The sequence below is a fragment of the Peromyscus leucopus genome, chromosome 1 (assembly GCF_004664715.2).
Source record: "Peromyscus leucopus breed LL Stock chromosome 1, UCI_PerLeu_2.1, whole genome shotgun sequence".
NCBI classification, from domain to species: Eukaryota; Metazoa; Chordata; class Mammalia; order Rodentia; family Cricetidae; genus Peromyscus; species Peromyscus leucopus.
The window spans coordinates 191,129,858-191,190,805 of record NC_051063.1 but is presented as its reverse complement, the minus strand read 5'-3'; the positions used below and the strand labels follow the sequence as shown (position 1 = coordinate 191,190,805).

Genomic DNA, 60,948 nt, shown 5'->3' with positions numbered 1-60,948 from the left:
ATCCCTGGGCTGTTACCAATGGGCTGACCACTGACTTCTTGATACACCTATTTCTTTCCAAAATCTAAGTTCCTGAAATATCTCTACTCCAAGTCATAATTGAAGTATTTGGTTTTATCTTGTCATGTTTGCCTTGGGGATGGAACTCAGCCTCCTGAATTTACCCTATCAGTCCAGGAGGTTGGTAGTCAAGTCTGAGGTTAGGCTGCCTGTCTTTTATCCGAAGGGTTCAGAACTCACTGTGGGGGTCAGATACGGGGGTGCAGCGTCCTCCTAGATCCAGTTCTGGTCCAGGCTGGCAGCGAGCATGTGGGGAGGCTGTGCAGAGCGGGTGCAGGGCAGCCTGACAGCTGGAGGAGTGTGGAAGGCGCCTGAGACCGAGTGGGAGGGGCGGGTCTAGAAGGGCGGGGCCACTCACCCGGAAACAGCAGCTGGGAGGATGTGGAACATTGGCTGGGAGAAGGAGTGTGGGTGGGATTAGAGAATGACGTAAACGGAAGCTGGGAAACCTCGTGGGAGAGCGTGGAAGTGGACTGAGGAGGCAAAGGCAGAAGTGTCAAGGGTCCTTTCCCTGTCGTTGCACCAGACCCTGCACGTGGGGAATCTCGTGGTGCAGACCTGAGTGCAGAGGACACGGCTCGGTGTCGCGGGGACACGAAATCTCCCCGGAGCCGCTTTTGCTGCGCGGGGCGGCCTGGGAAAGTCACCAGTCAGCAGCGCAGTAGCGGGAACCACAGCTTGGCGTTCCTGGTTGCTGCTCGGATGGAAAGGGATCCTGGCAGTCGGGAGCCAAGGAATACCACCAGTCACTGTAAGTCCTGCTCCAGGGAAAAGTTTCGCCAGCGAAAGTGTGCTCTGCTCCACTGCCCAGGCCTAGTCTCTGCTCAGCAAAAGAAGTTCCTCACCCAAACCTCATTCAAGAGATTTATTAGGAAGGAAGAATGCAGAAGAGTAGCTGCCCCTTGTTAGTTATGCCCAGGCGTTGCCCCTCCTGGCTGGTCATTATGCCGCTGGGCGCTGCCCCTCCTGGCTGGTCGCCGCTCGAAGCGACCATACCGTCAGAGCAGCGTGCTGATTAAAAGAATCATAGCCATGGTTACCTTTTAAAGCTTTATTGGGGGGGAGAGGGGAGAAAGAGAGAGAGAGAGAGAGAGAGAGAGAGAGAGAGAGAGAGAGAAACAGAGAGACACAAAAGGGGGGGAGAGAGGGGAGCCGACGGGAGGAAGGAGCGGAGAGGAGAGGGGACAGAGAGCCCACAGAGGGCTCACCATCTTTTTAGGCTGGGAAGCCGGCGAAGGCAGATGACAGCCGGCGAAGGCAGATGCCTTAATTAAGGTTCAAATCCTTACATTCCAGACTTTCCCTTATTATAAAAAAGCAGGTAGATGGGATTAGGGGCGTCGTTCCTCTCAAAAACTGCTTCCAGCTGACTTTTGGACGTTGGTTGGCTCTGGGGGGAATGGAGAAGGGGAGTTTTCCAAGGTAGACAGGCGTTGTGGGATGCTGTCTGTCATCCGTTTGCTCTGGAGACATGTATCCCTCTTGGCTGTGGCTGGGAACTGTCTGTTTGACAGGATGCTGGTGACATAGAAAAAAACTTAGAGAGATAAAAGGATCATTATTATTTTTGGAGTTGGCATTTAGCTGAGGTAGATCTGGCCTGCCCCTATGGATTTTGAAACATGTTAAGCTTTATCAGAGACAGATTATTTTGAAGCACCTGTTTCCTTTATTAGTTTGGCATCCAGGAGACAGGTGATCAATTGTTAAAAGCATCTTACAGTAATAGATGTTTATATTAAAGTCTTTTTGTAGTGCCCAGATGCTTTTGGGCCTGGGGGTGTAAATACCTTTTAGCTGTTACAGTTTCTTATTTGATGATCTCTGGATTTGGTTCTGTGGTGGTCCTGTACCATTAGCTGAACAGCGAGTTAGAACAGGGAACTGGGAAGAGAAAAGCTTGTGGTACATGAGAATTTATTTATTTATTTATTTTTTTGGAATTAGGGACAAGGCAAAGATCAGGGCCCTGTCTGTATGCACGTGAGAAACACAGGCAGTGGATCTGGAGTGAAGCAATGAGCTCTTATTTTAGGTGGAAATCTTTTTTCATTAAGTAACTCTGAAGGTGCAATTAAATCTGGTGAGATGGTAAGGCTGTCCTCTGTACCCGACAATAAAGGAGAGGTGGCATCCCAAAACTCCCAGGACTGAGTCAGTGGCTCTGGTGTTCAGAAGGAAAGAAACGGATCGCTTCTCTGCTGCATTCTGGGTTCCCTGCCATGTCTGTAGCCAAGCCTAGGTCTGCTGGAGGTCTTAGCTTGATGTACCCATGCATCTTGGTGCTTGGGGGCAGCAAGCTGACTCTGTCTTTCTAGGCGGCACTTTTAACAAGGCTGTTGATGGCCTGGCAGGACATTTTCTAGCCCATGGCCTTTTCCTCACTTAAAACAGGGACACAACAGCTTTAGGGAGTCAGCGAGTGCCAGCACTTGGCAATTTTGTTTTCGGGCTTTTATCTCTTCCCTGGCACACCTTAAATGCCACAGATGACTCTTTTGCCTGTGGGGTCAGGAGCCTTGCTCTCCAGATGCTTAAGTTTTAGTCAGGGAGGTCTGGGGAACAAGAGACGGATTTTACTCCGTGCCCTGAACTTTTTTTTCTTTCTGATGATTTGTGGCTTAAGGACAGCTTTTGGAAGACTTGTCTGAGGCTATATGCTGAATTTTTGGCTTAAGAGCCATCCTGACTACTGTAAATTTATTTGCATGGATCTTGGCCGCTTCCAGACCCGTCTGTGTTTCTCAAGGCAGTTTGAGAATGGGTGGGTGGAGTTAAGGTGAGTTAGGGCGAGTCATAGAAACCGCCCAAGCCCGTCCACTTAAGCCCGCCCACTGCCGGCAGAAGTCGGATGGAAAAGGTTGCACGTGGAGACGCAGAAGTGGGGAAGGAGAAGGGTTTAGTTAGAACTTTAGTAGAAAGCTTGGAGATAAAGTAACTCTTATTTCCGTTCGCTGGCAGAAGTTCCCGCAACTCCATTATGGGGCCAGATTTACGACGCTATGTGGCCATGTTTACCAGTGCCCGCCCCTATCCGCCAATGTATCCGCCCATTTGTCCCATGACTGTAGCCGAGAGGAAAAAAAAATTAAAATAAAAAATTAAAATAACAAACCCGGATCAGACTACAATCTTGGGCGTCCCCAAAGAGTGGAGAGAGATCCATTAGTCAGCTCAACTTCGCCATCCTCTTCGTCAAGGGATGGGAAGGGCTCAGCCCCAGAATGAATAGATTTCCGGCTTATATTAGGCTTCTTAGAGGCGGGGTTTTTCCAGGGAGAAGATTTTCAGGGTAGGAATTGGACAGATTTCAATCACTTTGAGTTTGAACAAGCTCAGATTGGCTAGATTTCATGCTCAGGGATTGGTTGGTTTTCATGCTCAGCGATTGGTTGGTTTTGTTCTCAGTTGGTCAGGGGCAGATTTAGCTCTGGTTGCAGGGCCAAAAGTGTTTCTTTGGCTCTGGTTTCAGAGTCAGAGTATGTTTTTTTTTGGTTCCAGTTTCAGGGCTAAGGTGTGTTTCTTTCACTGGCTCTGGTTTCAGGACCACAGTGGGTTTCTTTCACTGGTTCTTTTACCTTACAGCAATCATTCGCTGTTTATAAGGAAGCCAGCAGTGAAACATTGCTGTGCATGTCTTTTCTTGTCTGTAAATGTTATATCATTTGAACTAGACTAATCCTATTTTTTTCTTCTTCATAGATCCTCTGGTTTCCAAAATATTCTTATAAAACTACTCTAGTAGAAAGTTTGAACTTATCTGTTGATATTTACAAACATGGTTCTCTTTGGTGGAAAAGTCAAAGCTCTTCAAATTTACATTCATCCACACTAGCTTCCTTGTTATACCTGGGGACTTCGGGATTTAGCATCACGGGAGAGCTTTTAGATATTAGACATGAAAGGAATTGTTGCAGATTTAATCTCATAAAAAATATATTTTTGCTAGTTTTACATATATGGTTTGTAAATGCTAACACTTGAAATTAAACTTTTTGTACACCATTATTCTTCCATCTGAGACATATGCACTCTGTGGTGTAAATATGGCATTCTGAAAAGTGTCTGAGCTGGATCTGGTGGCACAGGCCTTGAATCCTAGTATTCCAGAGGCAGAGGCAGGTGAATCTCCCTGTGTTTGAGACCAGCATAATGAGTTCTAGGACACCCATTTCTACATGGTGAGAGACTCTTTCCCAAACAAAGAAAAAGCAAACAACAACAACAAAAAAAAGGAAATATATCCTCTTGTGCTGAGTTCTTAGTGTTATACTTTGGGGTCTGGAAAGCACAGTATGCTGTTTGAGGGCGTCAGGTCACAGTATTTTCACAGTTAGAAAAGGCATTCTGAACCAGGTGGTTATGGCACATGCCTTTAATCCCAGCACCCCAGAGGCAGAGGCAGGTGGACCTCTGAGTTTGATGCTTTGATGCCAGTCTGGGCTACAGAGTGACTTTCACAGCCTAATGATAGACCAGCCTGACTCCATCTTAAGGATGGAAGCCATTTTGTTATAAGGTTAGAACAAGTCATTTCTGTTTGCCTCAAAGTTCAAGTTGACTGTGCTTTAACCTGTTTCTGGAATTTGACATGCTCCTCACTCTAAGGAATTTGACTCACAGCTTGAAAAGATGTTCTGCCAAATAAATTTAAAATGTTCACCAAAGTTCCCAATTAACCAAAATTCTTCTGGAAATCCACCAAACCTGAAAAACCCCCTTGCTCTGCAGTTTTGGGGGATATATAAGCCCCACTTTCTCCTTTATTCAATACTATATTTTCAAACCCCACATTAGGTATATAGATCTGTCTGACAGAAATAAAGCTTGCTTAACTGGATCAAAAAATTTGAGTGATGGTCTTTACTCTCCTTCAGTGGGATTATACTACATAGAGAAACCCTCCCTCGAAGCAAAGAAAAGGCATTATAATACAGGATGATATTAGAAAGCATCTTTTGAACAATTATGATCACTCATCTACATCAGAAAAATGTCTGCAATAGTCTTTTGTTTCCTCAGTTCAAGAAAAGCACTCCGTCCATGGACACATGACCAAACTATTAGTTTCTGGTTCTTGTGTTTGCTTTGTTTGAGACTCAAAATACCTGTGTTGCTCTGTTGACCCCCAAATTCACCATGTAGACCAGGCTGGACTGGAACTCACAGAGTTCCACCCACCTGTTTCTGCCAAGTGCTACGATTAAAGGTGTGCACCAACAGGATGATTCAAACTGTTGTTTTTTATTTTGTGGTTTATTGACAGCCAGTTGTGAGACTGTGGACTTCTCCCAGGGGGATGGGCAATGCCTGGACCTTGCTCAGAGGACTTTGTACACAGAGTGGCTGTTGCAGAATTGCAGTAGTTTGGTTTCTGTGGGTGAAAATAGTTTGTTTGTAGTCTCCCTTGCTCCTCCTCAGGATTCCTAGGAAAACTAGTCTGCATGTGTGTGAGCTGTGTGTGAAGGAGTCTCATGCCTCACAGAATAAAGTGAAATCCTCAGCGGAACAAAGAAAATTGTCATAAAATGTTCTCTTCTTGTGAGTCCTTTTCAGAGGTGTAGGGCTTCCATAAATTTTGGTCCATGATCAATTCAGAACCTCACTAGTGTATGATATTCTCATCCCAGTCGTGCATTTACATTTCTGCCCCTGAGATTCAAGTGACACTAACTGAAAATGCTTCCTAAATATTTTCAGTGGAGTCATTTGTAGAATCCTGTGTTTTGTTTTCTCTTCATCTACTGAGCACGGTACTATGTTAGAAATCCAGGTGCTTTCTGAAGAATCTCTTTCTCATATGCAGGGATCACTAGTCACCCAGACTTACTCACCTGTGCAGCAGAACAAAGTGGCCTGGAAGGAGAGAGGAGACAGTAGCTAAGGGCCTAGGTATGGTGGAGGGATTGGTGAAGGAGTGGAAAGGGGATCAAGTGAATGTGGAAGTGGGACATGAAATCAGTTTTGCCAAGACTGTTTTGCTTACATGTATTATTGTATATCATGTGCAGTCTGTAATTGTATTTATGGACAGATGGGAGCCACCGTCTGGGGTCTGGGAATAGAACCTGGGTCTCCAAAACAGTAACAGATGCCCATACCCATTGAACCATTTCTCTAGCCCTATTAAGTTTTACTTATGTGAGTAGCAGTAATAGAAAATGATATAAAGCCCTTATACACATTTTTATGTAGATGATCTAAAATCTTGACTTTGCACAGGCATTTTTTATTTCTTAATAACTTTTTCTTTTATTGTCATTGTGTGTTTGTATGTATTGTTAAACATAAAAATATAACTTACACAGTCTTTTTGTTTTCGGGATGAACATTTGGTATTGGGTAACCATATAGTGCACACTTCTCTGGGAAAGACTATTTCTCCAGCTCTCAGAATCGCTTAGTGTTTGACTAAGGTTAAGGCCTAGTTTCTCCCTTCCATGTTAGCATGTCTCTTGGTGTTGTCCTTGTTCTACTCATGTTTAGGATGCTATGCTTGTAAGATTTCATGCGTGTAGCTTCTCTGACATTTTTAGGAGACACAATCTCACAGCACATGTCCTGTTCCTCTGTCTGTTCCAATGTTCCCACCCCTCGCTCTCAGTGATCCGTGAGCCTGAGGTGAAGGAGTTGTGTTGTTTGTGTCAGCTGGGACTGAACATCACAACTCTGCGTTTTTACTGATTTGGTTTTCTATAATTATCTCCCTGTGTTGCTAAAATAACTTTACTTGGTGAGGGGTGAGAAACTACATTTATCTATGGGAATAAGAAAATATTTAAACTGCACTTAGGGATTATGCTGATTTAGTAAATTAGTAGTTCTAGATTCTCCTCCAAGATTATTGACTTCACTAACTCTGGGGACACTGGCTAGGTTTCCAATACCAGGCATAATTTGCCCCTTGTTGACAGTGTCTTAAATCCAATTGGAAGCTGTTGGTTACCATCAAGGTCTGTGTGCCACTCTTGCACCCTTAGGGCTATCATGCAGTGCAGATCATTGTTGTGGTTCATGGGTGTCATAGCTGGGTAGGACTGTTCGCTGGCTCCCTCCTTTGGAAGCTTGCATGTTGCCTTCTGGTACTATGAAAGCTAGTCCCTAGACAGGAAGTTTTAAATTCTGATCTATCTCAAGTCCTCTAGGATCTGTGTGCAAAATGCATGGCTTCTTCAACAATAGGGACTCACCTTCTACCTCTAGGAGTCAAGTATGGGCAACAGCAGTAACCTGTAATGTTTCAATAATCTCAAGGATAGTTGTAACCAACAACTTCAAAGCAGGCTTCTTACACCTAGTGTTGGTGGTTTCGTTAAAGAAAAAAAAGTGGCACCGTGAGGACCATTATCAGCCCAGATGGGAAACTTTCATTTATACTCTAACTCTTAACTGTATACACAGGCTTATGTTATAGGCATTAATGGTAGATGACAATAGTATGATTGCTTATGACTTTTTAGACATTCTTAGTGTTATTTTACTGTCCTTCTTCTTTGTTTATATCTGTTCCTTCTCTATAATTAAATCTCTCCCTGTTTTTCCATTTCTCCTTTAGATCACTTGTTCCTGTTACTTCCCTCTCTGTTAGTCCCCTATATCCCACTGTGGTCTATTTTTATTTTTCTTGTTACTGTACTCACTTCAGGTTGTGTACTCAAATCTGAAGATTTGGAGCTAGGAATTTCCTATGAGTGAGAACAAGCAATGTCTGTCTTTCTGGGTTTGGGTTACCTCACACAATATGATCTTTCCTTGGTCCATTCATTTACCTGCAAAGTTTATAATTTCAATTTTCTTCACAGCTGAATAATATTTTATAATATAAATGTACCATATTTTCACTATCCATTTGTCGGTTGAAAGACATCTGGCTTATTTCCCTTTTGTAGCTATTGTGAGTGGAGCAGCAATGACCAGAATGAGCACCTCCCTATAAGTAGGATGTCAAGTCCTTTGAGTATATGCCAAGGAATGGTACAGCTGGATCATGTGCTAGATTTGTTTAAATTAAAGATTTGTATATTTGGTTTAAAATTCTCTGTATTGATTTCTAGAGTGGCTAGAATTTTTGTTCATCGGATTTTATTTCTTATTGTTTTGATTTTAATGTTGCTTTTAAGCAGAAGTTTCCCTGTGCCACAACTGCTCTCAAATAATCACTCAGAGTCTTATATTAATTGTAAATGCCTGGCTAATAGCTCAGACTTATTACTAACTCACTCTTGCAAATTAACCCATTTCTATTCATTCATGTACTGCCCCGAGGCTTGTGGCCTTTACCTCCACCCCATTTTGTGTGTCTGACTAGTTCTCCATTTGGGTTGGCAATTCTCCTAACTCCCTTCTTTTCCCCAGCATCCTCAGTTTGATTTTTCCGCCTAGCCTTATCCTGTCCAGTTTTCAGCCAGTCAGCTTCTTTATTAAACCAATCACAGTGACAAATCTTCACAGTGTACAAAAGGGTTTTCCACAGCCGTTGTTGGTTGGATATTTGGGAGTATTGTTTCTTTACTATGAGAGTTAGTGGCTTGCCTCCCATTTCTCCTCTACTTACCAATTCTTCACATGAAATGTATTACTTACCATGTTCCCATGGATAATTCCTCTGATTCTCCTCTGTATATTTTCCCTCCTATTTAATATCTGCTGTGCTGCTTTATTGAAGTGAGTTGTGTTCATTCATGCCTATCTTGAAATGCACTTATGTCTCCATCAATTTTAGAGACTATTTGTCTGGTTGCAGCAGTATGGTTGATGATAATTTTCCCTCCAGGCTTTAAATGTATTTTCATGTTCTCCTGTCTTTGGAATCATTTACTGGACACCTGGTAAAATTCTGTTCCTTGTGTCTTTTCATGCGGTTTGACATTTTTCTTTATCAGCTTTTAGTATTAATTTTTGCATTTTCTTTTTGATCTCTTATATGAAAGGACAGCAAGCCATCTATTCATTGTTCCTGAAAGAGAAAGTCAAAGAAAAGAAACAGAAAGAAATGGCTGATTCTCCAATAAACATATCCCAGGTCAGTGGTCATGTCCACTATTTTTTCTAGAAACGTTATATTCTGAGACATTGGGTGCCTTTAGTTTTCTGCTTCTGATATTTTTTTAACTTTGTTTTAAAAGTCATTCCAAACAAACACACAACAAAAAATTCACTTACTGAAATTAACTATACAACTTAATGTAATTTTATACAGTTAGAGTTGCCATTAGGAATAGAAGCTCTGAGCCTCACATGTGATTTTATATGTTTACTATTGAGTATATTATATTGTAATTATACACCACCCAAAACCAAAAGACATGTCACAGAATTAGAACTAGAAAAGCAATTAGCTTTATATCATTTTTCGTAACTGGTGTTCATTATCTGCATTCAGTTATACCTGAACTCCTGATTTAAAGTTTCCTGTTCTCTTTTCTCCATGTTCTACTGTGCCCACATGTACATTGTTTCCCATATACACATATTATTGGCTAGATTCTACACGAGGGAAAGCGTGATTTATTTCTTTCTGACTTGTATGACATTACTTACTATTACATATTCTAAGTCCCACCATTATCCTGAAAATTTTTATTACATTTTTCTCTTCAGTTGTATAGTATTCCCTTTTATATGTATAATACCATTTTCATTATCCATTCATCTGTTGATAGACAATTAGGTTGATTCCAATTCTTTGCTTTGGTGAATAAGCAGCAGTAAATATGGGGTGTACATATCTCAGTAGTGGAGAATGGAGTTCCCTGGGTATATGCCCAGGAATAAAAGAGCTGTCCATATATTAGTTCTCTCTTTAATTTTTTTCAATGCTCTCTAAACTGATTTTCACAATGGTTGTATTAATTACACTACACTACACACAAACAGTGACTAAGGGGATCTTTCTTCCTCATTCTCTCTGACATATGTTGTCAGACTAGTTGATGTCATTCTACCTGGGGTGAGGTGTATTTCAAGTAGTTTTAGTTTGCATTTCCATGATGGCATTTTAGGGATCTTGAATACATTTTACAAACTTTATTGGCCATTTGTGTTTCTCTTTTCACAAAGTGTCTATTCAGCTCATTTGCACATATATTGTTTGGCAGTTTCATTTCCATGGTATTTAGTTTCTATAATTGTTTGTAAATTCTAGATATGAGCCCCTATCCAAAGCGTCACTGGTACAGATTCTCTCCCATTCTGAGTGATGTCTGTGTGTTCTGCTGATTGTTTCCTTTGATAAACAGAAACACTTTATATCCATGTAGTTCCATCTGTTGATACTTGGGGTTATTTCCAGTTCGGTTTGTGTTTTTTCTTTTCAATAAGATCTTGCCCATCCCATATTCTGAGGGTATTTCTTATGTTCTTTAAGTTTCTGTGTTTCTCATTTTAAATATGGGTTTTAATCCTCTGTAGCATGATCTACAGGTACAGCATTTGAAATCACATTTCCTCATAACAGATTTTCCTTCTGAGACATGTACACTGTGATCCTGTGGGACATAAACACAGCATCCATGACAGATAGATAACCATGTCCAGACTTTAAATGTGTGCCTTGTTTTGAGTATATTGCATGTGAGACTACTGTTGTCATCCTGTTTTTCACAGAGTTAGAACTTTCATTACATACATGTGACTATATCAGAAATAATTTTTTTGAGTAATTGTCTTCCTCCATCTACAGCCCTAATTTCTTCAAGTCTCCTTTTATCCAAGAAAGTACTCTGTCCAATATCACATGATCAAACTGTACTTTTTTGTTTCAGGGTCTGTTGACATTCTGGGATGTAGCTGTAGACTTCTCAAAAGAGGAATGGGAATATCTGGACTCTGCTCAGAGGTCTTTGTACACTGATGTAATGTTGGAGAATTACAGCAACCTGGTCTCTGTGGGTGAGAAATTTTGCTTGTAGAATTCCTAATTAATCTTTTGTATGTACTGACTTTATAGGTTTTAAGTTCTGTGTTAAACTGTCATGGAAACAACAGAGGACTATGGAAACTTTGGTAGTACAAAAGAACTTTTTCATGGTATTTAATTTTTTCCCTTCCATTTTCCATTTTAGAGGTATCATGCACCCTTCGTTTTGGTTCCAAGATGCATTCAGAAACATAGCCGCATATAATATTTGTACCCAAATCTAATTTTCCATTGATTTCCTTTTATTGTAGATTCTTTTCTCATACAGTATATTCTGATGATACTTTCCCATCCCTCTACAACTCCTTCCTCTCCATATCCCCTCCTCTCAATAGCCACTCTCTTTCTGTCTCTCATTAGAAAATAATAGCCTTCTAAGACATAACAACCAAGCATGACAAAATAGAATATAAGATGAAACAAAAACCATCATACTGAAGTTGAACAAAGTAACCCAACAGAAGGAAAAGAGTTCTGTGTACAGACACAAGCACCAGAGACCCTTTCAATCACACTCAGGTGTCCTATGAGAAGACTAAGCTTAAAACTATAATATATGTTCAGAGGACCTGGGTCAGACCTGTGTAGGCCCTGTACCTGCTACTTCAGTCTCTGTGAGTTCACTTACACTTGGCTAGTTGGCTCAGAGGGCCTTGTTCTTCTGTTGTCCTCTATCCCCTCGGGATCTTACATGCCTTTCACCTCTTCTCTTCATGGTTCCGTGAGCTCTGAGGGGAGGGATTTAATGGAGATATCACATGTTGACTCTCTCCACATACTGACTGGCTGTGGGTCTCTGCATCTTTTCCCATATGTTGCAGGAGGAAGCTTATGAGATGATGATGGAATAAGGCACTGATCTATGAGTATAGTAGAATATCGTAAGGAGTCATTTTATTGACTTTTTTTTTCTTTTTACACCAGTAGTTTTTTGTTTTACCGTTGTTCTCTGGTCTATCTAGTCTTCGGTCCTTGGTTACCCAAGCAGTGTTGGCTATGGGTTCAACCTTGTAGATTGGGCCATAAGTAAATTCAGACAATTCTTGGTTACTCCCTCAGTTTCTGTTCCACCATTGCCTTAGCATATTTTACAGACAGGACAGATTATAGGTCACAGGATTTGGGGCTATTTTCACCTATATCTTAAGTTCCATGTCCATAATTGCATTTGACATCATTTTAATTATGAGGAAAACTCACAGTATGCAAACTGAAATTTCTCCCTAAATATGTTTAGAAATACTTACAGGAAATAACAATTGGGAAATCATTCCTATATTCCCATACTTTGTGTTCTCTTCATGTACTGAGCACAGTACTGTGTTTTAGATGTCTATATTCTTTCTAAAAACTCTGTCATGAGTCACAGTACATGTGGATTATTATGTGCAAGGTAGGCTTGGTCACCTGTCCAGAGCAAATAAGATTGCCCTGGAATGTGGAGAGGAGAGAGTAGCCACAGCCAGGGTGGGCTCATGAATGAGCAGGACAACGATGGCTTCCAGTAAAAGAGAAATCAAGAGATGAAAATGGTTTTGCTGTATTTAATTCCACTTGAAAGGATTGTGATCATTAACTTACTATAGTGTCCTGGTCCCAGGATGCATTCTACCTGTTGTAACTGTTAGAAGACATTGTGCTTTATTGCATCTGAACTATGGTGACTTGATACTAGTACAAAATGCAATTTTATTTGATTATGCTGACATCCAACTGGAATAATTTTACAAACTTTATGTCTAAAATGAGTCCATGGGGTAGAATTATTCTGTAATTGCCTTCCTTGCTGTCTGTCTTTATATCACATCCTTTATATTCTTCCCAGTGGAGGACACACAGACACCTTCTGGGAAATAATCTTTGGAGTCGGTGTACAGAGTGGACTTGAGAATAACCCTATGAAGAAAGTTAAGAAATATAGCAGTGTGTGGAGCTCAGACAGTGGAGGATAGAAATAAGCAATAGCTGCCCATGACAGCTCTGCCTCAAATGACCTAGAGCCTCTGGTGTCTGGCAGAATACTTGATTTGCATCTATGAATTTTGAAGAATCTAATCCCCCCTCCTTTTTTTTTTTAAGGAAAAAGAATTCTTTGATGCTTTTGAGTAATCTTTTAATCTTAAAAGCAATTCTCAACAGTACTCTTCATTGCTGGAATTAGGAAGTACAAATACTGTGAATCTGGGATTAGATTAAACTCTTTTTCATCAATGCCTGAGGAAATAAATATTTAAAATTAGAGACATGTATTCTAATTATAATCAGTCAGTGAGCTCCATCCCGAGGCTAACTACTGATTCCTCTAATATCTGTTTCATCTTCCGTGAAGGCTATCACTTTGTTTTTTTGTGAGAATCCATATAATTATAGTGAAAGAATAAGATTGACTACTAAGAACTCTATTCTAAATAGTTGCTGGTTGATTTTTCTGAAGAGAAAACTGAAAAACTCTGTCATCTATCAAATGTTTAATCTTGGAACAAGCCCATTTAATCTGAATTGTACTTATTTTCAGAGAACTATTGCATATGTGATCCTGTCCATCAACATGTGAAGACTGGAAAGAAGTCTTGTCAGTGTAATGAGCTTAGCAAAGTGCTTCATGACCCCTCTACAAGTAGACTTTATAGAACAAGTGAAACTACAGAAAATGCCAGTAACTACAGATGCAGTAATCACAGGGATGCCTCTATTGACTCATCAAACCCAGACAGACATGAAAGCATGCACACTGGAGAAGAACATTGCAAATCTAAAAACTGTGGGAAATCTTTAAATTTCTGTCCCAATATTCCTCAAGATCAGAGACACTACACTGCAAAGAAACATAATAGTCAGAGAGAATATGATGACTGTTTTGGCTCTACATACAATCTTATAAAACAAATAATCTCCATTGGAGAGACACCACACCAGTGTGAGAAATGCAGAAAGAAACCCTACAAGTGCAACATTTGTGACAAATCCTATAACCAGAGTGCAAGTCTTAAAGCACATCAAAGACTTCATACTGGGGAGAAACCTTACAAATGCAAGGAGTGTGGAAAGTCATTTCGCCTGTTGGTAGTACTTAAGAACCATCAGAAATTACATACTGGAGAGAAGCCTTATAAATGTAAGGAATGTGACAAATCCTTTCCTGTAAAGTCAACTCTTACAAAGCATCAGAGAATTCATACTGGAGAGAAGCCCTACAAGTGTGATGTTTGTGACAAATCCTTTAATCAGTGTTCACATCTTAAAATACATCAAAGACTTCATACTGGGGAAAAACCTTACAAATGCAAAAATTGCGGAAAGTCATTTCATGACTTATCAGCACTCCATAGCCATCAGAAAATGCATACTGGAGAGAAGCCTTACAAATGTAAGGAATGTGACAAATTCTTTACTCTAAAGTCAACTCTTACAAAACATGAGAGAATTCATTCTGGAGAGAAACCCTACAAGTGCAACGTTTGTGACAAATCCTTTACTCAGTGCTCAAGTCTTAAAACACATCAAAGACTTCATACTGGAGAAAAACCTTACAAATGCAAAAATTGTGGAAAGTCATTTCCTCAATTATCAGCACTTCAAAGCCATCAGAAAATGCATAAAAAGGAAAGGCATGCTGGAGAGTAGCTTTACAAATGAAATGAATGTGACAGATCCTGTAGACACTATTCGTCATTTAGAAGGCTACAGAAAATTCATTCTCTAGAGAAATTATACAAAGGCAAAGATTGTAGGAAGTCCTTTCTTGAATTATCACATCTTAAAATGCATCACAGAATCCACACTGGTGAGAAACCTTACAAATGTGAGGTCTGTGACAAATGCTTTGCTGTAACCTCAACTCTTAGAACACACTAGAAAATTCACACTGGAGAGAAACCTTACAGATGTAAAGAATGTGACAAATCTTCTAAGTGCCCAACTCTTTAGAGAATATTAGAAAATTCACACTGGAAAGTAAACATACAAATGCAAAGACTGTGACATAGCCTTTACCCAGCATTCAAATCTGAGAAAACATCAGAGTTCATCCTAAAGAGAGAGATTACTTCTGTAAGGAATGTGGCAAATCTTTTACTTGATGTTCATGTCTTAGAGTACATCACAAAGTTCATGCTGGAGAGAAACCTTACAAATGCAAAGACTGTGACAGATACTTCATCCAGCATTCAAATCTTAGAACACATTACAGAGTTCATACTGGAGAGAGACCTCACATATGTAAGGAATGTGGCAAATCTTTTACTAAGTCCTCAACTATTCAAGCTCATCAGAAAACTTATATTGTAGAGAAAAAAGCTATTGTAAACAATGTGATATAGCATTTATCTGGTATTCTCTGTTTACAAGTCACAACAGTATACATAATAGAGCCATAAAGATATGAAACTTGTGAATGTCTTTAATGAGGTTTAATTATTAAAAATATCACAGTGTGTATATTAAAACAAAATTCTGCAAATATAACTTGTGAAAATATTTTTTAAAAAATATGTATAGGAATTTTGACTGCATTTCATGTCTGTGTGCTCCATATATGCTTCCTACCTGTGGATGCCAAAAGAGGGTATCAGATCCCCAAAGCTGGAGTTATAGGCAGTTGTGAGCTGCTATATCTGTGCCGGGAATTGGACCCTGATTCCCTGGAAGAAGATCCAGTGCTCTTAACCACTAAGCCCCTGAGAAAAGCTATAATAAAAACATCTTGTTCGGCCTCTAAAAATTCATAATAATTCCAATCATGATGCTGCTCACCTTTAATCCCAGCACTTCAGACACAGAGGCAGTGGGATTTGTGTGACTTCAAGGCCAGCCTGATCTTCATATTAAATCACTATATAAATCCTGTCTCCAATAACATAATAATAATAATAATAATAATAATAATAATAATGACAAAATGTATCAAAAATTGTGAGAAAGCTTTAATTTTTCCTATAATTTTGCTATACCTCACTAAATTCATACTTCAGGCAAGCCTTATAAAGCTATACCATATGTAATCCCATGTCTTGCTGTTCATTGGAAGTTCCACCCTCCAAATACATTCAATTTGACAAATCCTTTACCTAGTGCTGAAATAGTAACTATGAAAGAAAATTCATAATGAAAGAAAACACAAAAAATTCTCCAAAATTCTCATCTTTTATCCACCCTCAAAAATTTTCATACTAGATTCAAACTATACAAATAGCAAGAAGTTGAGAAAGTGTAAGAGTTAAATTGTGAATGTGACAAAATGTACATGTTCACTTATAGATTATAAATCTCCAGATCGGGACTGGGGAGATGGTGTAGTGATTAAGATCTGGCTGTTCTTTCTAGGACCTAGTTTGAATCACAGTATCAACCTGGCAGCTCAGAAGTGTATGTAACTATAGTACTAGGGTATCTGGTACCTTCTGAATTCTGTAGGCACTTCATGCACATACTGTACATACATGCAGGCAAAACACCCAAACATATAAAATTGAATAATTAAAAAGAAATCCCTAAGGTCACAAGGCATGGTAGAACATGCCTTTGATCCCTGGACACTGGAAGTAGAGGTAGGTTGATCTCTGGGAGATTAAGGCCACCCTACAGAGCAAATGCTAAGACAACCAGGGTTACACAAAGACCCTGTCTCATAAAAAGAACAAGAGAAATTCCTGAAAGCATGCAGAAATTACTTTTGAAGTACTAAGGAAAATGGGGAAGTAATTATTTTGTCTTAATTAGAGTTTCTATTGCTGTGAAGAGACACTGTGACCACTGCAGCTCTTACAAAGGAAAACATTTAATTGGGGCTGGCTTACAGTTTCAGAGGTTTAGTCCATTATCATGGCAGGACATGGCAGCCTGCAGGCAGATGGTGCTGGAGAATGAGCTGAGAGTGGAGAAGGAGTTACATCTTGACTTAATAGGCAACAGGAAGTGGTATGAGTGTCACACTAAGCTAAGCTTGAGCAAAACAGATCTCAAAGCCTGCCCCTACAGTGACAACTTCCTCCAACAAGGCCATACCTACTTCAACAAGGCCAAACCTAATATTACCACTCCCTTGGGGGTCATTTTCTTTCAAACCACCACATACTCTAAAATAATATACGTGCCCTTAACTGCCAGTAGACGTTCATTGAGGGAAAGGAGGCTCCTGGTGCCCTCCTTCAACCATGATGAAATGGTAATTGTGCCAGTCTTGCACAGTTGCTTGTTCTCAGTACTTTTTGAACAGCTATTTCAATCTGGATTATCTACTACCAACTGCAAGAGGAAACTTCAAGTTTCAGAGTAGTACAAATTGATAATTATAAACATGAATATTTAGATGCCAGATTAATATGATCATTAACAAAACATCAATAGGTTCTGCGCTTGGGGCTGTAATTCCCAATCTTCCATAATCAGGATCCAGGTGTCCCAGGAATCAAAATGGGGAGAAATAGTTTCTGTGTCCTGTAAGTTTCAGTTTCAGACAGAGGAGTGTTCTGCTAGGAGCCAAAACAAACATTTTATTGAACTGGAAGCTCAGACTTAAGGTTGAGGGAACAGGAAACAAAATTTTCCTAGTGTGTCATTAGGGGTGATGGTGAGAGATATCTAACTTATCTCTTATCATAACTAAGGAAATTATAACTAGTCTTCAGCTACATCAAAGACTTCAGAAGGATATAACATTATCTGAGAAATGGGAGAAGGATACAAGCAACTTTCAGGAGTCTTGCAAGAGTAGACAGAGACAGCTGGCAGCTTGGATAGTTATACAGAGTTCTGTAAAGTTGGGGCATCTGTCTTCAGCCCACAGGCCTAGAATCTCTCAGGCACTTTTCTCTGTGTCCAGTAGAATGTCTGGCAGTTTCCTCTGTGAAGCAGGAACCTGAAGGACCATTTCACCAAGTAAAATTCAGTGGTCACCTTCCTATGTGTCCTGCATGTCCAGTTGATATATTTTTTTTCAAGCAGTCCAGGCAAGTACAGTTTCCTGCCCAAATGGCTATTTTTGCCAAGGTGAAGATAAACTCCATATGGAGTGTCTTCAATGCCCATCCTCCTCTCTGAAGTAAATTGGTGCTGCCAGGAGCAGTCATGTCTCATTATCCAGAAAGCCTAAATTTTTAAAACATTTTAAATGCCATATTTTGTAGGTCTTTGAAGTATTTGAAGATTACCTATCTATCTGAAATATATCTATGTATACCTAGAAAACTTAACTAATATGTTACAAGTTTGACTATCATAGAAGACTAATTATTAATCTATATTTAATTATCCATTACAATCTAAATGAGTTGCATAAACATAGCACCTCAAACAAGAGTAGAAATATATATACAGTATTACAAAATTAAGTTTAAACTTGTATCAATAAACTAAAATCTACAGCAATGTAAAACATTTCAAACAAGTCGTTGCTCTTTAAAAGTAGGTTCAACAGTCTACCCTTTTATCATTATCTATGCTATCACTTTCCCCTTTTCTTTTTTTAGAAAGAGATTGCATTTATAGAAATATTGGTTTTTCTCTGTCCCACGCCAGATGGTTCTTTTGATATGGGACTGAAGAATCTCTTAATCTTTATTTTAGTAATATGCTTGGGTTTAGAGAAAGAGTGAGCCAATTTTATCTCTAAAGCCAGCTTGGTATTTTTGGGAAGTGGATTTTTTAGTGGGAGGGTCCAGGAGGAGTCTGTTCAAGGAATGAGACTGAAGTTACAGGAAATCCCACCATTCCCTGTCGGACGTCAGGATCTTTGGTGTCAGAACTGGGTGAGGAAGACCGGCCGGGTATTCGGGACCTGAAACCTCCCCGGAGCCGCAGTGGCCGCGCGGGGCGGCCTGGGAAAGTCACCAGTCAGCAGCGCAGTGGCGGGAACCGCAGCCCGGCGGCCCTGGAACCTCCCAGGTCAGAGGAGCTGCGGGGCTGGGACACGGGAGGGGAGGGACCGGGGTGCGAGCAGTTTCTCTGCTGTTCATAAGGAAGCCGGCTCTGAAGTTCTACTGTGGATGTCTTTCCCTTGGTGTATTTTAGATCATATGGAATAAGATGATTTCCCTCTTGTTGAGAGGCTCTTAATCCAATTAGAAGCTGTTGGTTACCATCAAGGTCTGTGTGCCACTCTTGCACCCTTAGGGCTATCATGCAGTGTAGATCATTGTTGTGGTTCATAGGTGTCATAGCTGGGTAGGACTGTTAACTGGGTCCCTTCTTGGGAAGGTTGTATGTTGCCTTCTGGTACTTTGAAAGCTAGTCCCCAGGTAGGAGGCGTTAAGGTCAGTTCCATCTGGAGTCCTCTAGGATTGGTGTCTGAAGTATGTGGCGTCTTCAACACTAGGGACTCAACTTCTGTCTCTAGGAGGGACCCATGGGCAGCAGCAATACTTTGTAATGTTTGGAAGTCTCTTAGACAACTGTGACCAACAACTTCAAAGCAGGCTTCTTACACCTGGAGTTGGTCATTTTGTTAGAAATTCTGTGGATCTTGTTAGGAGCATCATCGGTCCAGTTGGGAAATTTTCATTTACACTCTAAATGTGTATGCATTCAGATGAAGGTGAAATGTGAAGCTGACTGCTTCTGCATAGAGCAGTAGAAGCCTGAGAGGGTTTCAAGGCAGCTCCCTAGTTGGCAGCAGCCAAAGAAGGGGGTTCAGGGGCTGGGTGGTGGTGTGGTGGCGGCGGCGGCAGCGGCGGCGGCGCATGCCTTTAATCTCAGCACTCGAGAGGCAGAACCAGGCTGATCTCTGTGAGTTCGAGGCCAGCCTGGGCTACCAAGTGAGTACCAGGAAAGGCGCAAAGCTACACAGAGAAACCCTGTCTCGAAAAACCAAAAAAAAAAAGGGGGGGTGGGGTGGGGCTCAGGGAAAGCCCACAACCCACTTGGAGAGAAGCAGCTAAAGAGCCAGCCATCTGCATGGGGAAGTATGGGAAAGTGGCCTACTCCTGTGGCATGTGAAGCCCAAATGCCTATGGAGTTTGCTGCAGACAAGCTCTCACAGAAAAATCCAAAACTCTCTCAGAGGCTTAGGGATAATAGAGAAGAACCTAGCCAGGAAGTGGTGACTCCTGCAGGGGTCCCTGCATGCAGCTCCAGCGTGTGCCAGTGGCAGCAACTCCACAGACAAGTGGCTTATTTGGGAATTCCTGGCCCCAAGTTGGATGCCAGATGCTGCATGGAATCTAATTGGTCTTAATAATAAAAACCCGGAGTTGGATATTGGAGTAAATGCTGAAAGATCAAAGAGGTAAAGGAGCCAGCCACTAGAGGTAGGTCTTACCTCTACCAAATCGTCAGTCCAAAGGGGCAAGATCCTCTCTCCATCCGCCTTATATTCTTGTCTTCACCTCCCTAGTGCTAGGATTAAAGGCATGTGCCTCCCAACTGCTGGGATAAAGGCATGAAATCTCAAGTGCTAAGATCAAAGGTATTAGATCCCAAGTGTTAGGATCAAAGGCATGAGATCCCAAGTGCTGGGTTCAAAGGTATGTGCCACCATTGCTTGGCCTCTGTTGTTAATTAGTGGCTAACTTCACTCTCTAACCTTCAGGCAAGCTTTATTTATTACATCACTAACAAAATATTACCACATCTTAGTATCTACAAAACATCTGTCCAGGGCCTTCTGGATTTTAGAGTCTCCATTGAGAAATCAGGTGTAATTCTGATAGGTCTGTCTATATGTTACTTGGCCTTTTTCTTTTCAGCTCTTAATATTCTTTCTTTATTCTGTATGTTTTGTGTTTTGATTATTATGTGTCGAAGGGACTTTTTTTTTGTCCAGTCTATTTGGTGTTCTGTAAGGTTGTTGTACCTTCATAGGCAAGTCCGTCTTTAGGTTGAGAAAGTTTACTTCAATGATTTTGTTGAATACATTTTCTGTGCCTTTGACCTGGAATTCTTCTCCTTTTTTTAATCCCTATTATTCTTAGGTTTGATCATTTCATGATGTGCCAGATTTCCTGGATTTTTTGTGTTGAGAATTTTTTGAATTCAACCTTTTCTTTGAGTGATTAATCTATTATGTTTAGCTGTTATTATGACACGTTTATTGTTTTCAATTGGAAGTTAATCATGATGTAAGGAATATGATGGTGTGTCAGGTTTACAAGGGATGAACTTGTGATGGCTATTCTTGATTGTCTAATTTACTACATCTGGAATGAACTACAATCCAGAAATAGAGGGCACACCTGTGAGAGATTATTTTTGCTTGGTTTGAAGTGTGTGAATCCACTTTTAATCCAGCCCTTAGAAGCAGGAAGACAAATGCCTTTTAAACCATATCTTGAGGTGGGAGGACACATGCCTTTGAAAAGCATCAAGAGGCTGGAAGATACAACTTTAAACTGACCCACACCTTCTGCTGGAAGTCTATCTAACAACATGGAAGAATGAAACTTTTGCTCCTTGTCTGCTTGCCCTAGCCTTGTTAGCACATCCATTCCTTCACTGGTATTGGAGCGTACTTCTTTGGGATTCCAGCATATACTGAAGACCAGCTGAAACATGCAGCCTGTGAACTGACTACTAGATTCTTGGACTTTCTGTTCACAGCTAGCCATTGTTGGATTAGCTGGATAGCAGGCTGTAAGTCATTCATATAAATCTCCTAAATACATACATATATAAATACTTAGATACACACACACACACACACACACACACACACACACACACACACACACGAGAGAGAGAGAGAAGAAGAGAGAGAGAGAGAGAGAGAGAGAGAGAGAGAGAGAGAGAGAGAGAGAGAGAGAGAGAGAGAGAGAGAGAGATTCATTCTATCAGTTCTATTACTCTAGAGACCCCTGCCTAATACAAAAGGAGACACAATCTCACAGCAAACTCCCTGATCCTCTGGCTCTTACAATCTTTATACCCTCTTCTTCAAAAGTTTTCTTGGAGCCCTATATTCAGGAGTGTTTTATACATCTATCCATTGGGCCTGGCATCCACAGTTCTTCATTTTCAATAGTTGTGGTTTATTTGTAGTGGTCTCTGTCTGTTGCAAAGACAGTTTTCCTTGATGACAGGTGAAGACAATGCTTATCTGTGGGTATAAGGAAAATTTTTACATTTTTGTTAGGGATTATGCTGAGATTCATGACTTCACCAGCACTGAGAATTCAGTCAGGTTTCCAGTACCAGTCATGGTTTCTCTTTTGTTAAGAATTTCTTAAGTCCAATTAGAGAGCTCTTGGTTACCACCAATGTATGCTCGCCACTAGTGCACTCAGGGTTATTGTACCATGATGATCATTGATGTGGTTCATAGGCATCACAGTTGGATAAGACTGGTCATTGGCATCCACTTTTGGAAGCTTGTATGGTGCTTCTGGTACTATGACAACTATTCTTCAGAGAGGAGTTTTTGTTGTTTTCAGACAGGGACTCTGTACATACTTCCATTTGTTCTAGACTCACTATGTAGACCAGGCTGGCTTTGAACTGGGTTTCAAGGTTGTATAACCTTGCAAACTATACATAATGTTTTGTTATCATGTCATAATAGTTACCAAAGGTAACAACTGCATGGCCTACTTGATAGGCATGAGTAAATGAGTGCATCTTACTTCTACTGATATTAAAGACCTCTATTCCACTGAATTAGAAACTCTAATAGAAACATATGAGTCTCCAGACACACTTAACATATTAAATTTAAACATCCTGAAATAAATATGTAAACACAGTAGCAATGAGACTGAAGCAGTAATAAAATGCCCACTATGCAACCCACTGACATGACTGACAGGATTCTATCAGAACTTCAAAGAAGGACAGCATCGCTATATAAATACTTGTAACAAAAAAGGGAGATTTCCTGACTCTTAGTATTACCTGATATTAAACCATATACTGATATAACCAAAGAGAAATTACAGACTGACTTGCTCATTTAAAAAATTTCTATTATAGTCTCTCTGTCTATCATATCTCTCTCAATTACACATACACACACAAATACACATGTGATGCAGATGTGTGTATGTGTGAGTGTGCTTCAAATACTGTCACTTCTCACCTCCTACCTCTCAACTATCCTGGTCCACAATTCCAACAAATCTCTGTTGTGTTCCTCACCATTCATTTTGCTTGGGATTCACTGAGATTAGCCAGAGCCATCTCTTGGAGCCTGGCGGGCTCAGCAGAGGGCTACAGCTAAAGGCAGTGATTCTTCTACAATGCATCCATCGCCAACAGTTGAAAGGTAAAGGGTGGGCCCTGTGAGCCTTTCCCTTTCCTAGACTGATTGTGGTCTAGTGTGAGGTCAAAGGTACAGTTGCTGTTGGTTACTGATTACAACTTGTGGAGTCTAGAGAATGGCATGTCTTAGCCCTTCCTCCTCTTTCCCTACTTTTTTCCTCCTCCTCCTCCTCCTCCCTCCTCCTCCTCCTCCTCCTCCTCCTCCGTGTCCCAGAGCCATAGATGGATGGTATAACTGACGTTTTTAGGGCTGGAGCCACATACCTTTCTCATTTTCTGCATCTGGGACCACAAGAGTCTCTGCATTCACCACTGCATTTAAAAATTTCCCCTATAGTTTATGTAAATGTACCTTTAGCATTAGTCTAAAAAGAACTTGTCCGAATTAGTAAAATAACAAGGCCACCATCTAGTGGTGACAGCTGTACATCTAGGCGTGAACTCAGTCCACTGACTTCTGGAGACACCATTTCTATTCATATTCAAAGTTCCTGAAACGTCTCTCCCCAAGGCACAATTGCAGAATTTTGTTTTGGCTTGTAAGTTTGTGTTAGCAATGGGACGCTGGCATCTGAATGTAGCCTGTTACCGTTTGTGTAGGTATGTATGTAGCCCAGAAGTCTGGTAATCAAGTCAAGGTTTGGCTGCCTGTGTTTTATCTGAAGGGCTGGGAACTCATTGTGGTGGTCTGATACCGGCTTGCAGCGTCCTCCTAGACGCAGTTCTGGTCTAGGCTGGCGGCGAGCATGTGGGGAGGCTGTGCAGAGCGGGTCCAGGGCAGCCTGACAGCTGGAGCTGTGTGGAAGGCAGCCTGAGACCGAGTGGGAGGGACGGGTCTCGGTGGGACAGAGACATTCAACAGGAAACATCTGGGAGGACGCATCACCTTGCCTGGTGTAGGGGAAGAGAGGAGCATGGGCTAGTTTACAGTGGTGACGTAAACGGAAGCTGGAACACAAAGTGAGCACAGGGAAGTCGTAAAGTAACCCAGATCAGCAGTGCAGGGTGCACCATTCCTGGCCTTTGCTCAGGGTCTTGCACGGTGGGGAATCGCGTGGTGCAGACCTGGTTGCGGAGGACACGGCGGGGTGTCGCGGGGACACGAAATCTCCCCGGAGCCGCAGTCGCCGCGCGGGGCGGCCTGGGAAAGTCACCAGTCAGCAGCGCAGTGGCGGAAACCGCAGCCCTGCGGCCCTGGAACCTCCCAGGTCAGAGGAGCTGCGGGGCTGGGACACGGGAGGGGAGGGACCGGGGTGCGAGCAGTTTCTCTGCTGTTCATAAGGAAGCCAGCGGCCGTGCTGTGGTGGAGCCCGACTTTAATCCCAGCACTAGGGAGGGAGAGGTAGGCGGATATCTGAGTTTGAGCCCAACCTGGTGTACAAAGTGAGTTCCAGGACAGCAAGGACTAAACAGAGAAACCCTGTCTTGAAAAACAAAAAAGAAAAAGAAAAGAAAGCCGACTCTGAAGTTCTGTTGTGGATGTCTTTCCTTTTGTGTATTTTAGATCATATGGAATAAGCCTGTTTTTTTTTTTTTTTATAATTAATCTTATTGCCAAAATATTCCTGTAAAAATAATCTAATCTAATATTTCAATTTATCTGTTGGGATTTGTAAGCACGATTCTCTTTGCTACGGTGGAAATGACAAAGCTCACGAAATTTACAATTATACTAACTTCCATGATATACCACTTCCCTGTTCAAGAGAGTGGTGCATGGAACTGGAGACTTAGATTCTCTGAGAGCTTTTAGATAATAGTCATGAAAGGAACGCCTGCAAATTTCATTGAATCTGAAAGTGTATATATATATATATACACACACACACACACACACACACACACACACACACACACACACACGTATATATGTGCCCTTTCTTTTGTGCCCTGCTTGACCATTTTGGACAGCATACTGTCAGCAGTCGATGTAAGGGCACTTTCTTGCCCAATGGCTAACTTTTGACACAAAGAAAGTAAGCTCTATGGAGTTTCTTCAGTGCCTATCATATTTTCTGAAGTAGATTGGTGCTGCCAGGATCAAACATGTTTCATATTCATAAAGAAAGAAAAAAACTATGTTATTAAAACATCTTAAGGGGCTGGAGAGATGGCCCAGAGGTTAAGAGCACTGACTGCTCTTCCAGAGTTCAATTCCCAGCAACCACATGGTGGCTCAAAACTATCTGTAATGAGATCTGGTGCCCTCTTCTGGCCTGCAGTCATACATGCTGTATACATAATAAATAAATAAAATGTTTTAAAAAATCTTAAATGCCATATTCTGTAGATCTCTGAAGTGTTTGAAGATGACCTATCTAAAATATATTTCTGCTTGACCTTGAAAACCTACCTAATATGACTACAAGTTCAATTGTAATGACCAACTACTAACCTGCTTTTCTTTATTATCCTACAAAGTTGGTAATAACTTTCAAGGACTAGAAAATTGCACATTGTTAAATGAACTGTATAGGTACAATACCTTGAACAAAATTACAAATATGTGTACAGTATTTTCTAACAAAATCAATCTCAAATTTGTATCAGTATACATAATTTGTATATAATATACAAAAATCGAATCCAATGTAAAATATTTAAAATTAGTAATTGCTTTTTAAAAGTAGATTCAATAATTTACCTTTTATCTTATCATATCTATATTATCTCTTTTCTTTTCAGAGTAGATTCAAAAATCTACCTTTTATTCTATCACTTTTATGTCTATTTTTCAGAGTTGATTCAATAATCTACCTCTTATCTATATCCTCTTTTTTTCTTTTAATTTTCAAACAAGAACCCTGAATCTAATCTCCTTGTTTAGCTTTTTTTTCCCCAGACAATTATCAATTAACAACTTGTAACCAACCATCCTAAACAATGACAATTATCCATAACTCATTGAATGATGGAAAACCACCCACCCCACTTCTTGGAAATTATGGGCATCTTGTTCTTAAAATTACTTCCTGCTGTCTGGTGGTGATGGCATCTTTAGGGGATCCTGAAAAGAAAATTTTTGGGTTAATTGTCAAGTCCTGGGAGAGTTAGCTGTATCATTTGTTGTTCAGTCTCTGCATAATGCAAAAGTTCAGGACTTGTCTCAAGTCCTTGATCAAATAGTCTCTGAAGCTGGATCATCTCAGCTAGCCATCTCAAAATTGTCCTGAGCAGTTTGTGGTCCAAAGCCAGTCTTTTGGTGGTGTTTGTCAAGTTAGTAGTGTTATCGTCATCCTGATAGAATTGTCATTACGGGGCCACATTATCTTTTTGGAGACGTCAAAGTTGCTGTTAGGTGTGGTCATGGTTCCCTGCAGAAAACTGATAGAGACTCAAACACAAAATCATGTACAAGAAGCTAGATGAAGCCTTTTTTCTAGAATTAGTTAGTAGTCTATATGACAATTAACATCATGATAAAAGTTTTAAATGTATATCTATAAATCTTACAAATTTTGATATAAAATTCATACCCTCAAAAAGTTTTAAAGAGTCAAAATAAAACCAAAGAATTATGAGATTAGTGGCAATAGAATAGACCCATACTTTTGGTTTTTCTTCTGTCCCATATCAGCTGGCTTTTCTGACATGATACAGAGATTTTGCATTTCCTTTAAACAAGCATGCTTGGGTTTAGAGAAGGAGGGAGCCACACTCCAACTCCAAAGCAAGCTTTAATTTTTAATTGAACTGGAACTATATAAAGACTATTTGCATTATGTGTCTGTAGAGAACAGAAGAAACAATCATTTAGGAAGACATGAATTTTTTTTTTCCTGTTAGATATGTGATATATCAATAGGCCAATTTACTCTTTGTCTTGGGACATTTTTTTCTTTCCTACTTCTTCAGTTCTGTCCCAAGGATTCAAGGCTGCCATTTGGAATAAAATTAGGGTGTGTTCATCATATAGAGATTGACTTGTATATCAGCATAATTGCCTTCTCCAAGAAGTTGATCTTTGGAAATTTCCATACTTCTAGCTCTACATTGTTGTTCAATAGTCTTAGCCTCATATTTCCACCAAGTCCTCCATTGTAACTGTGGACCAGCTTCCAGAACAGCTGTAACCAAATCTCTCCAGTCTTGAGGGATAATTGTTACAAGTTGACCATGAGTTTAACATCTGCTACACAAATGGAGAATGCATACCATATCACACTATAGCTTCTTTGAATCTCTTCAAATCTAACATTTGCACAGGAGTCCAATCAGCTTGTACACAGCCTTGAGCATTTTGCAGTTTCTGTAAGGTTACCTGACAGATTAAGGTTGGCTGTTTGAAAGCCTTGGGCTGTTTTTCTGTAACTGTATAATCCAATACTGAGATAGGTTCACCTTTAATTCCTCTGTCTGGGTCTGAATTTCTCTGTGATCTGTTTTAACAAGTTTTTCTAAAACTTTTATCTTGGCACTCATATTAATCAACTTTTTAAATGATAAAACAAAAATGATCAAAAAAATAATTTTTATAATTGATGTTATGTGAATCCCATCAACAGTAATTATCCTCTCATTTAATTGTTACATTTTTCAGACCATCATTTGTATTATCAAACAGAGACCACATTCCCTCCATTGTAAAAATGTTTCACAGTTTTTAATGTGGGAAAAAATTCTCTTTAACTAAGTCCTCCCTTTAAGAAATCTTAATTCACTCACCAAATTTGCCAACTGATGATTCAGATGTGAGGCTGACTACTTCTGCATAGAGCAGTAGAAGCCTGAGTGAGTTTCAAGGCAGCTACCTAGTGTGGTACAGTCTGAGATGGGGATCCAGAGAGAGCCCACAACCCACCAGGAGAGAAGAAGTTAAAGAGACTGGCCCATGTGGGGTTGAGACTCAGGCTGAGTGCAGCTCTGGTCTTATCTGGGAGCCAGTAAGGCCACAAGCAGCTTTTTAGTGAATTCGTACCACAAACATTGGGTCACCAGATATAACACAAATTGCTAAACAGTCTTATTAATAAAAATTCAGAGCCAGATATTGGGGTCAAAGCTGAAAGATCAGAGAGGCAGAACAGCAAGCCACTAGTTCTTACCCCTACCAAATCCTCCACCTCAAGATAGTGAGCTCCTCTCTCTAACCTACCTTATCACTTTCTTTCTCCACCCAGCTCTGTACTTCCTGTCTGTCTGTACAGACCTCCAGAACTCTGTGGTTAACTAGTGACTAGCTCCTCCCTCTGATTTTCAGCCAAGCTTTATTTGTTAGAGCACAAATAAAATATCACCACAAAGCATCATCAGTTCAGTTGGGAATTTTTCATTTACACTCTGAATGTATATGCTTACAGAGACTTAGATGAATTATAGGAGTTTTTTTGATGAATGGATAAGAGTCAAGGAATAGATGATTCTTTATGAATTTTACAGACATCATTATTTTTTTCCTCCTTCTGTGTTCATATTTGTCCCTTCTTCATAGTTAAATCCTCACCCCTGTCTTCCCATTTCAACCTTCAGATTACTTGTTCCCTGTTACTCCATCTCTGTTACTCCCCCACATCACACTGTGATCTTGTATTGCTTTTCTAGCTACTGCAGTCACTCTAGGTTGTGTACTCACACCTGAACATTTGGAACTAAGAACTTCCTATGAGAGGACTTGCAGTGTCTATCTTTCTGGGTCTAGGTTAACTCACTCAGTATGACCTTTTCTCAGTCTATCCATTTACCTGCAAAGCTCATTATTTCAATTTTCTTTACATGAATAGTATTCCATAATGTATACATACCAAACTTTCACTATCCAATTGTCAGTTGAAGGATATTTATGTTGTTTCCATTTTATAGCTATTGTTAGTAGAGCAGCAAAGAACTTGGGTGAGCAAGTATCTGTGGAGTAGGATGACAAGTCCCTTGAGCATATACCAAGGAAAGGAACAGCTGGGTTATGTGCTGAATTTATTTCACTTCAGGGTTTGATTATTTAGTTGAGGAGACTCAACTTTTATTTTCAGTGTGGTACTGGCATTTTTTATTTCCTATGGTTTTGTTTTTATGTTGTTGCTCATTGGATTTTTGATAGTATCTTCTTCCTTCTTTTTGAGAAATTGTGATTTGCTCTCTTGCCCATGGATGATCACTCTCTTCTTCACATGATATTTATTATTTCTCATGTTCTCATAAATGATTCCTCTGACTCTCCTATATATGTTTTGCCTCTAATTTATTACCTGAGTGCTGTTTTAGTGAAAACACTTGTGTTAATTGCTGACTATCTTGAAATACACTTGTCTTTCAATTTTAAGAGAATAGTTTTCTTTTTGCAACAAGTTCCTTGATGGTGATTTTCTTTTCAAGCTTCAAATGTGTTTCCATGCTCTCCTGCTTTGAGATTTTTGACTAGAAACCTGGTAGAATTTTGTTGCTTGGGTCTTTTCATGTGGTTTGATATTGTTCTCTAACAACTTTCAGTATTAATTTCAACTTTTCCTTTTTGACCCCTTGATTTGAAAGGGAAGCGACCACTATTCATTGTTCCTGAAAGAGAAACTCAAAGAAGAGAAACATAAGAAATGGCTGATTCCCCAGTACACATGTCGCAGGTCAGTGGTCGTTTCCACTCTTTATCTAAATCTGTTATACTTTGATGCATTGAAAGCCTTTAATTTCTGATTCTGATAATTTTTTGAAATTTTATTATGAGCAGTTTTACAAAGAGACAAATAGCAAAATCACACACTGAAATTAAGCAGACCCAAAGACTATCCAACTCAATGTACTTTTATATATTTACAGTCATCATAGAGAAAAGAAGCTTTGGAGCCTCACATGGGATTTTATATTTTCACAATTGAATATATTTTGATTTACTTACCCAACACCAAAACCCCAAAAACCTTTGACAGAATTAGAACTAGAAAAGCAATTAGCTTTATATTCTTTTTCATAACTGGTGTTCATTACCTGCATTCAGACCCTGATAATTTAACTTTTCCTGTTCTCTTTTCTTCATGTTATACTGTGTCCACATATACATTGTTTCTATATACATACATTATTGGGTAGATTCTGCATAGGAGCGAAAATGTGGTGTCTTCATTCTAAAAGTGTATGACCACACTTAATATTACACATTTTGGGTCCCTTCATTTTCCTGCACATTTTTATTTTAATTTTCTCTGTAGCTGAATTGTCCTCCATCTTATACAATTTTCATTATTCGTTCATCTGTTGATAGATAATTAGTTTGATTCCAGTACTTTTCCTTTGGTTATTAAAGCAGCAGTAATCATGGGCTATAAATATCTCTGTAGTGAAGTGTGTTGTTCTCTGTGTTTATGACCAAGAGTGAAAGAGCTGAAAATATGTTACTTCTGTCTTTGATTTCTTTAAGAATGTCCAAACTTATTTCCACAATGGCTGTATTAATTTGTAACCTCCCCTCCATCAACAGTGAATATGGCTTTCTTTCTCTCCATATCCCCACAAACATTTCTTGTCATGTTAGTTTTCACAGTCATTCTGCCTGAGGTGAGACAGTATTTCCAAGTAGTTTTAAATTTCATTTCCATGGTGGCCTTTTTGGGATCCTGAGCTCTTTTTCAATGTTTATTGGTCATTTGAGTTTCTGTCCTTGAAAAGTGTCTATTTAGTTCATTTGCCCATTTTTTTTTTTGTTTGTAGTTTTATTTCCTTGGTATTTAATTAATTTAATTTTTGGTGAATTCTTGCTATGAGCCTTATCCAAAATGTCACTGGTACTGATTATCTTAGCTATACCTTAAACATTTTTTGGTGTTTTTGGGCTTCCCTCAATTTTTAATACTCTTTGGTAGTGAAGTGAGGTATTCTTCAAAACTTCTGGAATTGTTGTTTGTCTCTGTTGGCCTATGAATATTCTTAGGGAAATTTTGGATTATACCAAATATGGCTGATGCAGATTTTTCTGTCTGTTCATAGCAGACCAAATATTCTCATAAAATTAATTCAATAGACTACTTATCTTATATGTTACTGTTAAAATTGACAGTATATAGTGCTGTTACAATCCTTGCTACTGTGGAAAAAAACGAAAACTCTTTGCCTATAAAATCAGTCATATATTCTGCTTTTCATACCTACTTTGTGCTATTTAATGGTGTGGCATTGAACCTAGAGTTTAAACATCCCAACTGAGCCTGTTAGAATAGAGTCATGTAAGGTCCAAGTACACACAGGATTGATTTGTGTCAGTGTTTTAGCATGATCTACATTTAATGCACATTTCCTCATCATGAATTTTACTTCTTAGACATGTCTGCTGTGATACTGTGTAACGTGAACACAGCATCCCTAAATGATAGATAACCGTGTCCAGGCCTTAAATGTATTCCTTCTTTCATGTATTCTTCTTGTAAGACTATTGTTTGACCCTATTTTCACAGAGTTAGAACATTCATGATAGAATGTGACTGTATTGGAAATCATACTTTGAGTAATTTTCTTCGCTCATCTACATTCCGTCTCCTTATATCCAGGAAAGCATTTCCAGGTAGCTCATAGTCAAACCCTAGTTTTTTTTGTTTCAGGGTCTGTTGACATTCAGGGATGTAGCTGTGAACTTCTCAAAAGAAGAGTGGGAATGCCTGGAACCTGCTCAGAGGGCTTTGTACATTGATGTGATGGTGGAGAATTACAGCAACCTGGTCTTTGTGGGTGAGAATATTTTGCTTGTAGAATTCCTAAGCCATCTTTTGTTTGTTCTGACTTCATAGGATGTAAAATCTGTTAGGCTTTCCTGAAAAAACAACAGAAGACAAGGCAAAGTTTAATATTAGGAAAGAACTTTTCATACTATTTAGTTTTCTCTTTCCATTTTCCATTTCAGAGGTATCATCCATCCTTCATTTTGGTTCCAAGATCCATCTATAAACTCAGTAGCATATAATATTTCCACTCATATCTTTAAGTTTCATGTCCATTATTGCAGTTGATATGATTTTAATTGAGAGAAAAATTCAAGATACATAAACTGAAAATACTAAATATAATGAATTTGACTAGAAATATCAATCGAGAATTCTTGCTTACATTCCTCTGCTTTGTGTTTTCAGTACTGAGCGCAGTACTGTCTTAGACTTCTGTATTCTTTGTAAAAGTTCTAGCATGGGTCATGGGTGCTTCAAAAAACATGTGGATTATGTATGCAAGGGAGGCGTGATCACCTGTCTGGAAAGAATGAGATTGCCCTGGAATGTGGAGAGGAGAGAGTAAGCACAAGCAGGGTGGGCTAGTGAAAGAGCAGAACAACAGTGATAGCTTCCAGTGAAAGAGAAAGCAAGAGCTGAGGGTGTTTTTGCTACATTCAATTCCACTTGAAAGGATTCCTGATCATTTAACTTAGTGTAGTATCCTGCTCTAGATTGCATCCTGTCTGTTGTAATAACTGTTAGAAGACGTTGTGTCTTATACACCTGAATGATGGTGACTTAATACTAGTATAAAATGCAGTTTTATTTGACTCTGCTGAAATCAGATTGGAATGATTTTACAAAATTTTAAGTCTTAACATGAGTCCATGAATTAGGATTATGCTGTAATTGCCATCCTTGTATGGATAACTTCATATTACATCCTTCATTTTCTCCCAGTGGAGAATACACACACACCCTTCTGGGAAATAGTCTCAGAAGTCAGTGAACAGAGTGGACTTGAGAATAACCCTGTGAGGAAAGTGAAGAAACACAGCAGTGTGTGGAGCTCAGACAGTGGAGGATAGAAATAAGCAATAGCTGCCTATGACAGGCCTGCCTCAAATGACCTAGAGCCTCTGATGTCTAACTGAATACTGTCTTTGCATCCATTACTTTTGAAGAATCTGCTGTGCTTTTCTATAGAGAAAAATAAACCTTGTAATGCTTTTAAGTAAGACTTTAATCTTAAAGGAATTGGGTCTTCTGAACTGTACTCTTCATTGCCTATCACTTAGGAAGTATAAATATTTTGAACCTGGGATTGGATTAACGCCCTTTTCTTCAGTTTCTGAGAAGAAATATTTAATGATAGTGACATGTATTCTAAATATAATCACCCAGTGAGCTCTATCCCAAAGCTAATTCTCAGCTGTCAATTATTTTTCCATCTTTTTCCCAGTTAGAGATTTTTGATAAAGATGAGATATCTTTTATAAATCATTGACCTTTGAAGGCTGTCATGCTGTTTTTATGAGAATCCATATAATTAGAGTAAATGAAAACTGTCCGTTACTGGGAGTTCTAATCTAAAGAGTTTCATGTTCATTTTTGTTAAATGAGAACTTAGGGATCAGTCTTGGAACAAGCCCCATTAATCTGCACTGTACTCATTTTCAGAGAACTATTGCAAATGTGATCCTGACCATCAACAGGTGAAGACTGGAAAGGAGTCTTATCAGTGTAATGAGCTTTGCAAAGTACTTCATGACCCCTCCACATGTGCACTTTATAGAGCAATTGAAACTACAGAAAACTCTAATAAACACACATGTGGTAACCACAGGGATGCCTCTATTGACTCATCAAACCTAAATGGACATGAAAGCATGCACACTGGAGAAGAACTTTGGAAAACTAAAGACTGTGAGAAATCTTTAAATTTGAGTTCCAACATTACTCAAGATCAGGGACTCTACACTGCAAAGAAAGAGCACAGGCAGGGAGAAAATGGTGACACTTTTGCCTCTTTATACAGTCTTTTGCAACAAGCAGTCTACATTTTAGAGGCTCCACACCAATGTAGGAAATGCGGGAAATGCTTCAAGACTGCCTCATACCTCACTGAACATGAGAGAATTCATGCTGGATTTAAACCCTACAAGTGCATTGTTTGTGAAAAATCCTTTACCCAGCCTTCAGGTCTTGAAATCCATCAGAGACTTCATACTGGAGAGAGACCTTACAAATGTGGGGTATGTGACAAATCCTTTACCTTGAAGTCAACCCTTAGAAGACATCAGGAAATTCATACTGGGGAGAAACCTTACAAATGTAAGGATTGTGACAAATCCTTTACCCGGGACTCAACCCTTAGAAGACATCAGAGTGTTCACACTGGAGAGAAACTTTACAGGTGCAAGAAATGTGACAAGTCTTATACTAGCTGCTCGTATCTTAGAGCACATCAGAAAACTCATACTGGAGAGAAACTTTACAAATGCAAAGACTGTGACATATCCTTTATCCATATTGCAAGTCTTAGAACACATCAGAGAGTTCATACTAGAGATAGTCCTTACAAATGTGAGGTGTGTGACAAATCCTTTCCCTTGAACTCAACCCTTAGAAATCACCAGAAAATTCATACTGGAGAGAAACTCTACAAATGTAAGGAATGTGACAAATCCTTTATCCAGGCCTCACGTCTTAGGACACATCAGAGAGTTCATACTGGGGAGAAACCTTACAAATGTATGGAATGTGACAAGTCCTTTACCCAGGAATCAACCCTTAGAAGGCATCAGAGAGTTCATACTGGAGAGAGACCTTATAGTTGTAAGGAATGTCACAAATCTTTTACAAGGTGCTCCTACCTTTTAGCACATCAGAAAATTCATACTGGAGAGAAACATACCATTGTAAATAATGTGTCATAGCATTTTTCCAATATTCTCTGCTTTCAAATCACTACAGTACACAAAATGGATACATAAAGATCAGAAACTTGTAAAAGTTTTTAATGAAGGTTTACATTTTAAAAAATATCCTAGAGTTTATATTTAAATAAAATTCTGCAAATGTAACAGTGGGAAAAGCTTTTTATTTCTTTTAATGTGTATGTGTGCTTTGCCTGCAAGTGTGTCTGTGAATTACATGTATTCCTGGTGCAGGCGGAGGACAGAAGGGGTCATCAGATTCCCCTGAATGTGTACTTACAGACCATTGTGAACTGCTGTGCCTGTGTTGGTAATTGAACACTGGTCTTCTGGAAGGACAACCAGTGCTCTTACACAATAAGGCATGTCTCCAGCCCCTGATTAAAATTGTAATAAGAACATCTTGTTCAATATCCAAAAATTCATAATAATACCAGGTGTTGTGGTGCACTCCTTTATTCCCAGCACTCAGGATGCAGAGACAAGATGTCTGTGAATTGGAGGACATCATCATCTCCATACTGAGTTCCAGGACAGACAGGACTACATAAACTCTTCGTCAAAAACAAAATAAATCCTAATAGAATCACATAAAAAATATGGCAAAATCTTTAGTTTTCTCTCTAATTGTGCTGCACAATGGTAGGGAGTGTATACTCCCCATGTCTTTCTGTCCATTGGAGATTACACCTCTCCAAATGCATTGAATTTGACAAAAACCTTTAAATAGTGCTAAAATTGCAGAGATAAAAGAAAATTCATCAAAGAAAACACTGATAAATTCTTTTATTCACCTTCAAAGTCTTCATACTAGAGTCAAACCATACAAATAGCAAGAAGGCAACTGACTGAAGAGATAGGCTGTGACTGTGACATCACGGCAATGCTGACATACAACTTAGAAATCCCCAAATTGGGGGGTGTGAGGAGGGAGGAGGTGGGATCTGTGGGGCCTATGTAGAGTGAATAGAATATTTCTTAATAAAGAAAACTGAAAAAAAATCGCAAAAGGCTAAGGATGTGACATACACCTTTAATCCCAGCTAACTGGAGGCTGAAGAAGGTGTATCCCTATGATTTCAAGGCCAGCATTGTCTACATTGCAAATTCCATGTCATCCAGGGCTACACAGGGAAACTCTTGAAAAACCAAAACAATAAGAAAAACAAAGAAATCCCTAAGAGCAGGCAGGAATTCACTTTGAAATACTTAAGAAAAATTGGGAAGAACTTACTTGAAACTTGATAATAAGATCACAAAGCTCCCAGTAACTGCCAGATCACCTTCACTGAGGGAAAGGAGACTTAGGACTCACCCTCAGCTATGATGAAACAGTAGTTACACCATCGTACACAGTTGCTTGTTCTTAGTAGTGTTTGAAGAGTTGAGTCTATGCATTACCAACTACCTCCTGCAAGAGGAGACTTCTTTCACCAACAGTAGAGTAGTACAAAGTGATAATTTTAAACATGAATATTTAGATGGTGAATTAATGCTCATGATCATTGTCAAAACATCAATAGGTTTGACAATAACCTATACTTCCCAGTCATAGTTTTTTTTTTTTTTTTTTTTTTTTAACCATGGCATGAATTCCTCTCTGTGGTGCAGGCTTGAAATCTAATCAAGAGAGAGCTTGTTTATGTCTATAAACAGTGGTGCCAGTTTTGTACCAATACACACATGTTCACTAGCAGGTTGGTATTGTAAGATGCATGGCCCCGGGGAAAGTAAGACCATTGACATAATTTCTCTGCCAACAACCTGCACAGGACCTTACAGTGCTAGAAAAGCTAGCCAGGAGGAAGAGTTGCCTGGTAAGTTCAATATTACTCTCTATCTTGCAACCAAAGTGTTTGGTGTCTTCAGCTACACCATGTACTTATGGTTCCTAGCAAGAGCACTGGGAATGACCGGCTTTGTTTAGGGTGACAGTGCAGCCTCCCTAACAAGTGAGTCCCAGGCAGATAACTAGTACCTGATACATAGAGTTCCATTAAATAGTTCTGGTGATGGGGAGCAACATTATTTTCCCATGTGGGATATCTATGTTCAAAGTTTCATGAGGCCTCTTCACAAATCTTTACTCAAGTGATCCACCCACTCTTCATCCCTTCTCCCTGCCTCATCCCCAGCTAAACATTTAGCACACATCATCCAATGCCCCATTCTCTTATATGTTCTCCTATCCTCTCTTACTGTATTTTTTTTAACTTGGGTTGTAATTTGATAGGTTCCCATGTAGCATCTTCATGGACATCTCATTTGAGTTGATCTTTCAGCAACCCCCTCTCCACTACATATTTGAACCATCCTGCCCCCAGGATTCCCACCCTCTAATTTCATATCACCTGTAGTCTACTACCTATCCTCTCTTCCTCCATCTCCCCACTAATGGTCTATTTCTAGATCCCTGGCTTCTACATGTCATCTTACTTGAACACACAAAACCAAGTTTGTAGCTTAGACACACAGATATAAGAGAACACGGGATGTTTGCCTTTTGGAGCCTAGGTATCTGAACTCACCATATTTTCCATTTTCTTACATGTATATCTATATTTCACACTTTAATTTTTCTTTACACCTGAATAATATTATGCATTATATAGATAAGTATCATGTCTTCATTTACCCATGTTTCAGTTCATGAACATCTAGGTTGATTCCATTTCCTAGATATGGTGAATAAAGCATCAATGAACTTGATGGGCAAGTGCTCATTGGTAAAATGGCAAGTCTTTGGAGTTCATGCCCAGAAATGGGTATTGTGTATCAGTTTCCTCTCAGATTAAATCCTTCCATCTTGAAGAAATCTCCTTAAAAGCCAGGGCATGCACATTAGTGGAAGCCCATGAACTGTGGACTGGTGGCTGTGGAGCCTCCATGGGACTGGACTAGGCCCTCTGGATATGGAAGATGTTTGTTTGGCTCAAACTGTTTGGGGGGCACCAAGGCAGGGGGATTGGGATCTGTCCCTGGTCTGTGGGCAGGCTTCTGGAATCCAGTGTCTGTGGTGTGACACCTTGCACAGCCTTGCACAGTGGGAAGGGGCTTGGACCTGCCTGGGCTCAGTGTGCTGGGCTTTGCTGACTCCCCATGGGAGACCTCGATTTTGGGGAATGTGAGGTTGCGGGGTGGCTTGGGGAAGAGGGCTGGGGGGTGGGAGGAGGGAAGAGGGGGGTTTGTGGATAGTATGTGGAGTGAGTAGAAAATTTCTTAATAACGAAAAAAGGAAAAAAAAAAGCCAGGGCATGAAATGTGAGGTAAAGGAATGGGATGCTTTAAGGCAGTGGTTTTCAAGCTTGCTGATGCTGTAACCCTTTAATCCAGTTCTTTATGTTGTGGTGATCCCCATCCATATAATTGTTGTTATTCCATAGCGGTAATTTTGCTATTGTTATAAATTATAATGTAAATATCTCATATGCAGGATACCTGATATGAGACCCCAAAGGGATCATGACACAATGGTTGAGAGACACTGCTCTAAGGGGAGGTGATACATTCAGTCCTGCAGAGAAGCTCTTAAAGCTCAGGAATAGAAAACTTAGTAGCTTTGGGAAGTCACGGAAACTTGCAAGATTCACTAGAGCCCTCCTGTCTCAAGCATATACAATCGGTAAGGACTACTGACACTGTCAGACAGCTGAACTGCACAGAGGATGCTCAGACCAGCCATGAAGTAGACACAGTCAATTTGCCTGGACCAGACAACAAGCTGCCTAGAGGAGGTGGCTTGAAAGACTTCCAACCTCCCTTGAGCTGCCTACAAGCTGTGCAGTGATCCCCAGGTTTCCAGCTTCATTAGCCATCACCCTCACAGAGTATGCAGCTGTCATTGAGTCGTTTGGGCTTCTATACGTAACCCCTCACCCACACTCTTGTAAGTTACCCCAATAAAACCCATTGTTCTACTTGGCTTTAGAGATTACTCAGTGGTTAAGAGCATTGTCTGCTCTTTCGGAAGACACAATTTAAAATCCCAGCAGCCTTGCATGGGAACTCAATATGCAACCTCACTCCAGGACATCCAATGGCCTTTTCACCCCTCATCGAACACAAGGAACGCAAATTGATGCAGACAAAATATACCTAAACACACACACACACACACACACACACACACACACACACACATACACACACACACCAAAACAAAACAAAACACAACACCTCACTGGTTCATCAAGTTAGACTTCATTAGTTTCCTAATTTTGATTTTTCATTGCTTCCTTATCTGTGGTAAGTAGATATTTGTCATTGTTTCCACAGGAAGAGTGCCATGGATCAGTTCTGTAATTGGCTCACAAAAGAGTTGTGTGTTGTTTTATTTTCTTTCTTTTTAATTATTCATTTATTTGAGAACATACACACTGATTTCAAAAGCTGATTCTCTAGTTCCTACTCCAACAGCAGAGTCTGACCTCCTTCCCCATATTGGACATCGTTGGTTATCATTTCTATTCCTGATGATGGCCATTGTAGCTAGGCCAGCATGGAGGCTTAAGGAGTTCTAGTTTGCATTTTCCCTGATAGCTATGTGAACTTTTTTGTTTGTTTAGTGTGACTTTGGGTTTATTGTTGTTTGTTCCTTTGTTTTATTTCTTTTTACTTTAAATGTTTTGAGATTATAATTACACCATCTCTCCTTTCCCTTTCCTACTGTCAAATCTCCCCACCCCCATACCCTTTCATGCTTTCTTTTAAATTCACGAACACTTATTTCAGTAACTGTTATTGCATACATATATGTATAGTGGTATACATATATATTCCTGTTGGGCTGTCAGGGCACACACCTTTCCCCCTGCACTTGGGAGGAGGTCAGACAGATTTCTGAGTCCAAGACAAGCCTGATCTACACACCAAGTTCCATGACAGTGAGGCCATACAGAGAAACTCAGCCACTAAAACAAAAACAAACAAAAAAGAAGCAAAGGAAAGAAAAGAAAAATACATGTTCCTAAATATAACCTTCTCTGTCCATATCATTTTATTTGTATGAATGTTTTCAAGGCTGTGATACAGGATAACCAATTGATGGGCTCTTTCTGAGGGGAGACCGCGTCTTCTGCTCCCAGCGTTTTCCAGTTGCCTGCAGTTCTCTGTGTAGGGTTGGTCGAAGTGGGCTTTTCCCCATTCACTTTGGCAAGCTCATTGTACTTGAAGTTGCTTTGCTCACATTATGTGGGTATGTTAGTGAAATTTTAGAGCTGTAGTTTCTGGCATTACTAGGTGTGATGGCTACTCTTGGTAGTCAACTTGACTACATCTGGAATGAACCACAATTCAGAAATGAATCCACTTGTAGCCTGGACCTTTGAGGTCGGAAGATACACACCTTTGAAAAAGATATTGAGGCTGGAAGTTATACCTGTAATGTAGGCCACACCTTCTCCTGGAAGCTTATATAAGGACAGGGAAGAATGAAGCTTTTGCTCCTTGTCTGCTTGTGGGTTCACTTCCTTACTAGCACATCCATTCCTTCACTGGCACTGAAGTCCACTTCTTTGGGATTCCAGTGTATACTGAAGATCAGCTAAGATATCCAACATTGTGGACAGAGTAATAACTAGATGTTTGAATTTTCTGTTCACTGCTAGCCATTGATGGATTAGCTGGACAGCAGCCTGTAAGTAATGCCAACAAATTCCGTGTGTGTGTGTGTGTGTGTGTGTGTGTGTGTGTGTGTGTGTGTGTATTGAGAGAGAGAGAGAGAGAGAGAGAGAGAGAGAGAGAGAGAGAGAGAGAGAGAGATTCATTCTATAAGTTGTGTTACTATAAAGAAACCTGATTGTACAGATTTGGAACCAGAAGTGGCTCTAGAACAACAGAAGTATAAGGATGAATCCTCTAAGTATCTGGAATAGGCTTTTCAGTTTACCAGTACATTTAGAATACTGGAGCCTCTCCAGTCACTCCCTCTTCTGTGAGCATGGAGAGTACTGCAAGTCCATGGTGTGAATTATATTACAAAGCTAAGGACATAAATGCATTTTATTATCCTGATTCACCAATTGTGAGTAGTAATGTATTTGGGGATCCTGTATATGAAACTTTTGATGATTTGGGAGTAAATAAGGGAAATGATGCTGCTGGTTGGTTGTTCTTAGAATTTCTGGATAAATTAATGAAGGATAGGTACGTGATCCATCATAAAACTAACTAACTTCTGTCATTACAGAAAATTGTGAAGGACAACAAAGAACTTAGTGATAAAATTGGCTGGCTTCAGATGCAAATAAACAGTCTAAAGTTTTCTAAGTGTGTCCTGGAAGAGAATCTTCTCTTCAGCAACCATTAAACTCAAGATGCAGAAAATAGGCTGGGCGGTGGTGGCGCACGCCTTTAATCCCAGCACTCAGGACGCAGAGGCAGGTCTATCTCTGTGAGTTCAAGGCCAGCCTGGTCTCCAAAGCAAGTTCCAAGAAAGGTGCAAAGCTACACAGAGAAACCCTGTCTCAAAAACAAAACAAAACAAAAGATGCAGAAAATAAGACTGAAGCCTTCATTATAAAGTAGGCTAAATTACAGCAAAAATTCAAGTCCCATCCTTAGACAGTTTAGGCAGTTGAAGTAAGGGCATTAATTGGTATGGAACGGCATCCTATCACTTGCGGTGAGGATGTGGGGGGAGACTCTATTATGGCTGAGAACTTGAATCACCAGATTGTCAAGGGTTTAATCTCACCTGAGGAAGTAGTACCATGAGCCTCATCCCTTTTCCACATTTTACTGAGGAAAATAATCCTTCGTTGTCTGCTAAACCAGAAGTGACTTTCTCTGAAGGATATTCCAACCAAGATAATATTGATATTCCTCAGGGACCAGCAGTAGTTGCCTGTAGACCTATTACCAGACACAAGGCAATATAGACTCCTAGAGGAGCTGGAGAAAGTGTAGTCTATGAGGAGGTGTGCTACACTACTAAATAGCTTAATGATTTTCCTAATTAATTCTAGCATAAGCCTGGGGAATATGTTTGGGTATGGCATGATCCTAATTAGTCTTAATAAAAAACCCTGAAGTCAGATATTGGTGTAAAAGCTGAAAGATCAGAGAAGTAAAGGAGCAACTACAGTCACCTCTCCAACTCCTTAGACTGAATAGGGCTGAGCTCTTTTCTCCACCCTGCCTCATCACTTCCTCTCCACCTAGCCACATCATGTCCTGTCTGTCTGTATAGACCTCCAGAGCCCTATGGTTGACTAGTGGCTAGCTCTACCATCTTATCTCTGGACAAGCTTTGTCTGTCAGAAAACAAACAAAATATCACTACATTTCCCCCCTTTTGTCTAAAATACAAAGAGAAGGTTATAACTAACATAGAAAAACTATATACAATGAGTACAGTAACTATATAAAATATTATACAGGCAAGAATTATATTAACAATGTCTAGTCCATTAGCATTTGACAAATTCAGAGAAAATACTCCATCATTTACCCTGTTTAGGTGAGTCCAAAATGTTGTACTTAATTCACTTTCTATCCTAACTTGTATTACTAAACCCAAACAGTGTTTTTATGTCTAGCAATCTTATTTACTTTAAATCCCTTATATGAGTGTCTTATCTGAATTTGTTAACAAGGAAAACTGTAACTATAACTATCTAGTCTTCATTTCCGTCAGAGACCTGAGAAGGAAATAATATTAGCTGAGTAAGCAGGAAGTGCAAGCAAGTGACTTCCAAAAAATGTGAGAAATGACAGAATCAGCTGGCTGCCTTGACAGTCACCTCTGTAATTTTGGGGTATCATCTTTGGCCTACTGGCCTAGCATATCTGACAGACTTTTCTGTGAAGCAGGATATTCTAAAGGGCTGTTCTATCTTGTCCTGGCAAAGTTTGGCAGTCACTTTCTTTTGTGTCCTACTTGGCCAATTTGGACAGCATACTGTCAGTAGTCAAGGGAAGGGAAGTTTCTTGTCCAGTGGCTAACTTTCACCACAAAGAACGTAAACTCCATATGGAATTTCTTCAATGCCCATCATCTTCTCTGTAGTAGATTGGTGCTGCCAGGTACAAACATGACTCATTATCATTAAAAAAAAAAGAACCTATGTTATTAAAACATCTTAAAGGCCATATTCTGTAGATCTCTGAAGTGTTTGAAGACCATTTGTCTACCTAAAATGTTTCTGTTTGACCTTGAAAACATATCTAATATGACTACAAGTTTGTAATGGTGACTACTAATCTGCATTTCTTTATTATCCTAAATAGTTTTTAATTTTAAATTTCAAGGACTACAAATTTACATTACATTGTTAAATGAGCTGTATAGGTACAATATTTTGAACAAGATTAGAAATGTATGCAGTATCTTCTAACAAAAATAACCTTAAATTTGTATCAATATACAAAAATTCATATTGATGTAAAATATTTAAAACCAATACTTCCTTTTTTGGTTTAAAAGTAGATTCAATAATCTATCTTTTTATACTATCATTTCTTTAACATATATATAGTATAACAAAAATAACTTCACTTTTGTATCAATATACAAAAATCCAAGCCAACGTAAAATATTTAAACCAGTAGTGGTTTTTTGGTTTAAAAGATTCAATAATTATATCCTATCACATCTATAGCCTCCCTTTTTTTCTTTAGAATGAGAATCTGGAATCTAATCTTTTTTTTTTTTTCAGCTTTTTTCCTGACCATTACCAATAACGACTTGTAACCAACCTTCCTAAACAATGACAAATACCTATAACACATTGAATGACCAATAACCACCCACCCCACCTCTTGGGAATGAGGGCATTGTGTTCTTAAAATTACTTCCTTCTGTTTAGGGGTAATAGCATCTTTAAGGAACCTGAAAAAAGTGGGTTGATTTTCAAGTCCTGGGAGAGCTGGCTATATCATTTGTCATCCAGTTCTGCATAATGGGAAAATGCAGGGCTTACCTCAAGTCCTGGCTAGAGTAGTTGTAAGGCTGGACCATCTCAGCTAGCCACTATGAATTTGTCCTGAGCAATTTGGAGTCCAAAGCCAATTTTTAGGTGGTGTTTTTCAGTTAGTGGCATTATCATAGTTCTGGTGGAATTGTCACTGAGGGGCCTCATCCTCCTTTTGGAGACTTCAAAGTCGCTATTAGGCACGGTTGTGGTTCACCGCAGAGACTTAAACATTTTAAATGTCATATGCAGCAGATCTCAAAGAGGTTAAAGGATCAGTATTTGTTATGTACATCCAGAGTACAAAACCTTAATTCCTAGTTGCTTGACAGAAACTCAAACCTGAAATCATGTACAGGAAGCTAGATGAAGTCTTTTTCTAGAATTAGTTAGTATTCTATATGACCTTTAATGTCATGAAAAAGGTTAAAATACATATTAATCTTATAAATTTTGAGATAATATTCATGCCTATGAAAAAGTTTCAAAGAGCCAAAATAAAAACCAAAGGATTATGAGATTAGTCACAAAAAATATACTCTCTAAATTTTGGGGTTTCTTTTGTCCCTTACCAGGTGGCTCTTCTGACATGAGACAGAGATTTTGCATTTTACTTTAACAAGCATGCTTGGGTTTAGAGGAGAGAGCCATGCTCCAACTTCAAAGCCAGCTTTAAGTTGTAATTTGACTGGGATTACAAAAAGACCATTTGCAATATGTGTCTGTAGAGAACAACAGAAACAAACATCTGGAAAGATTTATGAAATTTTATCCTGTTTTAGATGTGATATACCAATAGGCCAATTTACTCTTTTTCTTGAGACATATTTTTGGATAATTTGTCCTTTTTCTTTACATGTCTCTGTAATGGCCGTGTGTGAGCCTCCCCCGCTCCCTCCAACAAGACCACCAAAGAGCCGATTTCCAATGCAAGAACAAAAGGTTTCATTTATCCCAGCCTAGGCAGGGAACTTCCCAACACCACTTTACAGCAGGTGAAAAGAGGGAAGGTACAGAGCACTCACTTTAAGGGGATTATATAGGAAAGGTTCACATGCAGAATGTTACATATCTCGGGGGCTAGGGATGGGGTAAGCATAAGGTTGCTAATTGCTAACAGGGTTCAGGGTATCTATAGAGACATACATTTTTATTCCCTATGTCTTGTTTTTGTTGATTTATTCAGAATTATTGTTGCAGTCCTACACTCTCTTTTGAGTTCAACTTCTGGTCAATCGAGCCCATTACTCTTTCTGTGTTGTTTTGCCAAGTCTAGGATACACAGATTTATTATCCCAGCCTTATCTTTCCCACAGGTTCAACTTCTGGTCAATTCAAAAAATGCTGGTCAGCAAATACCTTTAGAGGAAGAAGGGGGAAGGGGAAGGAATGTCTTTTAAGATGGCTACTAATTTCTCCCTTTCAGCTACTAATTTCTCCCTTTCATTCTCATTTGTCCAATGGTCTTCAGATTCCTTATCTAGAAGTCTTCATTCTCTTGAAAAAACAAAAACAAAACCCTACCCCAAACCTAACTTTGGGGAGGTTCTCTTTTGGAAAGTTATATCTGATCAAATGAGAAGCATTTGTTAGTCCTATAAGTTAGCTTAGATTGAATAGTCACACTGTTTGATAAACTATGACCCTAGATTTTGTTGTTGTTGTTGTTTTTTTGAGACAGGGTTTCTCTGCGTAGCTTTGCGCCTTTCCTGGAGCTCACTTGGTAGCCCAGGCTGGCCTCGAACTCACAGAGATCCGCCTGGCTCTGCCTCCTGAGTGCTGGGATTAAAGGCGTGTGCCACCACCGCCCGGCTGACCCTAGATTTTTAATTGCTCTGGGAAGGACTTTCCTCCATGGTGACAGGAAGGGACTGAACCAAATTTCTAATGGGGGCCTCTCACACACCCCTCAAGGCATTTCCCAATGGCAAAGAGTTACCTTCACTGTCCTTTGTTGATCTACATTCATTGGTCCAATGCCTGCCTTTGTCATACCTTTTGCATAATACAGATAGGAAAGGCATTCTGTTTGGATTATGCTTAGAAAAGGCATTATTTCTAGGAACACACTGCTTACAATCCCTTTTTAGGTGACCTTGTTTACTGCAATTGAAACTCTTGACACATATATTTTTATTCAAAACTCTGAAAATCACCTCTCCTATATAAGAATTATCATGGTTCTGACACTCAATATTGATTATATCTCAGATCCATTTCTCCAAGGGTGCTGATCTTGTTTAACAGCCTAATAACATTTTTGCATTGTGCATTAGCATTCTCAAAAGCCAAAGATTCAATTAATATTTGAGTACCTTCTGAATTTGGTATCATTCTATTTACTGCTGAAGTCAATCTTTGTAAGAAATCAGTGTAGGTTTCCTTTGGGCCATGAATAACTTCAGTAAATGTCTCAAATTTCTTTTCTACTTCAATTTTGTCCCAAGCATTCAAAATGCTGCAGGGAATAAAGCCAAGGTGTGGTCATGATATATAGACTGTCTTTGTACATCAGCATAATCTCCATCTCCAAAAAGTTAGTCTTGGGAGATTTCCACACCTCTATCCCTACTTAATTGTTCAGTGGTATTAGCCTCATCTTTCCACCAGGTCCTCCATTGTAATTGAGGACCAGGCTCCAAGATTGCTATAACCAAGTCTGTCCGGTCTTGAGAGATAATTCTATTACAAGTTGTCCAGATGTTTAATATCTGCTTCACAAAAGGTGAATGCAGGCCATATGAGACTATTGCTTCCTTGTATCTACTTAAATCTAACATTTCCAAAGGAGTCCAATCAGGTCTTATACAGCCTTGGGAATATCTATCATTTGACAATCCCTGTAAGGTTACTGGATAAATTAAAGTCAGTTGTTTGAAAACCTTAGGCTGTTCCTCTCTAAACTTACTATGCAGTGATGATATTGGTTCTCCTTTAAATACCTGTGTCTTGGTCTGACTATCTCTATGATCTGTTTTAATAAGCTTTTCTAAAATTTATACCTTAGCACTCATATTAACCAACATTTTAGTGATAAATCAAAAATGATAAAACTGACAATGCTTAAAATTGACATTGCACAAATCCCATCTAAATTAATTATCCTCTCATTAAATTGCTCCATTTTCAACCATCCAGCACATTACCATAGAGAGTCCTAACTCCTTCCATCACAATAGTGTTTCCCATTTTTTAACGTGGAAAAAACTCTCTCTTTCAATTAATTGCTCCCTTAAAGAACTCCCAATTGTCTCACCAAATCTGCTGACAACGGTGATCAGATGAAGGTGAAATGTGAAGCTGACTGCTGCTGTGTAGAACGGTAGAAGCCTGAGAGGGTTTCAAGGCAGCCAGAGGAAGGGGTTCAGGGAAAGCCCACAACCCGCCTGGAGAGAAGAAGGCAAAGACCCAGACCTCTGCACAGGGAATGTGCGAAAGCAGCTAACTCTTGTGGCATGTGGAGTCCAAATGCCTGTGGAGTTTGCTGCAGAGAGGCCCTGACTGAAAAATCCCAAACTCGCTCAGGTGGGCCCTGGGAGCCTTTCCCTTTCCTAGATTGATTGTGGTCTAGTGTGAGGTCAATATAGGTCAATACAGCTGCTGTTGGTTGCTGATTGCCAAAGCTGTGTGGAGTCCAGAAAATGGCAAGTTTTAGTTCTCTCTCTCCCTTATTTCCTTTCCAACTCCCCTTCCTCAGTGTCCCCGGAGCCATAGATGGGATGTCGTAACTGACGTTTTTTAGGGCTGGAACCACATATCTTACTCATTTTCTGTATCTGGGACCGCAAGAGTCTCTGCATTCACCACTGCATTAAAAGTGTTTCTCTATATTTTATGTAAATGTACCTTTAGCATTAGTCCAAAAAGAACTTGTCTGTTAGTAAAATAACAAGGCCACCGTCTAGTGGTGACAGCTGTACAGCTAGGCGTGAACTCAGTCCACTGACTTCTGGAGACACCATTTCTATTCATATTCAAAGTTCCTGAAACGTCTCTCCCCAAGGCACAGTAGCAGAATTTTGTTTTTACTTGCCAAGTTTGTGTTAGCGATGGGATTCTGGCATCTGAATGTAGCCTGTTATCGTTTGTGTTTTATCTGAAGGGTTCGGAATCCAATGTGGTGGTCAGAAACCGGGGTGCAGCGTCCTCCTAGGTGCAGTTCTGGTCCAGGCTGGCAGCGAGCATGTGGGGAGGCTGTGCAGAGCGGGTGCAGGGCAGCCTGACAGCTGGAGCTGTGTGGAAGGCAGCCCGAGACCGAGTGGGAGGGACGGGTCCCCAGTGGGCGGGGACACTCACCCGGAAACAGCAGCTGGGAGGATGTGGAGCATTGGCTGGGTGTAGGGGAAGAGTGGAAGTGCGGCGGGGTTAAAGTGGTGACGTAAACGGAAGCTGGTACACAAAGTGAGCACAGGGAGGTAGGTCAGTATCCGATGTCAGCAGTGAATAGTGCCCATTCCCTGTCATTGCTCAGGGCCTGCACGGTGGGGAATCTCATGGTGCAGACCTGGTTGCGGAGGACACGGCGGGGTGTCGCGGGGACGCGAAATCTCCCCGGAGCCGCAGTCGCCGCGCGGGGCGGCCTGGGAAAGTCACCAGTCAGCAGCGCAGTGGCGGGAACCGCAGCCCGGCGGCCCTGGAACCTCCCAGGTCAGAGGAGCTGCGGGGCTGGGACACGGGAGGGGAGGGACCGGGGGTGCGAGCAGTTTCTCTGCTGTTCATAAGGAAGCCGGCTCTGAAGTTCTGCTGTGGATGTCTTTCCCTTGGTGTATGGTATGTCTGTTTTGTTTGTTTTTGTTTTTAATTGATCTTCTGATTACCAAAATAGTCTTGTAAGAATAATATAATCGAATATTTGAATTTATCTGTTGAGATTTGCAAACACGATTCTCTTTGCTACGATGGAAATGACAAAACGGTTGAAATTTACAAACATCCATACTAACTTCCGTGTTATACCGATTCCCGGTTCAAGAGAGTGAATTTACCTCCAGACTTGGAATCTCCCAGAACTTTTAGATAATAGTCATGAAAGGAACGCCTGCAAATTTCATTGAATCTGAAACTTTTTTTTTTTTTTGCTAGTTCCACAGTATACTTATAAACATTTCCTTTTAAAAGTAAACCTTTATCCACAATTAATCATCCATCTGAGACATGTGCACACTGGGATGTAAATACAGCATTCTGAAAAGTGTTTTTGCCAGGCCTGGTGGCACAGGCCTTTAATCCCAACACTCAGAAGAGTCAGGTGGATCGCAGTCTATTGATAGAGGCTGCAAGGTGTACATGGTGAATTCAAGGACAGAAAAACCCTGTTCCAAGGGAAAATAGAAAATGACAAAAGACATTTAAATGCATTATAGTATAGAATAATTTTAGATAGCATCTTTTGAGTAATTACGATAACTCATCTACATCAGAAAAATGTCTGCAATAGTCTTTTGTCTCCTTAGTCCAAGAAAAGCACTCTGACCCTGGACACATGACCAAACTGTTATTTTTGGTTCTTGTGTTTGCTGTGTTTGAGACCTGAACTCACAGTGTTGCTGTGTCTGGCCCAATCTCACCAAGTAGACCAACCAAGCTGGACAGAAGAACACAGAATTCCACCCACCTGTTTCTCCCAAGTGCTAAGATTAAATGTGTGCACCAACAAGACGATTCAAACTGTTGTTTTTTTCCTCTTGTGGTCTCTTGACAGCCAGTGGTGTGACTGTGGACTTCTCTCGGAGTGGCAATGCCTGGACTCACCCCTGAGGGCTTTGTACTGGCACTGGATATTGCAGAATTGCAGCAGAATAGTTTCTGTTGCTGAGAATTGTTTGCTTAGCAGTCTTCCTTGCTCCTCCTTAGTATTTCTTGACAAACTAATCTGCCACTGTGTGAACTTTATGTGAATGAGTCTCACATCCCACAGAATAAAGTGAAATCCTCAGAGGAAAAAAGAAAAATTTCATGATATCTTCTGTCTTCTTCATGTGTGTTCCTTAGGGAGATATAAGACTTTATCACCATTGGTCCATGATCATTTAAGAACCTCACTAGTGTATAATATTCTCTTCCCAATCATTCACTACCATTTCTGCCCTTGAGTTTTGACTGCGCTGTGATTGGAAGTGGGATTCAAGATACAATAACTAAAAATGCTTTCTAATTGTTTTCTGTATTCTGACCAAGCAGGACAGTTGGGGAATCATTTTATAATCCTGTATTTAGTTTTCTTCTCATCTCCTAAGCACAGTACTGTGTTAGAAATCCAGGTGCTTCCTGAGCAATCTCTTTCTCATGTGCAGGGCTAAATGATCACCCAGACCTGCTCACCTGTGTAGCAGAACAAAGTGTCCTGGAAGGAGAGAGGAGACAGGAGCTAAGGATCCAGGTATGGTGGAGACATTGGTGAAGGAGTGGAAAGGGGATCAAGTGAATGTGGAAGTGGGACATGAAATCAGTTTTCTCACATTTTGTTTCACAAGAGATAATTCTGGAGACTCCCACTGAAAAAAATCCCAGGATTATTTTTTTTTTTAAAATTTATTTTATTTTATTTTTTTGTTATATATATTTTTTATTTTACAATACCATTCAGTTCTACATATCAGCCATGGGTTCCCCTATTCTCCCCGCTCCCACCCCTTCCCCTTACCCTCAGCCCACCCTCCATTCCCACCTCCTCCAGGACAAGTCCTCCCCGAGGACTGTGATCAACTTGGTAGACTCAGTCCAGGGAGGTCCAGTCCCTTCCTCCCAGACTGAGCCAAGTGTCCCTGCATAAGTTCCAGGTTTCAAACAGCCAACTCATGCAATGAGCACAGGACTTGGTCCCACTGCCTAGTTGCCTCCCAAACTGATCAAGCCAATCAACCGTCTCACCTATTCAGAGGGCCTGATCCAGCTGGGGGCCCCTCAGCCTTTGGTTCATAGTTCATGTGTTTCCATTCATTTGGCTATTTTTTTTTTTAATAATTGAGTAAAACTGAAATTTATTATATGCCACAGTCGTCCTAGGGACCTCCATGCTATATATATAGCCTCTATGGTTCTATGGGTTGTGGTCTGATTGTTCTTTATTTTATATCTAGAATCCACCAATGAGTGAGTACATACCATAACTGTCTTTCTGGGTTTGGGTTACCTCACTCAGGATGATTTTTTTCTAGTTCCATCCAGGATTATTTTAATGTAGGCATGAGAAAACTTTCTTCAGAAGAATTAATAATGGAGTCAAATGAAATTCCATTTGACTATATATGTGAGTGCTTCTATCCTTATTCATTCACATCATGGATCATGTTTTCATACCATTATTATTTCTTCATACCATTATTATTTCTTTGATTTTAATCTGTTATAAAAATGATGAAAATTAATACGTCTAGTTTTATTTATTGTTTTCAGAATTTTTGAGTTTTGATATTCTAGCATATTCTCTACCCTTTAGTGTTTTTGTCTCCATTCCTGAATATAATGCCAATGGAGTTTTGATAAGAATCAAGTATATTGATAGCCTGGTACACTCTATACTGTCTCCTATTGCCTGTTAGATACTAGGATAAATATTTAAAATGTACTAGGAGTTATGCTGATTTGGTAAAGTATTGGCTACAGGTTCTCCTCTAAGACCCATTCCTTTACTAACTTTGGGGAAACAGGCTAGGTTTCCAGTACCAGGCATGACTTTCCTCCTGTCGAGAGGGTCTTAATCCAATTAGAAGCTGTTGGTTACAACCTAATTATGTGTGCCACTTTTGCACCCTTAGGGCTATCATGCAGTGCAGATCATTGTTGTGGTTCATAGGTGTCATAGCTGGATAGGACAGTTGGTTGGCTCCCTCCTTTGGAAGGTTACATGTCACCTAATACCATGAAAGCTAGTCCCTAGAGAGGAGGTTTAAGGTCAGTTCCATCTTGAGTTCTCTAGTATTTGTGTCTGAAGTGTGTGGCTTCTTCTAGGAGGGACCCATGGGCAACAGCAATACTGTATAATGTTTGGAAGTCTCTTGAACACCTCTGAACAACAACTTCAAAGCAGGCTTCTTATATCTGGTGTTGGTCATTTTGTTAGAAATTATGTGGCTCTTGTGAGGAGCATCATCAGTCCAGTTGGGAAATTTTCATTTATTCTCTAAATGTATATGTTTACAGAGACTTAGATATATTATAGGATTTTTTGTTTTGTTTTGTTTTTTGTTTTGATGGATGGGTAACAATCAAGGAATAAATGGATTCCTTATGAATTTTCCAGACATCCTTACTGTTATTTTATCTTTCTTCTTCTGTGTTTATATCTGCCCCTTTTCCATAATTAAATCTTCACCCCTTTTTTCCCCATTTCCCCCTTCAGATCACTTGTTCCCTGTTACTCCATCTCTATTACTCTGCCACATCACACTGTGATCTCTTCTTACTTTTCTGGTTACTGCAGTCATTCCAGGTTGTATACTCACATCTGAAGACTTGGAACTAAGAACTTCCTATGAGAGAACATGTAATGTCTATCTTTCTGAGTCCAGGTTACCTCACTTAGTATGGTCTTTTCTAGGTCCAACCATTTACCAGCAATGCTCATTATTTCAATTTTGTTTACAAGAATAGTGTTCAGTAATGTTTATGTACCAAACTTTCACTATCCATTTGTCAGTTAAAGGACATTTAGATTATTTCCAGTTTCTAGTATTGAACATGGTTGAGAAAGTATGTGTGTAGTAGGATGTCAAGTCCCTTGAGTGTACACCAAGGAAAGGAACAGCTGGGTCATGTGCTGAATTTATTTAACTTGAGAGTTTGTTTTTTTAATTGAGGATTCTATATTTTGATTTTCTGTATGGCTAGGTTTTTTTTTTTCATTGAGTTTTTATTTCCTATGTTTTGTTTTTATTGTTGCTGGTTGGATTTTTGGTAGTATTCTTCCTTCTTTTTGAGAAATAGTGGTTTGCTGTCTTGCCCATGGATGATTATTCTCCCGTTCTCTTGTATTTCTCTATTCTTCACATGAAATTGGTTATTTCCCATGTTCTCATGAATGATTTCTCTAACTCTCCTGTATATGTTTTGCCTCTAATTTATCATCTATTGTGCTTCTGTAGTGAAATCAGTTATGTTAATTGCTGACTATCTTGATATGCACTTAATTGTTTATCAATTTTAAGAGAGTAGTGTAGATGACTGCAGAGTAGTTTTCTTTGTACAGCAAGATGCTTGATGGTAATTTTCTCTTCAAGCTTCAAATCTTTCCATGCTCTCCTGCTTTGATATTATTGACTAGACACCTGGTAGAATTCTGTTGATTGTGTCTTTTCATGTGCTTTGATATTGTTCTCTAACAACTTTCAGTATTAATTTTCACTCTTCCTTTTTGACCCCTTAATTTAAAAGGGAAGTGACCATCTATTCATTGTTTCTGAAAGAGAAACTCAAAGAAGAGAAACCGTAAGAAATGGCTGATTCTCCAGTAAACATGTTGCAGGTCAGTGGTCCTTTCGACTCTTTATCTAAATATGTTATACTTTGATGTATTAAAAGCCTTTAATTTTCTGATTCTGATAATTTTTTAAAAATTTTATTATGAGCTATTCTGCAAACAGGGAAACAACAAAATCACACACTGAAATTAAGCAGACCCAAAGACTATACAACTCATTGTACTTTTATACAGTTAGAGTCATCATAGGGAACAGAAGCTCTAGAGCCTTATTTGTAATTTTATATTTTCACAATCAAATATATTTTGATTTACTTATTTACCACCAAAACCCCAAAAACCTTTGACAGAATTAGAACTAGAAAAGCAATTAGCTTTATATTCTTTTTCATAACTGATGTCCATTACCTCTATTCAGTCCCTGATAATTTAACCTTTCCTGTTCTCTTTTCTCCATGTTATACATTGCCCACATATACATTGCTTCTATATACGTATATTATTGGGTAGGTTCTGCATATGAGGAAAAACACCATGTCTTCTTTCTGAATGTATGAATGAAGTGTGTGACTGCACTTAATATTACACATTTTGAGTCCCTCCATTTTCCTGCAGGTTTTTATTTTAATTTTCTCTATAGCTGAATTTTCCTCCATTTTATACAGTTTTCATTATCCATTCATCTGTTGATAGATAATTAGTTTGATTCCAGTACTTTTCCTTTCGTGATTAAAACAGCAGTAATAATGGGATATAAATATCTTTGTAGTGGGGTGTGTTGTTCTCTGGGTAAATGGCCAGGAGTGAAAGAGCTGAGTCACATGTTATTTCTCTCTTCAGTTTCTTTAATAATCTCCAAACTGATTCTAACAATTGCTATATTTATTTGCAACCTCCCCTCCATCAACAGTGAATATGGCTTCCTTTCTCTCCATATCCCCTCAAACATTTGTTGTCAAGTTAGTTGATAATAGCCATTCTGCCTGGGGTGAGGCAGTATTTCCAAGTAGTTTTGACTTCTGTTTCCATGGTGGCCTTTTTGGGATCCTGAGCTCTTTTTCAATGTTTATTGGTCATTTGAGTTTCTGTCCTTGAAAAGTGTCTATTTAATTCATTTGCCCATTTTTTGTTTGCAGTTTTATTTCCTTGGTATTTAATTAATTTAATTTTTGGTAAGTTCTTGCTATGAGCCTTATCCAAAATGTCACTTGTACAAATTATCTTAGCTATACCTTAAACATTTTTTGGTGTTTTTGGACTTCCCTCAAATTTTAATACTCTTTGGTAGTGAAGCGAGGTATTCTTCAAAACTTCTGGAATTGTTGTTTGTCTCTGTTGGCCTATGCATATTCTTAGGAAAATTTTGAATCAAAACAGTATGACTGGTGCCGACTTTTCTGTCTGTTCACAGTGGCATACATGTACTCATAAAGTTAATTCCATAGACTACTTATCTCATATGTTTATGTTAAAAATGACAATATGTAGTGCTGTTACAATCCTTGCTACTGTGGAAAAAACAAAACTCTGTCTATAAAACCAGTCATATATTCTGTCTTCCATACCTACCCCTTTGCTATTTAATGGTGTGGCAGTGGTCCTAGAGTTTAAACTTTCCACCTGAGCCTGTTAGAATAGTCTTGTGAGGCCCCATACAAACAGGATTAATTTGTGTCTGTATTTTGCCATGATCTAAAGGAACAGCATTTAAAGCATATTTCCTCATCCTGAATTTTCTGAGACATGTCTGCTGTAATCCTGTGTAACATAAACACAGAATCCATAAATGATAGACATGACTGTCCAGACCTTAATTGTATTTCTTGTTTCATGTATACTGCTTGTAAGACTATTGTTTCATGATAGAATGTCACTATATTGGAAATATTCTCTTTGAGTAATTATCTTCGCTCATCTACATTCCATCTCATTATATCCCGGAAAGCACTTCCAGGTAGCTTGTGATCAAGCCATACTTTTTTGTTTCAGGGTCTGTTAACATTCAGGGATGTGAGTATGGACTTCCACCAGGAGGAGTGGGAATGCCTGGACTCAGCTCAAAGGGCTTTGTACATTGATGTGATGTTGGAGAATTACAACAACCTGGTCTTTGTGGGTGAGAACATTTTGCTTGTAGAATTCCTAATCCATCATTGTTTATTCAGATGTCATAGAATGTAAAATCTGTTAAGCTGTTTTGAAAAACCAACAGGAGATAAGGCAAAGTTTAGTAATGAGAAAGAACTTTTTCATGCTATTTAGTTTTCTCTTTCCATTTTCTATTTCAGAGTTGTCATCCACCCTTCATCTTGGTTCCAAGATTCATATATAAACTCAGTAACATATAATATTTCCACTCATATCTTAAAGCTGCATGTTTGTTATTGCTATTGACATGGTTTTAGTTGTGAGAAAAGTTCAAGATGTACAAACTGAAAATAGTAAATATAGTGAAGAATTTTACAAGAAATATCAATCTAGAAATCTTAAATTTCTCTGCTTTTTCTTTTCATGTACTGAGTGCAGTACTGTGTTAGACTTCTGTATTCTTTCTAAAAGTTCTAGCATGGTTCATGGGCTACCTGAAAGAACATGTGGATTATGTATGCAATTTAGGCCTGATCACCTGTCTGGAAAGAATGAGATTGCCCTGGAATGTGGAGAGGAGAGAAGAGCCACAACCAGGTTGGGCTAGTGAATGAGCAAGAGAACACTGAAAGCTTCAAGTGAATGAGAAAGCAAGAGCTGAGAATGTTTTTGTGATGTTGAATTCTACTTGAAAGGATTCTTAATCATTTAACTCAGTGTAGTATCCTGCCCCAGGATGCATTCAGTCTGTTGTAATAACTGCTAGAAGGCATTGTGTCTTATTGGACCTGAATGATGGTGACTTAATACTAGTACAAAATGCAGTTTTATTTGACTCTGCTGAAATCAGATTGGAATGATTTCACAATATTTTAAGTCTAACATGAGTCCATGAAGTAGGATTATTCTGTAATTGCCTTCCTTGTATGCATATCTTCATATTTCTTCCTTCATTTTCTTCCCAGTGAGAATACATGGACACCCTTCTGGGAAATAGTCTCAGAAGTCAGTGTACAGAGTGGACTTGAGAATAACCTTGTGAGGAAAGTTAAGAAACACAGCAGTGTGTGGAGCTCAGACATCGGAAAATAGAAATATGTAATAGCTGCCCATGACAGCCCTGCCTCAAATGATCTAGAGCCTCTGATGTCTGGCAGAATACAGTCTTTGCATTCAAAACTTTGTAGAATTTACTGTGTTTTTCTATAGAGAAAAATAAACCTTGTAAGTAAGATTATAATCTTGAAAGGAGTTGGGTCTTCTGAATGTTTCTCTTCATTGTCTCTCACTTAGTGAGTATAAATACTGTGAACCTGGGATTGGATTAAACTTTTCTTTGTCAATTTCCAAGAAAACATATTTAACGATTGAAACATATATTCTAAATGTAACCACTCAGTGTGGTTGATTCCAAATCCAATTCACGGTTGTCAATTATTTTTTCCATCCTTTTCCCAATTATTGCTTTTTGAAAAACATGAGATATGTTATAAATCACTGACCTTTGAAGGCTGTCATGATAAATGAAAACTGTCCGTTACTGAGAGGTCTAATCTAAAGAGTTCCAGGTTCACTTATCTTAAAAGAGAACTTAGGGAGACAGTCATTTATCAGATGTTTATCATTGGAACAAGCCCTATTAATCTGAATTGTACTCATTTTCAGAGAACTATTGCAAATGTGATCCTGTCCATCAACATGTGAAGACTGAAAAGGAGTCTTATCGGTGTAATGAAGTTGACAAAGTGCTTCATGACCCCTCTACTTGTACACTTTATAGAACAAGTGAAACTACAGAAAAGTCTAATAACTACAGATGCAGTAACCACAGGGATGCCTCTGTTGACTCTTCAAACCCACATCAACATGAAAGCATTAACACTAGGGAAGATTCTTGCAAATCAATAGACTGTGAGAAATCTTTAAATTTGTGTTCCATCATTACTCAAGATCAGGGACTCGACACTACAAAGAAAGAGCACAGGCAAGACAAATATGATGGCTATTTCAGCTCTGTATCCAGTCTTTTGCAACAATCAGACATTGGGCAGACACCACACAGGTGTGGGAAATGTGGGAAATGCTTCAGTACTGGCTCAAGCCTCACTGTACATGAAAGAATTCATACTGGAATTAAACCCTACAAGTGCAATGTTTGTGAAAAATCCTTTACCCAACTTTCAAGTCTTAAAACACATCAAAGACTTCATACTGGGGAGAAACCTTACAAATGTCAAGAATGTGAGAAGTCATTTCCTCAGTTGTCAGCATTTCGTAGCCATCAGAAAAGGCATACTGGAGAGAAACCTTACAAATGTAAGGAATGTGACAAATCCTTTGCCCACTGTTCCACTCTCAAGAGTCATCAGAAAGTTCATACTGCTGGGAGACATTATAGTTGTCCAAAATGTGGCATCATCTTTCATATGCGTTCACACTTTAAAACCCATTACAGACTCCATAGAATAGAGAAGCTTTACAAGTGCAATGAGTGTGACAGATCCTTTCCCCACTATTCATTATTGAGTAGGCATAGGAAAACTCATTCTCTAGTGAAGGTTCACAAATGCAAAGACTGTGGTAAATCCTTTCTTAAATTATCACGTCTTAACAGGCATTACAGGATCCATACTGGTGAAAAGCCTTACAAATGTGAGGTATGTGACAAATCCTTTACCTTGAACTCAACCCTTAGAAGACATCAGAAAATTCATACTGGGGAGAAACCTTACAAATGTAAGGAATGTGACAAATCCTTTTTTGAACACTCATATCTTAGAATACATCAGAGTGTTCATACTGGAGAGAAACTTTACAAATGTAAGGAATGTGACAAATCTTTTGCCCAATCTTGTGGTTTAAGAAATCATTTGAAATTTCATACTGGAGAGAAGAAACTTCACATATGTGAAGACTGTGACATATCCTTTATCCGCTATTCGCATCTTAGAAGACATCAGAGAGTTCATACTGGAGATAGACCTTACACTTGTAAGGAGTGTGACAAATCCTTCTCCAGTTGCTCACATCTTAGAAGACATCAGAGAATACATACTGGAGAAAGACCTTACAGTTGTAAGGAATGTGACAAATCCTTCTCTAGTTGCTCAAATCTTAGAAGACATCAGAATGTTCATACTGGGGAGAAACCCTTCAAATGTATGGAATGTGACAAGTTCTTTACCCGGGACTCACATCTTAGAACACATCAGAGAGTTCATACTGGAGAGAGACCTTACAGTTGTCAGGAATGTGACAAATCTTTTGCCTACTCTTCTAGTTTAAGGAGTCATCAGAAAATCCATACTGGAGAGAAACCATACAAATGCAAAAACTGATGCATCCTTTATCCAGATTTCCAAGTTTAGGGGACATTAGAACATTCATACTGGAGAGAAACATACCATTTATATAATGCAACATATTATTTTCCACTATCCTCTGCTTACAAATCACAAGAGTATACATAATATAACCATAAAGATCAGAAACTTGTGAGAGTCTTTAATGAAGGGCTACATTTTAAACAATAGCCTAGAGTTTGTATTAAAATAAAATGCTATAAATGTAACAGTGGGAAAAGCTCTTCTTTCTTTTTTTTTTTTTTTTAAGATTTATTTATTTATTATGTATACAGTGTTCTGCCTACATGCATGCTTGCAGGCTAGAAGAGGGCATCAGATCTCATTATGGATGATTGGGAGCCACCATGTGGTTGCTGGGAATTGAACTCAGGACCTCTGGAAGATGTTTTGCCTGCAAGTATGTCTGTGCACTACATGTATGCTTGGTGCAGCCGGAGGACAGAAGGAGTCATCAGATCCCCTGAATGTGTACTTACCACTGCCATGCCTGTGTTGGTAATTGAACCCTGGTCCTCTGGAAGAGCAACCAGTGCTCTTAACAATTAAGCCATGTCTCCAGCCCCTGTTAAAAATGTAATAAAAACATTCATCTTGTTCAACATCCAAAAATTCATAGTAATGCCAGGTGTGGTCGTACACTCCTTTATTTCCCTCACTCAGGAGCAGAGGCAAGATCTCTGTGAGTTGGAGGACATTATCCTTTATATACTGAGTTTTCCAGGACATCCAGGGCTATATAAACTCTTCATCAAATACAAACAAACAAAAAATCCTAATAATGTAACTTCAAAAGTTTGACAAAACCTTTATCTTTTCCTCTAATTGTGCTGTACATCACAAAACTCATACTTCTGAGAATCCATATAGAGGTAGAGAGTATACATTCCCTATGTCTTTCTGTCCATTGGAAATTACGCCTCCCCAGAAGCATTTGTCAAACCCATTAAATAGTGCTGAAATTACAGAGATAATAGAAAATTTTTTCATTAAAGAAAACACTGAGAAATTCTTTTATTCACCTTCAAAGTCTTCATACTAGAGTCAAACCATACACATAGCAAGAATATAACTGTGAAGAGATAGGCTGTGAATGTGACATCATTGGAATGCTGACATACAATTTTGAAATCCCTAAAGTGTAAGGATGTGACACACATCTTTAATCCCAGCTCTCTGGAGGCAGAGGAAGGTGTATCCCTGTGAGTTCTAGTCCAGCATTGTCTACTTTGCAAATTCTAAATGAGCCATGGTTACACAGGAAAACCCTATCTGCAAAAACCAAAACAATAAGAAAAATAAGCCTTGAGGACATGCAGGAATTCATTTTGAAGTTCTTAAGAAAAATATGAAACTATAATAAAGTGATATAGCTTTCATTAATTGCTAGTACACCTTCAGTAAGGTACAGGAGACTTGTAGGTCCCACCCTCAGCCGTGATGAAATGGTAATTGCCCCAATATAACACAGTTGCATGTTCTTAGTTTTTGAACCATTATGAGTCTATGCATTACGAACTATCTACTATAAGGAGACTTCTTTTATCAACATGGAGATTAGTACAAAGTGATAATTTTAAATATGAATATTTAGATGGCAGATTAATGTTCATGATCATTATCAAAACATCAATAGGTTTTGCCCCACAACCTATAGTTCACAAGTCATGTTTTTTGTTCTTGTTTTTGTTTCGTTTTACCATGGAATGAGTTCTTCTCTGTGGTGCATGCTTGAAATACAATCAAGAGAGAGTATGTTTATGTCCATAAAATGGTGCCAATTTGTAGATGAACGGTTTTGTTAAATAAGAAACACAGAGCCAGTGCAGAGGGGAAAGCCCAAGAAGTCAGAGCTAAAAACCTTACCCTTCACTGCCGCTACTGACCTCCTCAGCAAGAGACTTACTTCCTGTCTGTCACTGACTTTCTCTTCTGCCTTCTCATTGGTTGTAAACCCAACCACATGACCTCCTCGCCACTGCCTGTCTGTACAGACCTCCAGGTCTTCTATGATTGGTATTGAGATTAAAGGCATGTGTCTCCATGCTGGCTGTATCCTTGAACACACAGAGATCCACCTAGCTCTGCCTCCCAAGAGCTGGGATTAAAGGCGTACATCACCAACCGGCCAGCTTCTGCTATGGCTTGTATTAGCTCTGACCCCAGGCAACTTTATTAATTAACATGCAAATAAAAATCACATTTCAGTACAAATAAAATAACACCATATTAATAAAATATCACCATACCAAATTTGCACCAGTACACACATCTTGGCTAACAGATTGGTATTGTAAGATGTGTGGCCCAGGTATAAGTAAGACCATTGACATCATTTCTCTGTGAACAGCCTGCACTGGACCTTACATTGCTACAAAAGCTGATCATCAGGGAGAGTTGCCTGGTAAGTTCTATATTGCTCTCTCTATATCTTGCAACCAAAGTGG

At 39.4% G+C, this 60,948-nt stretch overlaps 3 protein-coding genes across 4 annotated transcripts; all 3 read left to right on the top strand.

Moving 5' to 3' along the window:
* The first annotated feature begins 485 nt into the window (after nucleotides 1-485).
* LOC114686611 (zinc finger protein 54-like) lies at nucleotides 486-15,102 on the top strand. The gene is made up of 4 exons (XM_028861271.2): nucleotides 486-811; nucleotides 8,991-9,082; nucleotides 10,824-10,950; nucleotides 13,494-15,102. The coding sequence occupies exons 2-4, from the start codon at nucleotides 9,053-9,055 to the stop codon at nucleotides 14,600-14,602; spliced, it is 1,266 nt and encodes a 421-aa protein (XP_028717104.2). The 5' UTR covers nucleotides 486-811; nucleotides 8,991-9,052; the 3' UTR covers nucleotides 14,603-15,102.
* A 3,565-nt stretch (nucleotides 15,103-18,667) lies between these two features.
* Nucleotides 18,668-34,886, top strand: LOC114686610 (zinc finger protein 54-like). 2 transcript variants are annotated; one of them, XM_028861270.2, is made up of 4 exons: nucleotides 18,668-18,859; nucleotides 29,627-29,715; nucleotides 31,681-31,807; nucleotides 33,463-34,886. In XM_028861270.2, exons 2-4 carry the CDS (start codon nucleotides 29,686-29,688, stop codon nucleotides 34,719-34,721), a joined length of 1,416 nt encoding a protein of 471 aa, XP_028717103.1. In that variant the 5' UTR covers nucleotides 18,668-18,859; nucleotides 29,627-29,685; the 3' UTR covers nucleotides 34,722-34,886. The 2 variants fall into 2 exon arrangements, with proteins under 2 accessions (XP_028717103.1, XP_037058149.1); XM_037202254.1 differs by lacking the exon at nucleotides 18,668-18,859 and adding an exon at nucleotides 23,412-24,369 and having other exon boundaries at nucleotides 33,463-34,885.
* A 13,119-nt stretch (nucleotides 34,887-48,005) lies between these two features.
* On the top strand, nucleotides 48,006-58,710 carry LOC114686609 (zinc finger protein 54-like). Its single transcript, XM_028861269.2, has 5 exons — nucleotides 48,006-48,280; nucleotides 49,927-50,012; nucleotides 53,006-53,096; nucleotides 55,041-55,167; nucleotides 56,805-58,710. The coding sequence occupies exons 3-5, from the start codon at nucleotides 53,067-53,069 to the stop codon at nucleotides 58,475-58,477; spliced, it is 1,830 nt and encodes a 609-aa protein (XP_028717102.1). The 5' UTR covers nucleotides 48,006-48,280; nucleotides 49,927-50,012; nucleotides 53,006-53,066; the 3' UTR covers nucleotides 58,478-58,710.
* The last annotated feature ends 2,238 nt before the right edge of the window (nucleotides 58,711-60,948 follow it).

Coding starts and splice junctions, on each gene's coding strand:
- LOC114686610 (XM_028861270.2), top strand. CDS start 29,686: ATGGCTGATTCCCCAGTACACATGTCGCAG. Junction 29,716..31,680: donor CCCCAGTACACATGTCGCAG/GTCAGTGGTCGT, acceptor TTTTTGTTTCAG/GGTCTGTTGACATTCAGGGA. Junction 31,808..33,462: donor CAGCAACCTGGTCTTTGTGG/GTGAGAATATTT, acceptor ACTCATTTTCAG/AGAACTATTGCAAATGTGAT.
- LOC114686609 (XM_028861269.2), top strand. CDS start 53,067: ATGGCTGATTCTCCAGTAAACATGTTGCAG. Junction 53,097..55,040: donor CTCCAGTAAACATGTTGCAG/GTCAGTGGTCCT, acceptor TTTTTGTTTCAG/GGTCTGTTAACATTCAGGGA. Junction 55,168..56,804: donor CAACAACCTGGTCTTTGTGG/GTGAGAACATTT, acceptor ACTCATTTTCAG/AGAACTATTGCAAATGTGAT.
- LOC114686611 (XM_028861271.2), top strand. CDS start 9,053: ATGGCTGATTCTCCAATAAACATATCCCAG. Junction 9,083..10,823: donor CTCCAATAAACATATCCCAG/GTCAGTGGTCAT, acceptor TTTTTGTTTCAG/GGTCTGTTGACATTCTGGGA. Junction 10,951..13,493: donor CAGCAACCTGGTCTCTGTGG/GTGAGAAATTTT, acceptor ACTTATTTTCAG/AGAACTATTGCATATGTGAT.